Raw genomic sequence first — 70,806 nt, 5'->3', positions numbered from 1 at the left:
CCCCAGTCTCCGAAGACGTCACCGCGTTCGACGAGGCCCGCACTGCCCTGGCCCGCATGGTGCAGACGATGCACCCCGACCCTCGGGTCGTGAGCGGCCTGGCGCCCAGACCGTTGCCCGCACGCATCAGCAGGGACGCCCGCTGCCTGCTTCTCCGCATGCGGCTGAACTGCTGCAATGTGGCGGAGCGTCTGCACCGACACGGCCGCAAGGACTCCCCTACATGTGCGGACTGTTCCGAACTGGAGACGCTCGAGCACCTACTCTGCTTCTGCCCCCACCACGCAGGCCCGAGAGCAGAGCTCCACCGAGCGCTCCAGCGTCGAGGCCTTCCTAGCGCCGACATGGGGGACCTTCTGTTCCCGAAGGGACCTGCGGCAACCCAACGGGAAGTGTTCACTTATCTGCTTCACTTCCTGAAGACGACCGGCCTCACGCAGCGGCTGTAGCCCGGAGTGCAGTGATTGACTGGTGTGCCCGGACTGACAGCGTTCTAGGACTGACAGCTCTCTTTATACCTTTCTCTCTCTCTCTCTCTCTTTCTACTTTATCCTATCACTCCCCCTCTACTTCCCTTCCCCTGCACTGGGTTGTATGCAGGTGAGCTCCCTGCCGAGCTCAAAATATCCCCAGTGAATTTCCTTTCATTTTCCCGTCGCGAACCACAACCCCCCCCCCCCCCCCCCCTGCACCCACATGGTGCTATTTACTGCGATGCCTGTCGCGAGAGCGTGCCGAGGCGCGCGAAGCTTGAATGACGGAAGTGTTTCATGAATCAGCCATTTGAATGGCACGTTGTTTTTACTGCAAAGCAGTATATGTCTAACCCCCCCCCCCCCCTTCCCCAGTTTTCATTCCGGTGTCATCGATTTACTTGGCGTCGCTACGGGGCTCCTCCTCACCACCGCTGACACCTCTTTCACAACTACTTTACCCCCCGCCTCCACCGATGTTCCTCTGGCAAGTTGCGCAGTCTGCAGCTAACGGTGGTAGTGCGGTTATCAGATAATTGTGAAAAATAAATAGAAGCCCGAATGGGCTTTAAAAAATGTACTGACGATTACTACACTCCACAATATGAAATTTGTGCACAGCGCGAGCTGCAGTCTTCTCGGTCACGGCGCATTTCTGCTGCGCCGCAGGAAGTGTTCGCGTGATCAGCAAACGCACGGCGGCATGCGCTACTCTGCTGCACCTCGCAGTGCACCGTCGCCTCCGGCCAGCATGTTGCAAATCGTGTTTGAACCTCCCGCGCAAATATCACGTGGTTCGGCTTAGACCCACACAAGGAAGCAGCGAGCATTTGTTCCATATCGTGTTTGAACCTCCCGCGCAAACGTCACGTCGTTTGGATTAGCGGAGAATGGTACAGCGTCTGGGGAAAGTGTCAGGGGGAGGGCGCTTCTTGGTGGCGACCAATGAAACGTGTGAGGGAAAGGCAGTGAGAGAGGTGACGCCGTAGCCGCACGTGTCGTACTCCTCTTCACCCTTCGCTAGACGCTCCTGTCCGTTTTCGTTATTTCGTCGCTGCTGCTTTCGCTCACTCGTTTACGCGGTCATTAACAAACGCCGCTCCCGCGAAATCCCGGCGAGACCTGTGCCCTCTGTCGAGAGGCAAAACTTCGCCTTGTAAATATTTTCATTTTAATAAATACTTTCTCTCTCTCCCGCGAAGCCCAGGTAACGGCTGCCGAACGGCTGCACCCTAAAACGACCGAAACAGGCCGTCGCCGTTTCCACTCAAATTCACTTCGCCAAGTAGATGCGAATCCCTTCCGGCAGAAGAGTAACTTCCCCAGTTGGAACGCCGGCTTGAGCCCATATTTCTTTTTCAGCTTGGAAATCCTTCCGAGCGACATTTTCACCGGTGTCTTTCACGCCGAAGTATCTGCCATCATTGGTTGCCGGTTTATGCGTGCACGGTTTTCGGGTAGAAAAAGGGGGGCGTGCACGCACAGCTAGGCATAATGCCGCTACCGATGAAATGCCGGTTGGGCTGGAATTTAGATGTCGAAATTACATGGCTCAATGCGGTTGGTCGGGTGTCCTCCTCAATCGAGTGGTTCGGGTGTGGGTTGATGTGTTACACGGACATCTTACACTACAGTAAGATGCATACGAGGGGTAAGGAAAACGGACAGCCACATGTTTGTACGCGAGAATAGAGCTCAAGGGCTTCGAGGTTTTAAATCGTTATGGGACGGATGCATGCCGTTCGTTTGGAGGAAGAAGAGCAAGAATTGAAGCATTAGCCCGAACACAAGCGCTAATGAATGCAAAAAGAACGGAAAGCTGCTGGCACCATCGTTATCGCCTCAAGCTTAGCTCATGGAATAGCGGCGAATCCCTCCCGGATGAACAGCAACTTGCCCGCTTGGAGCGGCGGCGTGAGCCAATATCACTTCTTCAGAGGGCTTTCAGGGGATATTTTCGGCCGCTTCTGTCCTAAGCTCACGCACATGACCGGTTGCCGGTTTATGCGTGCGCAGTTTTGTAGTGGAGAATCGTGGGAGAGGGGATAAGGGCGTGCACACGCAGTTATAGGTTTCATGCTCGTACTGATGGATGGCATGTCCGTTGTGCTGGTGCGAGGTCTAAACGCGGACGTTAAACGCCCAGTGGTACCTGTCTGGAGTCCTTACTGATAGAGCGGATTGGGTTTGTGTGTTACGCTATGTTCAGACTAGCGACGCAAAAGCCATATCTTGATCTATGGGCGTCAAAAACGGCGTGTCACGCAGTTCGGTTGCCTGAGGCATGAAATGATTACGACAGTTGCGGCAACAGTCTCACCCCGGCCTTACACGAACAGTAAGATGCTTACGACGTGGCAGGGACACAGGCAACTCCTTGTTTATCTGCAAGAAGAAAGCTTGGTTCCTTCAGAGGTTCATTCAGCTAATAGACCTTATACAAAAGTACCGCCATCTACCGGAAGAAATGGAGGATGGCGGCCGCGGGATTGCTTGGTACTATGGTCCCTAGAAGTATGTATTGGTACGGAGCGTGTGAGGGGCGTTCTCGGCTTGGCGATCCTTTTATATTCAGATTTAAGCGCAGCAAAATGAGCGACAAGTGATCTGTGGACCTTTCTCTCTTGCCCACATTTGCGGGAGACTTCGTAAATACGCATTATGCATCGAAACAGCAGTCAGGGAGGCACCGGCAGGGTAGCTTTTGGTTGATTGATTGATTGATTGTAGGGTTTAACGTGCCGACGCAACGCAGGCGATGAGGCGCGCCGTAGTGGAGGGCTCCGGATTAATTTAGACCACCTGGGGATCTTTAACGTGCGCCTAAATCTCGTACACACGGGCGTTTTTGCTTTTCGCCTCCGTCAGAAAAGCGGCCGCCGCGGCCGGCAATCGAACCCGCGACCTCGTGCTCAGCAGCGCAACGCCTTAGCCACTGAGCCACCGCGGCGGGTCCGGAAGCTTTTGGAGGCTGTTGGAGGCTGTCGCGTTTCTTCTCCCTTTTTTTTCTGGCTTTGAGAACGCAATCACTGAAAGTACATCCGTGTTGGTTCGCATCCTGCGGGTTTCCCAGGAGGTCATTCCTGAAACGCTTCTAGCCGATTCGGGCTGTCCTGAGGTTGAAATGGGGGAAGAGGGGGGGGGACTCCGCGATATAGCTATAAGGATCCTCTGGGACGCAGAGGAAACCTGCCAAACAAACAAACAAAAAAACTTCGTAAAATAAATTCCATACGTGGCGTTTTTTAACAGCTGAGCTGTTGTAGCTGGCCGTAATGTGTAGCGCGTAACGCGTGTGACGTGTAACCCGTTAAACATTGCCAATATATTACCAATAAATTGCCAATGAATAATAAATTACCAATATATTGCCTAACGCTGGTGAGCGCGTGCCTCGCGGCGACCGCCGAGCGTCCCCAGCACACGCAAAGGCTTTTGCAAAAAAAAAAAAAAACTACGAAAACCTTAAAGAGCGAGAAAATGCCGAGCGCTCGTGAGCGCGTACCTCGCGGCGACCGCTGAACATCCCCTGCTCGCGCCCTGGACAACAAAACTGGGTGCATACTATTGCTTAAAAAATTCCGCTCGAAAATATTGATCTTGGGAAAATAGGCTACGGTCGAGCAGCAGGCGACGAGCGGTAAATGACCGATACACGGAATTACTACGTGCGTTGCTTGCGCTACTCGTGGCACTACGTGAAGGTTATAATTGCAACTCTCGCGGATCCCTTATTTCCTGTAACGTTTGGCAAACAAAAGAATGCCCAGTAATTCCATAAAGGCCCACCGAACGTTCAGAATAAAAAGAAAACACGGGCGCGCAAAGCACGAACGGCAGACTCAAAACTCATCCCACACGATAATTAAAGTACGAGCTGACCGGAGGCAGGAGTGCTCGGCGGCAAATACAGGGCTAGAAAATAGCTCACTTTGGGACCTTTTTAGTCCTGCACGTATTCGTTTCGTGACTATTCATGCGATCTAGCTATAATATTACTGCGCGAAGGGAAGTCGACAGCCGCAAGCGACTTCAGGCAGATCTCGAATAATACTTCCGTTGAGAAATAAAAAAAGAAAGGTGTGTACGCTGTTTCCGTGGTCGTCCTCGTATCATCTTTGTGCACAGAAAGTTACACGGCAGTATTTAAGCATCTTGGACAACGATAAATGCCGACGTGCGCGTCGCTAACCCCGGGCTATCATGTAGACTGCGGTATCCGGAGATCCGGGAATCCCCCAACATGGCGGAAGCGCACGCGGTTCCCGCAAGAGGGCGCCAGTTTTTGCATAAGGTCTATTGGCTAGTAAGTGTGCTCAATCGCAAATTACGATAAACCTGTTTTGTTTCGTGTACTCCGTGGACTGCGTCCAGCCTTGCAGGTCATCCTTCTTCACAGAGTGGAGGGGCACTAATTTTTTTCTAATCTCTTCCGGATTTTTAAGATGGCCAGATTAAACAGGAGTGGCGAAAAAACGGCTCCTTGAAAAACTGCTCCAACCGAGCAAATGGGGGTTACGAGGTCACCCACGTGTATGACAGCCGTCCTGTTCGAGATAAAGTCTTTAATGTAACTATAGGTGCGTACACCAGGATTCATCGATTGCAGGCCTTCGAGAATGGCCTCGTGGCCAACGTTGTCGAAGGCCTTGGTCAGATCTAGTGCCAGCCCTGCCGATGACTCTAACCTGTCAGGCGAACGTCGTATGACGTGACGTTGGAGTTTGAGCATCACATCTTGTGTATATAAACCGGCTCGGAAACCTATCACCGTAAGTGAGAATTGCTCTGTGTCTATGACGTGATGTGACAGTCGGGTGTGTATGATGTGCTCCATGAGCTTTCCGAGACAGTATGTAAGCGAAATAGGGCGTAGATATTCGAGTGCGAAAGGTTTGTTCGGCTTGGAAATCAGAACTACACTGGCATGTTTCCACGACCGAGGTAGGGTGCCTGATCACCAGCACTCGTTCATGCAACGCGTTAGGGATGCAATCGCTTTGTCATCCAGATTGCGGAGTGCTTTATTTGTTACGCCATCAGGTCCAGGAGCTGAGTTGGTGCGAAGTTTTGCGATGGCCTCCATGAGCTCCGCTTCCGAGATGTCTCGGTCCATTTTAGAATTTGGGAGGCCTGTGTAATTTGGCACGTTGGGGCTAGGACTCGGGGGCAAATATGTGTCACGGTATCGGATCCTGGGTAATTATGCATGACCTGTGTTAGATTGTTTCTCTGCTCAACCTTGCTGCGGTTACGATCGATGAGGTGTCTGAGGAGCTACCATCCCTGAAGCTGCATCGCAAATTTGGTCCCATTGGTCTCGTGCGAGCTCGCTGGCGTGTGCTGCTATTTCCCTTTCCAGTGAAGCCATGCGCAACTTAAGCTTGCGGCAGGGTGTCGAACCGAAAAAAATACCGGTTCGGTTACGGTTCGGGTTCGGGTGAAATAATTTCGTTCCGGTTCAGTTCCGGTTCGACAAAATCACGTACCGAACCGGTTCGCGAACCGGTTCGGGAGCTTGAACCGGTTCGCGAACCGGTTCGATTAGTTGAATTATCACTAAAATTAGAAAAAAAAAACATTTACTAGTTTAAAACGACCGTCAAATCAAAACACAAACTGACATTCAAAATGGTGCTGCTCCCCAAGGGCAGTGGCGCAATTGCAAAGGAAACTTTAAACAATTAGGAGATATTAGAAAAACACATGAGGTGGCGACGATTTACCACCTTCTTTATCGCTCAGACTTTCTGTTGTCCTAGCAACTATTCATAAAGCCAACGCCAAGAGATATGATGGTGGGATATATTTTCTGTCCTTTCCTTTTTTGTTGAAATCGCAATTGTCGCTATGCAATCGCCCATCACGCTAACCTTGAGGCCTTAAATTTAGTCCTGCGTACGGGCGTGTTCAAATACCAGCGCTTAATAACAATGGCGCACATTTTTTATGTTTGTAACAAAACAGAAAAATTCTACAACAGGCACATAAATACTACCAATGAATTAGATTATTTGGTAACCCTGAATAATTTGTTAGCTGTCACCTTATCGAATGTGTTAGCCACACTTTTGTTAAAAGTAAGCTTTAGTTACGCTCAGTCACTGCATTATTGCTCTGACCACTGCAATTCCTTTTGCGATACCGAAAGTGTGCATTACAATCAGTATGTCATCGTACCGCCTGAACCCCTACCATCGTTCCGTGTGCTACATTGCGGAATCTTATAACAGATAATGCGGTTACAAAATGAAAGGGAAATTTGACACGTGGAGCATGAGATGGGACTTTTTGGGTAGACGCTCTTTAATTCGTCCACAGCAGTACTCCCCTCCGGAACGAGTAGCAGTAGAAGCAATGTAGCGAGTTGGGCAAACGGCTTAGCAAACAGCTTAGCCACTGAGCAGCTCCTGCGGTCACACTTGTCAAGTATTAATAATTTGCAGGTGTCGGACCTTTTCAACAAATTATGAAATGCAAAAAGTTTGCACACATCGGGTGTGAGCTTTCGCTGTTGCGCAGTGGAGCACTCCTGCAGCCTGATTTCTCCAATGAAGTCGCAGCTAGGGAAGGGCAAAGTCGTTTTATATCATCTGCAAGCTGCCGAGAATGACATTTCGTTTGGTCAGCTTGCACTACGCTCGCGCCTCCAGCAGCAACAGACCAATGCTACATTGGTGCTCATTCATTTCCCCTGTTGTTACATAAAGCGTGATAGTGTTCAATTGTCTGGAGGGGAAAGTGCGCGAGCAAGTACGAAGTTGATGGTACGGGAAAGAAAAAAAGGCCTGAATTGCATTGACTGTGCAATATCAACAACAGAGGGTCGAACCGTTTCGGCATGAACCGGTAACCGTTATTTCTTTTTCCGGTTCAGTTCCGGTTCGGGTTCAGCGTGCTCAAAAAATAACGGTTCGGGTTCGGGTTCAGTTCCGGAAAAAATACCGGTTCGGTTCCGGTTTTCGGTTCGGTTCGGTTCCGGTTCGACACCCTGGCTTGCGGTTGTGTTTTTGTCTGCGCGGGCGCTTCTGGATGCTTTGGTAGGCCTCCCAGAAGTAGGCAAGCCTGACATCAATATATATTGATGGGATCTCCTGATCACGCTTTTTTGCGGTGATTTTTATGTGCGTTAGGAGTTGTTCCGTCCACGTGCCTATGTTTGATATTGGAGCGTCATCTGCATTGCGGCTTCGAAGAAATCGGAATTCGTCCCACTCGACTAGTGTTGCCTGACGGTGAGTGTATTTGATTTTCGTCGTGTGCTTAATTACTGGCTCGATAATAAAGTGATCCCTGCCGAGGGTGTGACCAGTAATGTTCCACTCTTCGCATCTCGTATGTAGTGTGAAGGTAAGACCTGGGGCAGTGTCAACTTGGACGCTGTTACCTATCCTGGTGGCTATTCCGAAGTCAGTAAGAATCCTAAAGTGGTGTAGCTGTATTTGCTCCCAGTGGTCCGTTCTTTTTTTGTTACTGCATGTGTTGCCCCGGGTGGTATGTGGGGCATTAAAATCTCCTACCACCACTAGCGCGTGCTGTCCTACTTCCCTGTGTGTGAGACCGAAAAGAAGGCTAAATCTATTGTCGCGGTACCACGGTGGGCTATATGCATTAAGAATGAAGATTTTAGTGGCTTCGCGCTTCTTTTTAAAGATTGTTATTAGATCATGATGAATGTCTATACTGTCAAACTGATGCCTGGTCGCCCGTAGGTTGCTGTTGACCAGGATGGCTGCGCGGGCATTTTGGGGGTCCTGAAAAGCTTTATAGCCGGGTAGTTAGCTTTCTTGCAGTGAAATTATATCGGGGGGAAATTGAAGTTACTGGACAAGTAGCTGTAGTTCTGGCCGCTTCCGTTTAACTCCGCGGCAATTCCACTACCAGATTTTAACTGTACCGTTTGCATCTGTTTCTCTCGACATGAGGAGCGGAGGATTGCTGTGATGGGGCTGTTAGCATGCTATGTGGTGGTATTACCATTGACTTCTGGGTACTGTTTTGCACTTCTAGAATGCCTTGAATGATGTGTTCAATAGCGCCAAGTTTAACTTCGACTTCGTAAGAGAGGGACGTTTCGACGGAGCGTTTCTTTTTTTTTTTTTTTTTTTTTGGGGGGGGGGGGGCTTTATTTTCGTCCCGCAAGGATTGATTATCTTTTAACAGCTTCGCGATGCTCTGCGTAGATCTAACTTCTGCTTTAAGACTTGCTAGTTCCAGCCGAAACTCTGCAGGGATTTGGATATTCTGAGGAGTAGGGGTGTTGTTCGAGGAACGGTGGGACGCCCCGATGCCCCAGATCAACTGTTTGTCGGCGGTTGCTGCTGACGCTGCAGGCGGCGGCGTCTTGTCCCTCGCCTTGGAATTTAATCGCCTGCGGTTGTTGACTGACGGCGATCTCGATTGGCTCCGGTGTGGGGACTTGGATGTGGTCCTATTGCCATATGGAAATCGAGATTTTGAGCGACCCTTTTCTCGCTCCGGCAGGCTGGACCATTCTTGTGGGTTTTTCAGGATCGACTTGAACTTCTGCATTGACCTCGATTGGTGTTCTTCTCGCTGTTGCTGTCTTCCGTCTTGCGACGATGGTGGGAGTCTCCGTCGGGGCTGGAATCTACGCGGGCAGTCTACTGCCCCGGTCAGGTGCTGTCCATTGCAGACCACACTTGGGGGTGCACGTGTCTCCGTCGGTAGGGTTGACTATGCCGCAGGTGTGGCAGCGAGTCTCGGCCGCTGGACACACGTCTGGTCGGTGGCCTACTTTCCAGCAGTGCGGGCGGGCCTCCGTTTTCCTGCGGAAGGGGTAGCAGCATTGGGTCTTCGTCGGTATCGGACCCAGCATGGTACTACAGTTCATTGAAAAAGAATTTGGATGGATTTGGAGGATCCCATCCTCCCGGCACTTTGAATGTGGAAGCCCGGGTTGTGATCTTTGAATCCCGTCGTGATGTCGTCCGGAGATTCGTCCTCAGGAATGTTGAACACGATGCCGGTCACTGTGTGCGACGGAGCGCCAACGTGGCTCGACAGTTCGAACGTTTGGTCCTTAATGCGGATAAACTTGATGGAGGAGAAGAGAACCACTCTATCCTTGGAGAGGGTACTAGCGATGACGTAGTTCGAGATGGGCTGTGTGCGTAACCGCTCACCGCTTATGCAAGGAACTCCTGCGGCTGCGTAGATCGCATTTGTGATGGTAACGCTGCTGGTGGCCTTCAGATATAATCCACCCCATGGGCGGAAGACGATTTTGTAGTCTCCTTCCGGCAGATTGGCTCTCGGCAGAATCCGCCGGTTTGCTCGGAGCATCTTCGGCTGGAGCGTCAACTGTTGCTTGCTGGGGGCTTGAATCTTGTTGTTTATGTTTTCCTGGTAGGCGCGGTGTATATGCTTCCAGTCATCCTCGTGGAAGTCCTCAGGAACGAGGTCCTGCCTTTCGACCACGACCTCCATGACTTGGCCAAGGCGGGCGATCATCAAAGGGGCACGCTACCGTCACCACGGCAACGCGGGTTCGGCGAAGCGCCGGTTAGGCCTAGCAGGCCGTACCGGCGTGGTCGATTGACACGCCGATCATGGAGAAACGGGGGCTCAGCGGTGAATGAAACACTGCCTGGTTGGTCCCGGTCTAAAGATTGAGACCGTTTGTTTTAATTCACATCAAAATCGTAATTTGTGAAGGTTGTGTCACCTGCACATGCAATAACTGATGCATTCACGCAGAAATATCCGCAAGGAACAAGCTTGTGGCAAGCCAACGTCATTCACCGAGACAGAAAGGGGCTTAATGGGAAGCGGTAAAGTAGTTATCCCTCACTACACTAAAAATCGAGATTTAAAAAAGACGATCGAGTTCTTGGGGCAATATGTTTCGTTACATCGTGACTCAGTTATATTGCATTACACATTGAGGTATGTGTGATTCCGCTGATTGCGTTACATGGAATTTGAATCGGCCGTATAAAATAATAAATACGCCACAACGTAACAATCGCACATATTTATTTTCACGCAAATGGTTCTACGTAACACTTCGAGAACGCCCGCCTATGCACTCGAAGCCGAATTCCAAAGGACTCCGAGAAGATCTTGGCACTACTCCCGGCAGCTCCGCAGCCAACCTGCGGCCACAGTCAGCGGCCTTTGGGCACGTGCCGGTACCGCCCAACAGCTTCAGCCGACCGCACGCCCCGTCGTCCAGGGGGCGACGTGGAACCTCGGGGTTCAGGATGAGCCGGCGGGCACATCTGCTCCTGAATGTGCTGCTGCTGAGCGGGAACCACTCGTACCAGACGGCGCAGCTGGTGACCCGGAACCCGCGCAGTGCGCAGCAGTCAGTGCGACCACCACGTGGCCACCCTCCCCAGCCAGGAGCCCGAGCTGAAGGCCCTGGAAGAAGCCGAACCGACCGGGGACGTAGGTGGCCGCGGCTGCATCCTGCACAGCATGCGTTCAAGATGGGGTTGAGGGAAGAGGCCTTGACGAAACGAAACGTAAATGATGCACGTACACTCGAGGTGGTCGGCGAAGTTCAATTAGGTGAGTGCGCTCCTCTGTGAGCTGCTTAATACAAACGAGTTGACACGAAGAGAAGCAGGGAAAAAAAGCTTGTTTAACACACACTATAAATCCCCTTCGACCAACCATTGCTCAATACTACCACAAGGAATACATCAAACATAAAGAGCGAAGGTAGTAATTATGCAAGAAGTCTACGCTCCGCAAGTTCAAGCTTGAGCTTACGTACTTGACAATCATCTCACTAAACGAATGCAAAATAGGTGAGAATCCCATTACATTTTCGAAGGATCACCTCCAAGCAGTGCTTAACCTTTCAACTCAACGAAAGAAAGGGAAGAAGCAAGACGCGATTGTCCGAGTCGTATCAACCAGAGCTACCGAATAATTACAAAGCGCACAGAAAAGTCGTAGTTTTTTTACGTGTACACAGATGCTAACAACGAAAGAGATATTCAGCCACACAACGAAAACGCAGCCTGGAAGGTTACGAGCACGGAAACGCACGTGCCAGGGCCGGTCCTGATGGATGGGGAACGCCTGCCATGTGGTCATGACACATCGCCTGAATAAACCAACAAAAAAGAAAAAAGCGACCGAATACAGCGTGAATATATCTAAATCCAACTATCTATCCACACGGCGGTACCTGAAGAGGTACACAGACGATGCGCTACTTAGTTTTATGCTGTGGATTTGATCCCCGGCATTCACACCTGTTTTTATAAAGGCAGACAACGAATTTTCATGCGCCCAGCTCCAGGTAATGCAAATTAACGCCCCTATGGAGCGTCTTATTGCCAGGATCATAAGTGAAAATCCCAACTGAATTTGAACAAAGAAAAACCAAATAAGGAAAGAAGGCCTATTGAACACACGGTAAACTTAAATCAGAAAAATGTTGGACACGTGTAGGTAGTCGCAAAAGCTTGGAAGCCACGAAAAGAACAGCTTACGAGTACGTGGCATACGTCGTGTCGGTGATGCGCTGGATGGCGGCATGGCTTGAACGCCCATGCAGGGCCCACAGTGCCGCGCTGCCCATTTGGCACAGCAGACGTCGACGTGAGCGGTAGGCTTGCAGGCGCTCCTGGACGGACGCCTGGTGTACGAAGGCCGGCCGCCAGATGGGAAGAGCGGCTACCAGTGCCAAATAATCTCCAGGAGGCAGAGGAACCAGAAGCCGTGGGGCAGTTCGAGCGAGCTGAGGACTTTTCTGGCCCTGATGCGACGACTGACGATGCTCCATGGTCGGCTGTTCCCCAAATCGACTGTCTTCCCGATGTCGTGCTCCTCCGCTCGTCGCTTCTTTGCACTCCGTGGCGGAACACAATTGGTCTCCTTGATTGCTAAACGATGTGAGCTAGGAGGCGCAGTTTTGAGCGCGGCGTGTCCCCATTGGCGTGTCTATACCTGCACGTCAGAGGTACGGGTGTAATGGCACGCGCCTACCGCTCGAACCCTCGCTTGGTCTCGCGAGCTCGCGTGACCTCGCCTCGCCGTTCGCCGTTTTCGCCTTCGTCGTCTTCAGCCACCCAAGAGCTGCTCGCAGCGCGACCTTGCATTTTCAGTTAAGTTGGTGCATGCGGGCACTGATGATGATGACGACGTTTAGTGGCTTAGGGTGTTACACGGTGACCTTAGCTGCAACCCTGATTCACCACTCCTTCAAAGAAAACCAGAAAATGTTTACCCTTTTTGGTACTTTAGTGCCATCTTTCATTGCATGCATTTCCCCCCTCAAGATTATAACCGTCTTTTCCTCACCTCTACTGCAAATCCGGGTTAAAGCCCTAAGACACGGCCGCTCGATGGAAACAAGGTCCGGCCTGCCGAAACGCGCGTCGGCAATGGGCGAGTGCATGATTGCGGAGTTTCCAGTTGCGGCCGCTACTTTCGGCGGGGGCACCCCACATCGGTGACGGCTAGAGTTCCTGTATGTAGCTCCCCTAGGGGAGCAGAGTTGCGCGTCCATCCGCCATCTTAATTCAGTTCCAGGTCATGCGGGAAAGCCACCCGTCTCGCATGCCGGAGCTGCCGACGGAGAGGATTGTCGGAGAGGATTGGCGAGGAGCGGCGTGGACGAAACAGTCGGCTGCTTATCAGCTGAGCGGCCGTCGCTGCCGCCGCTGCCACAACCGCCGATGCCCAGTTGTGCAGAACTGACTGAATACGGGGTATTGTGCGCAGCATTGAAAGAGGGCTTTCCTGTCGAATTGGTACCCGCGGCACGTGGCAATCAGACGCGCAACTCTTGCGCTCCGCGATATTCAGGAACTCAACTGACGGCTCACCCGGCTCCCGCTTCGGAGCGCCTTCGGAGCTGCCGGGATCATCGCGTATGAAAGCGGCTTCAGCTAACGTCCTGTCTCGCGTATATGGAAAAAAATTAACCCCATCTTCCCGAAGGGAACGCTGAGTAGATGCGGAGCATCTCGGGGTTCCGTTGTGTTTCCGTTCTGTTCGTAGTCGAATTTGGGGGACCCACTAACTGACGGGACTGTTGCTTCCATCACACTTCATCGGAAGAACGGAGTGATGTGGAGTCAACCGCAGCAAGCGCTGAACTGAACGCGCGCAGCGCGCTACCCGATTTACATTCAAGGTTGAAGGAGAGGAGACGAGAGGAGGAGAGATGCGCAAGCGCCGAGCATGCGCCGCGAAAGCAGAAGCGAGAACGCGGGAGAAGCGAAAGCGAAGTGCACGCAGCTGGTACGAGAGAAGTGGCGGAAGTATCGCGCAGCTGTGGGAGAGAGGGAAGGAGGAGAGTTGCGCATGCGCAGTGTGAGTGGGGACGCCGACGCGGGACATGCCCAGACTATAAGATGCTCCGCATCTAATAATACTATTACCAGTGACCGGAAAGGTGGCCTGCAATCCCTAAAAGCGTGGTCTCATGAAATGCTGTCAGTGAATGGTAATCGTGGCTTAAGGCGGCTTCGATGACGCCGCCGCTTCAGCAGCCGTTCAGCCGTCACACGGTGTTTGGGAAAACGGCTGGGCATCCTGTTCCAATGCGAATATGGTTTGAAAATTCTTTTAGGTGTATGCTCCGAAGTGAAACTATGACTGCTGGCATTTATTACGCTAAATTATTTGAAACGAATTATTTGAACTGAAATTATTTATTAAAAACAAACGTATTTTAAGCTTGAACAACGTAGTTTGAGTTGCCTATTGGCGGTGAGATCTTTGAGTGGCGCCCCCTGGCTCTGACGTCGGCTTAGGGATTCGCGCCGCTGTCGTCTGCTACACACCGCTTGTGAGGGGCAACAGTGCCTGGGCTAGAAATCGCCCGCTTCGTTGCTATAGTGCGTTAAAAAGCGTATTTCTAGCGACTCAGTTATTTTGCCAGCTTCTGACGCATCTGAATAATTTGAAGCTGTATCCCCCACAAGTTTGCAACACACGAAGGGATATAGGACAACTTTCTTCAGAGTATCGGTCAGAAGATCGTGTGTAACTCGTCCTTTCTTGCTTATTCGCGAGGATCAGTGATCAGAGCTTCTCGATACATATTCAAAATGCGTAGGCTTTCCTGCAGTATTTTTGAGATGCTCCTATGAAGACTCAACAGTAATTCTACGTACCAAGCAGCGGCCTCTACACGCTCATCGCACAGCAGGAAATAAAGCGGCTTTCTTCTGTTTCTTTCGTTGTTGTCTTGTATCGGATTAATGTTTCTTGCTTTTTTTTCTGCCCAATGCATTAATTTTTCTGCGCCGTCACCAACTTCTTATTAGGAGGTTTCGGGATGTTTGGGAGCCTCACAAACGTAGTGTGGATATTTCCTTCATTTTGTATGGCATACATACCCTTCTTCACAAATTGGCTTTCATTACGGCTGCGTGCAAGAAGGTGCATATCCGCAGCGTGCTTTGTTTATTCACACGCAAATACAATGAGAAGGTTTGTGCTACGCCACCGCGATCGCGCCCTAAACAACGTGGTCCACAGTACTCGAAGGAGGCTTTTGTGCTCCGAATTTCTATCGTAATTATATCGTTATCATAACGAACTGACTCTCAACTCGAACAATGATGACATGATTACGGTGTTGACGGCATGATATACTCGCTAACTAACGTAATAAATAGTATGCCTGCATATATTACAAGACACGAAACCGAAGAAGAATTCCAAGTAGCTCTTTATTGCTTTTCAACCCTTCCAGGCGCGAAGAACAAATCCTATTCTACTCGGGATGGCGTTCTATGATTTGAAGAAAATTACTTTTACTCTCTTGTCCTGGACTGAGGACCCGGCCCACTAACCAGATCGATTTTATTGTTAAACAACGTTTTCCCCTCCTCCCCTTACTCCTCCTCCTCCTCTTGAGTGCAATTTTCCTATAACGCATATCCGAATGTCGGGAATATATGGCTGTGCAAAATGTTCCGAAATATCCCTCCAGGTCTTAACAAACATATATGTGTTACTATAAATTTAACGAAGACGTGACTCGTTTTGCTCAATAAACCTCCGTACTGGTTAGATGCCTGGTATAGAATCATCACGCGCGTATATACACACTGGGTTATTTGGAACTCAACCTACAGTTTTTGCAGTCTATAGTGCATGTCGGCAAACTTTCATGCCTTGACAACGTAAAGTGATGTGACAAAACGCGTTCGAGCGTTCGGCAAGGTTGCAAAAACTGTTTTACCTTACATATGATTACCGGGAATCGTGATGCCTTCTGCCAAAGCCGACAGCCCTGAAGGCCTAGAATTTGTTTTGGTCTTCCATTTTCGCTGTTGTCGGTTATTAGCAGCTGACTGTTCCTTTTGTTCGAATGCTTACATGAGAAGCTGACGTCTATCTCTGACTCTTCGCGCTCCGCACAGGACCGGCTTCGCAAGGAATGGGGTGGCGCCGGCAATGATTCTCCCGTAGCGGTATCCAAAACTATACTTTAATTGACACCATGAGCTAGTCTGTGCGATTTTAAGCTTATTATTATGATAAAAAGTTACCCACACGCCAATTCTGGTGCGGACAAGCATCAGACGTTGACCGAGCGCAAAGAAACAGCAGGGAGAGCGATCCTGAGTGAAGCAGACGACAAATGCGAGAATCCCTAAGCTGACGTCACGGAGGCGCGCTTCGCAGCGCCGCCTGTGTTCGCGCTCACCGCCAATAGCGGCTCAAGCTGTCTCGCCGTGCAAGTTAATATGGCTCAGAAATCCGAATATATATGGCTCAATAATTCTATTTACAAAAAAACGTTGCCTTGTGGCACGACCTTCCCGACAGGTTGGAAAAGCAGAGTGGGGTGGAAAACCAGGCACTGTGTTTTGTTTATTTGTGACGACGAGAGGCTTGCGGTGTTCGACATTGAAATCGAAGATATGAAACACAGAAACCAGGGCTCGCAAGGAGTGTCCCACCAAAAGGACCCACGAAACAATCGTCATGACAATAAAGACGACGGTCACTTATAGTATACATACATTCTCGGTAAAGTCAGTCGAGTATAAAATTCCCACATTGTATCTGATTTGCTCACATATGCAGTTATACCCCCTCCCCCGACCCCCACCCCCCCCCCCCACACACACACACACAAATGAAATACCGAAGTTAAACAAGTTAACCCCCTGAGGTGGATTATAGTGGCTATGGCGCTGTACAGAAGTCGCTGTTCCTCATCGACATTTATTTAGAAATTTTTAAATTAATGAGACTTCTCGACGGAGATACGACGGGGTTAGCCTTCAGCGGTTTTCGGTATTCAATGGCCGAAAAGAGCGTGTTGACCACAGATCAGCAGTATTCAACGGCGCCAAATTGCTCCGTATTCGTAAAAACACTGCATTGAAGTTAAGCGTGCAATGCCTTGAAACCTGGGGGTGTGATTGACGACGTGTTCTCCAGAGGTATTGATCTGTCGCTGAACGGCTCTAAATACGTCTCTTATTTGTCGACGCACTGGCGACTGCTTGGCTTTTGGTCGACTCCGGTTAGCCAGTTTAATATTTGTACCAATTACTGTGACCGATTATGATGACTAGCAGTAAGGATATTCAGTTGAGAAACGTACTTTTCTATCGAAAATTGTCGGTGATGGGCACTAAATGCAAGGTGCGGTTGAAAGAAAATATACCATGACGGGGAGTAGTGTCAGTTTCTGTGTACTTCACAAAGGCAGGCTTAGCTATCCACATGCGCTAGCTAGCTGTCGGGATGTGCAAACTATTACGCACATCTGTGGAGAAATCTCTGGAATCCACGCATATACAGCAGCGAGGGAAAGTTTGCAGGCTTTTTAAAGCAAAGCTTTTTACCTCTACCCCCCAAGGGTTCTTTCGCGACCGTTGGTGTCACCAGAAAACTCCTGCGAACAAATAAAAGAAGCTGCTGGCACCGCCAGGAATCGAACCTGGAACTAATATAGTAACAGAACGTAAGCCCGTTGTCTTACCGATTGAGCTATGAGCCCACGTGGGAACGGGCAAGGCAGACGGTGCACGGACCAAGCACATCTGCGAGTTTACCCCCTGCGTTCTCGCCGAATTCCATGTGATAGCGTCACGCGACCTCTCGCGCCGCTGTGCGCTCCGCCCACGGCACGTGTAGCGGCCGTGTGCGTACCTTGAGCATGCGCTAACACTTAGAAAAATTAAAGGAAGCTCACACAAACGCACGCAATCTCACTTATAGTACGCGAATATGCTAAATCCTGTGGCCTCCAGTGTTAACCTCGAAAATCAGACCTTCTTGTCGTCCGCCCTTACGCCAAACGACATCAAGGGAGACAGTCAAATACTCCTTCATGGCCAGGCCATCACTCCAAACCCCATCACAAAGATCCTGTGCCCAAATCTCCTGTACAAAACCAAGAATGACGATCCTTGGGGCGCCTCAAACACTGCATCAATCAAATCATACACATGATCAGGCGAATTGCCATCAAGAGGCGAGGCCTTACTGAAGCCAATACCCTTCGTATAATTCAAGCTTTTGTCCTCTAGAGAATCACTTACGTCACCCCCTATCTTCTTCTCGGCAAGGATAACGTAAAGATGCTTGATATAATGATTATAAATGCGGTTAAGCGGGCCATTGGTCCTCGCTAGAGTGCGTTCACGGAGAGGATGCTTAGGATGGAGCTCCACAACACGCTGGAAGAGCTAGAAGCTCCTATTGAGCAGAACTGCACTGGGTCCCCCAATCTTTCACCAGATTGGCTGGGCAGCACGGAATGTCACTCCGCGTGATGTGCTCCCTGACTCTTGGCGACAACTAAGATGCTTCCCCCTTTACCTAGAAATATGAACCCCTCACACCACGAGGATCGCCGACAAGCACCGACTCAAGCGATCAGCACCACCCTGGGCGGGGATCATGCAGATATCTACACTTGCGTCTCCCAATATCGAGGGCAGCCGTGCGCCATCATGGCGGCTACCATTACAACCAACCTCCTTGCGTGTGCCTCACTAAAGACCCAAGACATTTTGGCAGCAGAAGAGGCAGCCATCGCCTTGGTCCGAAATGTAGTCAACGATTCGAAACAAGCCCAGCAGAATTACTAGCCGGCGTGGGTGTCCCGAGCTGCACTGCGTGTTCTAAAAAAACACTGCCCTACCGACTGCATTCACCTCATCTAGACGCCTGCTCACGCTTCCATGGAGGGCAACGAATGCGCCCACAAACAGGCCTGCACTTTTACCCCCCTCCCCCCAATGCTATGGAGCTCCGCGAGGACAGTTACCGGCCTGTCACGTTCAGGGACATAACCCAGCATTATCGACTTCAGAGACACACCCTTCCGCCGCCGCACCCTTAACTTTCCACGGAACAACTACCCTACGGCCCATACCATCAATCGCGTCTTCACTCAAAGCATCCTAATCGGTAGGATGCTGAATGCAAATTTTTCTCAGAAGTAGAAACACTCCTCCACATAATCGGGGTGTGCGACGTTACCCCTGAGCACCCTCCCCTTTTTCCGTCAACTACTCAACAACCGCAATTGGAGATGCTGCTGTCCAGCTCTCTCAGCTGGTGGACAGAGTACAGGCGGCGCGGAATGCATATGGGCTCAAGTGAAGAAGGAACCACTCCCCTCGCCCGCCCTCTGGGCCTTTCAGAAGTGTGAATAACAGTATTTCCTCCTTCGAGTCCTCCTCCATCTCTCGCCGATTTCTTCGTCTCTGTCGGCGGCGTCGGAGACAGAGAAGAGAGATCGTCTAACAGAGGGTTTGAGCTTCCTTTAATTTTATAAAAAAAAAAACAAGTTTCCACTTATGTGCTTCCCCAATACAACTCAACCACACACCGTTCATGAATTATGCATTGGTTTAACCTGAGCAAAGAATATCTCTTTGAAGTAATCAAAGGTGTGGTTAAGTGCATTTCACTTGTCTCTACTTTCACTATTTGTAGAGCTACGTAAGTGAATTTAAGCTATGTCGCATTGGTAATTGTTCCGGGGTCCGCTTACAGCTTTGCTTTCCAAGCACATTCACAGGGTGGATTGACGCGCATTTTTTAGATACGCCTGACCTTCGTTTATCCATATGCCCAGATATTTGTGTTCCGTTACCCACGGTATTGCTGCTTTTTGAACGAATACCGATTCGTTACGGGCATCGTCATTAAAAAAACCAGAATTCCCTACTTTGCTGTGCTAAGCTGTAACCCCAGTTCAGTGGCTTCTTCTGTTGCAGACGCTGTTTGCTATCTGCTAGTGGTACTATGTCATCTGCATATGTCAGTCCCAGGAATATGTTGTCCCACTTCCTGTCCTTCGCGGCTATATTGAAACCTATTTTACTGCCTTCAAGCTTTCTTTCTAGTCTTGCCATGTACAACATGAACATGAACAACCATGTTCATGATGATAATGATGATGATTAAAGGCCTCCCATTTGAATTGGGGTAATGGCGTGCGCCATCTATGATGATGATGATGATTATTAAAGGCCTCCCCTTTGAATCGGGGTGACGGCGTGCGCCGTCACCTCGTGATCTGATGATGATGATGATGATTAAAGGCCTCCCCTTTGAATCGGGGTGACGGCGTGCGCCATCTAGCCTATCTTAGTAGTTTGAATTTAAATTTAGTCCCTCAACTCGGATTTCTTTTTAATTCTGCCCTGCCGCTACCCCTGGCTGGGATGTTATTTTATCGACTTCCCTGCTTTCTTTCCACCAATACTCTAGCCGCTGCTTAGTAATACCTACTGCTGACCAGTTAATGCTTCCATCAATTGCGAAGCCCAGTGCCTCAGGAAGTAGGACTTTACCCCCAATTCTATCCGGCTGAATCTTTTGGCATCCTATTACTATGTGGTCGATTGTTTCTTTAACCCTGCCACATACAACACATGTCTCATCCTGGGACGAATATTTGCTCATGTAGGTTCGAGTTCTCAAGCAGCCAGCCCGCGCCTCAAAGAGCAACGCACTACCTTTATTGTTGTCATAAAAGTTCTCTTTCCGGATCTCTTTTTTGCTTGCTTTGTAGATTCCCAGCGATCCTTTCTTTTCCATCCTCTCTTTCCACATGAGCGTCTCTGTTTCCTTCACTTGCTTTTTAACTGCCCCCCCCCCTTGTTTATTTGCCGCGGTCAAGGTATATTTAGTCGCCAGCTTTCGCGTCCTCTTCCGCCATTGGGTGTCCACACTTTTAAGGTACATGTACCTGTGCACTCTGGCTGCCCAGTTCTCATCTAAATGTCTAAGCCGCTCCTCAAAACGTATCTTACTTTGCGCTTCCCTCGCCTCAAATGAAGCCCAACCCATATCGCCTTGTACCGCCTCATTTGTAGTCTTACTGTGAGCTCCCAGGGCTAATCTGCCGACTGCCTTTTGGTTAACCTCCAGTCCCGACATGATATCGGACTTTAAGCATAATACGGCATTAGAGAACGTGAGCGCCGGCACCATTACCCCTTTCCAGATGCCTCGCACTACCTCGTACTTATTGTATCCCCAAAGTGCTCTATGTTTCATTACTGCTGCATTTCGTCTCCCTTTCAGTTTGAGGTGTTCTTCATGGGCATTCAGGTAGCCTTTTCCTTCATTAAGCCAGATCCCCAAGTATTTGTACTTATTTACTAATGGTATGGCTTCCTGTTGAATTCTTATTGGTGCTGTATGAGCTTCCTCGTTGAACACCATGACTCCAGATTTCTGTGGGTTAAAATGTAGGCCTAGGTACGTTGCCTCATCCCCACAAATGTCGGCCAGTTTTTGAAGGTCTTCCGCATTATCTGCCAGCAACACTATATCGTCCGCGTACATCAATCCCGGAATCCGTTGCTCCACCAACTCTCCATTGCTTCGGTACGACAAGTCAAAGCCTAATCCACTCTCCTCCAATCGTATTTCCATTCCTCTAATGTACAGTGTGAACAGCAATGGCGAAAGGGGGCACCCCTGTTTTAAACCTCTTCGAATGTACACGGGCTCTGTGCCTGTACGTCCTTCCCATGTAATATGCGCCTTGTTATCCTCATATATTGCCCTTAGCAGCCCCACAAATTCTGACCCAATCCCCTCTTCTTCCAGTATATGCCACAGCAATCCCCTATCTACGTTGTCATAGGCTCCCTTTATGTCCAGAAACAGTAGCCATGTTGGTCTGCCCTGTGCTGCCGAAATTTCGATGGTCTGGGTTATTACGAAAATATTGTCTTCTAAGCGTCGACCCGGCCTAAATCCATTTTGCAGTTCCCCTAAAATACCGTTACTTTCCACCCACTTCAACAACTCGGCTTTTATGGCTTGTATAGCTAATCTATAGAGCACTGACGTGACTGTAATCGGCCTGTAAGAGCTCGCCTTGTCCTTCTCTCCCTTGCCTTTATAAATCAAACTCATTCTGCTTTCGCGCCATTGCGTGGGAATCCTCTCGGATTTTATAGCCCGCTCGATGGCTCTATACAAGTGCGTCTTTCCCGCTGGTCCCAAATGGTTGATAATCTCTATTGGGATACCATCCGGTCCTGTTGCCGTACTTTTAGGAACACTGTGTTCTGCCTTTTTCCAATCCAAAAATTCGATATTGAATTTTTTATCTGTCGCTCTTCTATTGGCCACATGTGTCCGGGTAGCCGATATCTCGCGTGTTTGGCCGAAAGTATTTGCTATGACTCCATGTAGGTATTTTAATGCGCTGTCCCCCAGGAGAACGTTACCGTCGCCGTCCTGTATCTGAGTCTGCACCTCTTTAGTCGTCGTTCCCAATGCTTTTAAATGATTCCAGAATTTTAGGGGGGTGCTCTTATCCTTCTTACGTATACCTGATACCCGTTTCTCACTCGCAGTTTTAATCTTTGCTTGTACTAGTTTTTGCACCTCAAATTTCTTTTCTCGGTACCGGCTCCACCGTAACTGCACCTCTTCCTCCTGATATCCCATTTGTTTTGCCTTACTGTGCAATCTAGAAGCCCGTTGTCGCTCTTCAATAGCCAGTTTAATTTCCTTGTCCCACCAGCTTCGTGGTTTCCTTTTACCCCTCCAGCGGTTTTGTTTCCTTACTTTGTATATTTCCTTCTGTATACAACTCACAACCTCGTCATATTCCCACACCTTCGTGGGCTGGGCCTCTAATTCTCTTTCGATGCTATTGACGATGTGTGCTATCTGCTTTTCGCTCAATTTCGGGAGCCCAACCTCCGGTGTTTCCTGCCTAGCCCCTCCACTGTCAAATTTCAGGATTATACGCCTGTGGTCGCTGCCCAGGCTGTTTTCTTCTTCTTCATCTATCGTCATTTGGTTCAACCGCTCGTGCGTGTGCTCTGAGACCAGGCCGTAGTCTATGCAAGCCTGTCTATTGCCGCTTTGCCACGTTATCTGCCCGTCGCATTTATGCTCCCGGTTAACTATTACCAGTTGCTGTTCTTCACACATATCTAGAACCATTGAGCCGCTATTGTCCGTATATCCATCTAGATCCTCAATGTGGGCATTTAAGTCGCCTACTAATATCACCTCACCGGATTCTTTAAATTTCGTTATGTCCTTCCTAAGGCAGTCCACCAACTCTTTATTTTGTTCTCTGGCGTCATTCCCTGTCCACAGATAGGCCACTCCCAACCGTGTCTTTTTTCCACCCACCATTCCACAAACCCATAAGTGCTCCTTACAGCCCGGATTCTCCCTTTGCCAATTCCCTCCTCGCCTAATCAACATGCCCACGCCCCCACTTTTCCTCTCTCCCGCTGCCCTGTTGCACCCCACCCATACGTAGTCATCCATCACTGGTGGCTCCTCCATATCTCTCACGTGGGTTTCAGTCAGGGCGTACACGTCAATTTCTTCTTTCTCGAGTTGGGTTTCTATCTCAATCCATTTTTCCTGCTTGCGGCCGCCTTGCATATTTATATAACTAATTTTAGTTCCACGGTTTATTTTCCTTTTCTTTGCTTTACGTTTCCGCCGCCGTGCATCAGTCCCCCCTCCTTCCTGCCTTTCGCTACCGCCTCCACTCAGTCCGCCTTCTTCTTGAATGTTCGGGGCCCCCCTAAAAAAGCCACTGCGCGGGCTGCCAGTCGGTGCCCTACAGGCTCAGCTAGACGGCCACTGAAGTGTATGCCGTCGAACACAAACGCCCCGTTGCGGCCCGCACGGACCAGGTCCCGGTTCAGGTTGACCACCTCAAACTTCATTGTATTACCCAGGGTCCAAAGCTCCCTGTTTGCCGCAACCACCGCCCTTTCCACGTGGACCCCTTGTTTCTGCACCTCCGGCACCGTGCAAACCGCAATCTGCACATCCTCCGAGACCGCCCTCAGCTCGGTGACCCCCTTCGCAATCTGCCTTGCGAACCCTCCCCGCGTCCCTGCAACACATCGTTCACGGTAGCATTTCGGCTGGCGTACCCGCAAATTTTCCCGCCATTTTTTCGCGGGGCTACCATGGTTGCCAGACCAGGACTGCCCTCTTTTCATTAGCTCGCATCATCCGTAAAGGCCGCGGATCTGTCAGCCCGCTCTGGTTACAAACCCCTGCTCGCTCGCGCCGTGGGCTCGGGCTCGAGCCTGTTTTTTTTTCGCTTCGTCTCCATGGTTGCCAGACCAGGACTGCCCTCCCCTTTATGGACTGCCTTTACGGGCCCCATACGTTTGTAATACCTCCCGTGGGGACGAAGGGACGAAGCGAAAAAAAAAGCCAGGCTCGAGCCCGAGCCCACGGCGCGTACAAGCAGGGGTTTGTAACCAGAGCGGGCTGGCAGATCCGCGGCCTTTACGGGCCCCACACGTTTGTAGTACCTCCCGTGGGGACGAAGCGAAAAAAAACCCGGGCTCGAGCCCGAGCGGTGAGCGCGCAGGGGTTTGTTACCAGAGCGGGCTGACAGATCCGCGGCCTTTACGGATGATGCGAGCTAATGAAAAGAGGGCAGTCCTGGTCTGGCAACCATGGTAGCCCCGCGAAAAAATGGCGGGAAAATTTGCGGGTACGCCAGCCGAAATGCTACCCTTCCCCGACTCTTTTTCCGGGAAGCTTACTAACCTTCACGCGTTCGTCGTCTCCCACCCTCCCCTCAATCACCTCTCCCACCCTGGCCATGTTGGAGTCGCCGACAACGATGACTTGGCGCCTCCTCTCGCCTTTAGCCGGCACTTTTGCAGGTGTTCGGGGTCTGCTGTGGTTGACCACGGCAGCAAATGACCTGGCTGGCGATCCACCCCTTCCCGGCGTCGCCTCGGGGCTTCCTTTGCTTCCCGAGTCCGCTCTGCGTCGACGGACACCACTCGTGCCCGCAGCATCAGTCGCCCCCTGTGGCTCTGTGTTCTCGCCGGCGTGCCGCTCTTCGTGCTGAGCCCGCGCACTCGCGTCGTCTCCTGCCGCTGGAGTCACGACCTCTTCCACCCGCTTTTCAAGCTGGGCCTGCTTTTCCCGAGCTTCGTCCAGTTCGGCCACCGTGCGCACCAACTGGGCGGTCTTCGCCTGCCCCGCCTTGTCAAGCTCGGCCACTCGCGCCTCGAGAGCCACCCGCGCTTCTCTTTCCTCCCTCAGGTAGCCCTCCAGCTCCTCCACCCTCGCATTCAGCTGCTTCTCAAGGCGTTCGAAGCCCAGTCTTGCCCGCTCGCAAGGCCTACATTCGAAGGGCGCCTTCTTAGCGTCGGCCACGCGCTCGAACGCCGTCTCCCCCAAGTAGCACCAGCGCAGGCACTCTTGGCACTGCACCTGGTCCTCGTCCTCAGTGCCCTTTCTCGTCCTAAAGACCATTGTTCGGCCAACCCCTAGGCCTACGTCGCCCGTCACACAAAGCCCGCTACTTCGCTATAATTGTTTTTCCCCACTTGATCACTGACGCGCCCGTCGCGCCACCACCGTTCGGTCACACTCGTTTCTCCCAACCCTCAAAACATTTCTGTCACTGCGCTAATACAAAAAAACATGAACTACTATGAACTGCTAGCTACCACGTGGCTTTACCACTTGTTACATTTAGGTTCCCGCTTACTCACGCTAACTGCTCTTTTACCTGTTTACCTCTATTAATTAAGCCGATTCCTACTTTACAACATTATCTCTCATAAGCAAAAAAAGGAACGAAAAAACCAAAAACTTATCGTTTTCGTATTCCGCGCCGTCACCTCCGTGCTAGGGTCCCTAGAATTTCTAGGGACCCTATCCGTGCCGCTGCTGCTGCGTCCCGTTTTGCCATGTTTTGTCCCGTTTTGCCTTAGGCTAAGGCCGCCACCTCACGGCGTGCAAAGGAGTTAACACAATTACACCACGGCCTCCGCGATCGGCTGCCGGCGGCGCGCCGTTGCTCCGGCCGTCCCATTCGGCCGGAGAGAGCGTAATTTCGAAGGGGCCGTTTCGGCGCTTTCCGCCGCACCGCGGCGCGCGGAGCCGATGGTTGAAAGCAACAGCCATTCGTGCTGCGCCGGTCCGTGAAATGACTTTTGACAGCTTTTGCGCTCTGTATGGCAAAAATAAACGGCCATAGATGCTTTTAGGAATGGAAAGTAATATTACAGCACCTGGTGATGTCTCTATATCGGCTACGGTGGCGACAAGACGGGTTTATTTCACATGCGCTGTCCCGCACTACGCTCCACGGAACCGACTGTGCCGTTCCGATAATACCGCGGTAGCGAAATTTCCCGGGTTTAAATGATGTTCAAATCATAAACAAGTATTGTTATTTCTTATGCTGGCGTACGGTCTTAATTCAGTTCTGTACAGCCAAGGCTATTAACTTGAGACGACGGGTGGCCGCTGTTTTTTCTGGCATTCGAATCAATCTTTATCGGTCGTAATACCCGGTTGAGACTGAAAAACGCCGGAAGTGAATTATGTTGAGGGATTCCTGAGCGACATCGTAACCTCCGTGGCACATCTGCGTTATGCTATTACGTTTTCGTTTTCAGCGGCAGCAAACAAAAAATAAGTTTAACTTAGATGTACTCCGTTTTTATTTCGTTCTTAAAGGAATCTCGGTGCCTACTGAAAAGCGCAATAACCACTGTGGGTGGTATGAATACCTAAAATACTCGAACTTTTCGTTACTGATTTCAAGTTCCATCTGAGAAGTAACTTAGCTTTTATATGTTTGGTTTGAATGTTAGCAAGTTCTCTTCACCCTAAACAGTTACCTATCACAGCGCACAAGCGAGTCCAGCGGCCGCATGGCTGTTTTACATAATCACTGCGGAAGCATAATCACTCAATTACGCAAAAATATGGAGTTGGGGCTTCGATTAATTGCACCCTGCTGGTCCGGCCGCTGGTCAGCTTTCACACAGAATAACGGCAGTAAACTGTGTTTTTTTAATATAGACAGTAGTTTTATTCACAAATGTAGGTTCTCAAAGCGTGTGCCTGACACAAGCAGAAAATATTTCAGTGCGGTAAAAAATTTCATATATATGCTTATAATTTCGAATCACGTCGCAGTGCCCTGGATGTCGGCGCGATGGGGCCTGGTAGGTGACCGTTGCAACAACATGGCACGCCAACTGCAAACTTGTTCTCATCACCCCAAATAACTATTTATAATAACTCTATGAATAACCTCCGAGAAAGTACTGCGTACCACTCCGTATGCTCGCTCCACGCTTGAAACATGGTCAACCTTTCGTTGATCGCTAGCACACCTTTGCTTCAGTTAAATAAGTTTCGCTAAGCTGCTGAGACAAGCCGACTTCATAAAATCATTGTCAAGTCTCTTATTTCATCAAAACAAAACGCCCGCAGAGGAGCCAAGAGGAATTACGACAGCGAAGACACCCAGCCGCGAGCGGCCGAACCATCGGCTAACACCGCCACCTCGCGGCACGTTGCGGAGTGAGCCGCATTACATTTTTTGCTGGGGGACGCGCCGAATGGGACGGCCGGAGCAACGGCGCGCCGCCGGCAGCCGATCGCGGAGGCCGTGATTACACCATTACATCTCTCCGCCTTGCTCCGCGCCGAATGGGACGGCCGGAGCAACGGCGCGCCGCCGGCAGCAGATCGCGGAGGCCACGCTAAAATTTGGTTTTGTGCATAAATCAGAGACTCAAGCGGGCCTGGAGGTAAATCCAACGTTTATATTAATATAAACGTTGGATTTACCTCCAGGCCCGCTTGAGTCTCTGATTTATGCACAAAACCAAATTTTAGTGGCTTACGGCGCCCCTAGCGGCATTTTGCACATTTTTTGGGGTTATTCAGCAGGCATATACAAGAGGCTGTGACAAAAAACTCCTACGACGCTGCGAAGCCAGTGGGAAGTCGACACAAGCCGTTACCGAAGCCACAAATCGTTTGGTGCCGCCGCATGCAAACCGTACAACTTCTCGCGAGCTCCTGCAAGCGTCCGCCACCCCGTAAATTTGCCATTAGGATAACTCGGTATCTGTTAGCGTCCGTGCTGTACGTTGTTCTCCTTTTTACTTGCCGCACTCGCTAACTGCCCCCGCTTTGTCGCAGTGCTGGTGCCTCCGACGACGCTGACAGCGCGCTTCCTGCAGAAACAATGCGGCCTGTGGAGATCTTTGTGCTGGAGCACGCCCTCAAATACCAAATGGGTAACGCCGTGAAAGGTAGCGTGTAGCTTATTTAGTAACGTGCGCTCGAGCGCGGCACTCGGATGTGGCTTGATGCCAGTGTTTTGTTTCCGCAACCAAAGATGCTGAATGCGGGGCGCGCTAGTCCTGCATGCTGCACTGTTGTGTCGCCGCCACTTGGTCAGGCTGGAAGATTTTATTGTGTGCAGGTTCAGGAGCTGATTAAATAACTTCTCCGTGATCCTGACGATGCCTTAGATCGCCGTAGACCGTTGTCAGTAGCGGTTTCCGCCACTGTAGCCGTATCCGGATTACAAACGCTGCTTCCCCGGACGCCGCTTGTAGCGTCCGCGAGCGGTGTGTTCGCGGACGCTACAGTGACAGATCCACTCCCACGAGTGTACTCATCTCGTACTTTAGCGAACATTTCAGCCCTTATTCGAGGACGCCCGACTACTTGTGTGAGGACGCGCGCGTTTTGTATGGCCCCCAAACCTCTCTCCCAACCGGGCCCTTAGCATCGCAACCGGGTGGAAGCCTTTGCCTAGGCTTCACTGTTTTGTTACTTTTGCACTTCCCACCTTGTCTCTATAACTGTTTTGAAAGACAAAATTGATAGCTTCGTTGAGGTTAATTTAAAGTCCGCTGTGAAGGATTCGGGGCTGGATGTTTTGGCGGCAGCAAAAACTGCACGGTTGATTGAATGCTTATTGAGACCCCTAATTTAAGGAACTGTCGAGGAAACCTGCTATGAAGCATTTTTATAAATTACGGGGTGAAAGTAGCAAGATTTAAAGAGTCAGAAAATAAATGGAAAAAGCGACCACAGCCTGCAGCATTGTTTTATATAGCTTAGGTAAATGATTATGCATCGTCAAAACAAATTACCAGAGCTGGTTAATGCCCGTGCTACACGAGCGTTTCGAAGGCCTTCGAGTCGATTGTCATTTGACTGAAACGGCACCTTTGAGCTGCTACGCGACGTTTTTCAAAGGCATTTGGTTAAAATGGCATTTGAGTCAAAGGAGCACGAAAACTGACCTTTGAGAGTCTCAAAGGCCTTTGAAACACGAACGGTCGTACCCTCGGGCTCAGTTTCTGCAAGCCATAATAACAAAAACAATTATTTACGAGTAAAACTTTGCGTTTGAAGGGCAAGATATTCATAATTTTTCAATTGCTCACTTGTTTTCGTTGTCTGTCACTCGCTGTACGATTACGAAGCAACTTGGTACTCTCAACACCGGCGGTGCGAAAAAAAACAAAAATAAATTGGCTGCCTTGTGCATGTTTTGTGCGCGCTTGTAGGTAGTTATCAATTTGATCTCTAATATTGCTTTTTTGCCCGTTTTGACTTTAAAATTACATTTTTTTCGCCAAGAACGAAACAGGACAGCAGTGGCGACACCAAAACATGGCGGGCGAATGCGAAACTTTCAACTGCCTTTGAGAATGGTCGTGTAGATCGACAGAACTCCTTCCAGTTCTCGTGACATTTGAAATTTTGAAGGTCATTCGACTGAAATGTCCTTCCAAACGCTCGTGTAGCACAGGTATAAAACACTCATTTACAAGGTATAGATGCTTATTTACGATTTTTGATAAAATAGCAACAAATGCACTCATGCTTTTGTTCAGTTAGGAAGGAAGTTGCAACATGTGACAACCGTGAAATGTGAAGGGATTCGCCATACTTCGTTGTTATTTTACCTTCAGTCTGTAAAATTGTTCATATTGAATATGAAAAAAAAAAAAAAAAAACGTTGCAGTGGTTGCCTGAAGTTGCGGTTGTGTTGTCTGTTGTGTAGTAATAACTAGCTGAGAAATGAAAGGAACTGTAATGCCACATTTATTTCCTCAAACCAAAGTGGAAATATCTCGGTAGGTATGCAGTTGGTGGGAAATGTACACGCAACGGCGGGAATGTTGTGTAAGGGGTTTTGAAATGCTGCTCAACGAGGAGAGCAAGGCTTGTACTTCTCATCGAGGGTGCTTCAGTCTCCCTGTCATTGATCAGTGCCTTCACTTGAGGACGCTGTCCAAAAAAAGTAGGCAGTGTTAGGAGTCTGTGAAATGGCAGTGTTTGAAGTAGCCGCAAAGTAGCCACTCGCAAAGGTGTTTTCTTGCGAGCGCGTGTACTTCATGCGAGCTCCAGCATGAAGAATTGGTACAAAGAGGCCACCCCACATGCTGGGTGCGCCTTTCTGTGCTACTGTGGTTGGGGCAATTCTGGGGGGAAGCAGTGATGCAGATGTGAACATCTTTTATATCACAAAATGCATTGTATGCCACCAGCCAGTGAAAAATTTCTGTTAGTACATAATGAGGAATGCAAACGACGGAGTGCACAAGCTCTGATAACATGCGCTGCTGTTCAGGGCGTTAGCTAAAGTCAAGCAGATGGGCCAGCCAAGCCCAGCCAGATGAGCCAAACAGCCAAGCAGATGAGCCATTCAGTAGAACAACCTCCACTTTTTAGTTCTTGCATTGCACGAGGTCACTGTGCTTGTGGCATGTGCTTAATGCATGCACCAACATGCATTCTGGCATGCATCGAGCACATGCAATCAAATTTGCAAGGGGGAGCTAAGTGAATCAATTATTTGCTTGTGTTTTGAAAAATTCTGCTCTTTGGGGAATCTCTGCCTGAATTTAGAATACCTGCTCTCTAACGTTCTTCTTTTCAGTGCTCACAAGGGGCTACTGTGCGCAGTTTTCACATGGGCAACTTTCGTGGGACGTGTTACCGGGGAATTTTTCGGTACTCCGGTGATCCGGGAGCACTGGTTTACATCAATTTTCTCCCACATTAGAGGACTTGTAATTAGTTGGCCTTACTGTATATCTGAATGCACTCCCAAATATTGAGGTGAGTGTGTAATAGCCCACTTGTTACTGCACTCAAAGCATATCTGGAGGCTGTGGGTTGGGATGTTGTTGGCAGCGACATGTGCTATTTTTACTTCTTACCTAACAGTTCAAAAGTGTTTGTTTTGAAAAAGTAACAACTGTATATTTGCCCTGCGCTTTGGCTTTGCCTTCTTGACTCTCAGCCTTCCTTTCATTTATTTGTGCGTTTTGCCGCCCACTGGTATTCAGCTTTGAAAGTCGAAATGTGTTCGATATTTCAGCCTTTTTTAATGTAACTGTATAGAGCATGGCAGGGCCTTTTCGGACTCTTTTATTCAAGATTTATTTATTATTCTCACTAGTTTTCCTGCCCCACCAAGTCGGAGAAATTGAGCAGTGGCCGTAGATGTTCCATCACATGTAATTGGGGAAAGGACAGCAGTGGCCAAACTGTACCAGAGAACTGTGCAGCTGTGACAGCGATAATCAAAGGGAGCAGACCATGCATGTACACATTTCCATGCCTCTGAACCCATTTCTGTCTCTGTGGCTATGGACATGTCCTGCTGCATCCTTGCTGCAGCAGTGGTGCTGATAGCACACACGTGCTGCAGCACGCGCCATGAGAGCTAGTGAGAGAACAGTGCTCTCAGCAGAATACAAAGTGGTCATTTTTCTTTTGATTTTTCTATCAACAGTACTTAATGGTCGTTCAACGATGCTGTAAAGAGCATGCTAATGTAAGGCTGCCAGTGTCTCAAGCTTGCAGATACAATAAACACTATTCAAAGGCTCTAGTCACTCTCCAGTGCTATAGCAAAGGTTTAGATTGCTTCCAATTTACCTTTTTTGAATCGTAGCAATTTTCATTGTTGTGAACTTGTAGAGCACGTGTTCTTGTCCCACCTATATGTTTCTGTTGCACCCAGTTAAAAGTCCTGGTCAGCAAATGCACGCCGCAGTCAATGGAGAATGAAGGCAGGCTGATATTGAAAGCAAACACACACGTTCATTTTCTCGTCATTAGGGACGATGGATTTTTAAGGAATTCCTTAAAAAACATTGGCAAGAAACTGGGGTCATATATTTTCTCATCTTGGGGCAGATGGATTAAAAAAAAAAAACATCTAAAAAGTACCTTGTGCAAAACTGTTGTTGGATACACAAGCTCGTGCTTTGGTATTCAGTGATGCACCTGCGCCAACTAGCTTGTCTGTCCACGTTACTGCAGCTCATTACCAGCTCGTGAAGCAGGCATAATCGTATATTAATTTTTCTGCTGGAAAAGTAAACGCTTGGTTACACTCCATTTGAACTAATTTACACACTGTTATCGGCACGTCCGAAGCAGTTAACATAACATAAGCAGATTGCTTACAGCAATATCGAATGATCGCCAGATATTGTTGGCATGGTAAAACAAATAAGAAAGCAGAATGACTCGCTCTAAATGCCACTGATAGCACAACTTCACTGGCTCGTGTGCACGGGAAGCGTGTAAAAGATACTGCAGGGGTGATGTCAACACCGTCGCTGCCCTCAGCGTACCGTTCCGTGAATAATGCTTCGAGGCATCTTAAAGAAGTGTCCCGTGTTTTGTTGTCTTCCGTTTTGTTTCAAGTTCGAGCTGCTTTTCCCCAAGAATGCACCAACTAGCACAGATCAGAGCCACTTTAAAGGAGTGGGTTGAGAGGTATAGAAGGGCAATTGCTGCTGTCTGCTCCTTTGGCAGCTACACTTTGTGTATGAAGACAAATACAATTTTGTTTTATCCAAAAGATTTGATGTTCTATACCGCCCAGCGCTTGTCTGACAGCAAACGACGCTTTATTCACTGAGAAATTAAACAATTTTAGCCGAAATGTTAATTGCACCACTGCACTGTGTATATTGCATGATGTCGACAATGACGTATCCGGGGCAGGTTTCTAAAAGAACAGTTAGTGTGTTGGCTAAGGCCACCCACACCAAAAACATTTTTTTTAATAGCCTCGTTACCATCTGCCTTCATAAATGGCGTCACGATACCGCTCAAGGGCCAGTGTCTGCACACGCTTTTTTTTTTTTTTTTTAGCGACTTGTACCTGGCTTATGGCTACGGTTGATGATAGTAATTGTGTTGTGAAATGTTGTGTATGACATGAGAGGAAAAGTGACATAAGTGGCAGTGTTGCTTATGCCAGTTGGCCAGTGTTGTGTCAGACAAGCCCAACGCACTTGACGACTGTGCAGCGTTGGGCGGCACATTGCGTGCTGTACGCAGTAGTGCTTCTAGGTTTGCATGTTCGTTCGTGAACTCCATTGCTTACCCGACATTCTTACTGCTATAAAAAGAATGTGCACTAAATTCAAGCGCCAATATCTCATTCTGCATGCTTATAGTCCCAGTTTAACCTGTTTAATTTGCCTTGAATTTCGTCGGCTTCAGCCAGTCGCAACAAGCTGCGGGAAAGTAGCTAGGGTGTCGCATGCCTATTCTCTGTCTTCCTTGTTATACAGCTTATTTGACTGAAGTGCATTAAAAGTGGTGTCAGTGTTATTCTAATGAGGCAGTCTTTCGAATGAACCAAACTTGCAAAATTGCAGTGGGGTAAATAATAGAAGTTCTAAATGAACACGTTAACATGTGCGCAGCTACACTGCATATGGAAGTACCACTGGCCGGTATTTTCCGGCCTCAGCCAATCGCAACAAACTGCCCATAATATGTCATAGGTTCAGTGTGGAAAAGTAGCTAGGGGGTCGTGTGACTATTCTCCATTTTCCTCTTGTACAGCTTATTTTAGTGAGGTTTGCATTAAAATGGTGAGTGTTATTCTAACAAGGCAATCTTTCGAATGAACAGAAATTGAATTTTGTCTTCATAGCTCCTTTAAGGTGGACTTTATGGGCGTAAAATTATGCAAACCATCACATAATTAACAGAAATGTGTGAACTTTTCCAGAGTTGGTTTTAGGGCACATGTTTATGTTGAACAATGAGAACCAGGTAATAAACAGTCAGCCCACTTTGTGGAAGACCTCAACTTGACTTGCAATTTGGAAACTCATGCTGTTGAACACATTAGTGTTTATTGCTGATGGTTTGTGAGTTTGTGGAAGTCACGTGTTTACTGTCAAGGCTGATGCAGCTACCCCCACGTTAGCTGTTTTCTACCGAAGAAAAAGAAGCTGTGAAGTCTTGTATTGTTTGCATCAATGCAAGATGTAGTATTTACACCTTCTAAATCAATGTGCAGATAGATACACAGGGGCAAATTTAAAAATCTTCAAACCTTTTTGTATTGCTCATAATTTTCGCGGCATCCTTCCCTCTGCTGCTGCTCCTCTTCACTACCCATCTCTCTGGTTCACCGCCCACTACTTAAACGGGCCCCGCCCGTTAGACTGACCCGTTTGAAATGCGCGCCTGAGGAACTAATTACGGCCACTGTGCGAGGGCAACCCCAGCGGCAGTGGGCTGCACATCTTGCTGCCTGTATATGTGGAGGAGTCTGAACAAGTTGTTTTTAAGTCGGAAAAATTGGCAGTTATGAGTGGTATTTGGCCAGCGGTATTTGACCAGAGTTGTTCAATCTTTTTGGTTTTGAACTTAACACCTCCCCATCCCCCCTGTTCTCAAAATATCCGCCTCTCATAAATTTCTGTAACTCTGATGCCAAATTTTCCCTTCATAGTATGTCTGCGGTCGGGCGGCAATAGTGCAAAGTTTAGGGAAACGGGAGTTTGTTACAACCCGGCTTCAGGGCTAAGGCGTTAAGCGGCTGAGCCCAAGTACGCGGGTTCGATTCCTTTCCACGGCGACTGTTTTTCAGGTGGGGGCGGAAAGTGAAACCGCCCGTGTGTCAGTATTTCGGTGCATGTGGAAATTAATCCGCTACCCTCCCCACAGTGCCACTCATGGCCCAGGTGTAGGTTTGGTGCGTTCAACCGCATATACTCACTCAGTCTTCCCCCCTGTCCTCTCCTGCGGTGCAGCCCTGCGCGGGCGCGGCAACAAGCAGACGCTGGTGTACAACCTGAGCTCGCCGTGCATCTGCCTGATGTACCTGGTGCACGTGTTCAAGGGCTACCTGAGCTCCTCGGCGGCCACCATGTCCAGCTGGGACCCGTGCGTGCTCAAGGTGCTCATCGACGTCTTCCAGGACATGTACTCGCGCGAGCGCTTCACCTCTGAGAAGACCCTCGTGCCCCTCATCCTGCGCACTCGGCTGCTGGTGAGCATGTCCAAGAAGCCACCGTCTTCTAGAAAGTGTGTGTGCAGTGAGTTGGGCCCTCCAGGTGGGGCGTTTCACGTGCAGTAGCATTTGCGTAGAACCGGCTTGTGCGGTTGCCTTGTGCTCATCCGTAACATGATGCCCTTGCCGTTGCATCAGTTTGTAACATGCAGAGAAAGTTGGGGAGAGTGTAGGAGCAATTTGGCTACCCTTGGTGTTCTTCGTTTCCCCGGAGCGAACTTTCTTGTCCATAATAGCAGCCCCCTCTCCAGAGTAGCTAGTCTGCTCGACTCAGGTGGAATTTTTTTCACGCATTTGAAATGAGCAGAGGTTGCTGTGCAACCGAGATTATAGAGGAGTGAGGCGCAGCAACCTGGCATCGAGATAGGCTCAGGCAATGCAGCCATTTAATTGCGAAGCTGTACAAATTGGAAAACACCTCTGTCGACCCAGTCTCAAAGTTAAATCTCTGACTTACTCTTGGAATCACAGGGAGGCCGGTACAATGCGTAATTATGTATTCACATGTGGGGCACAAATTTGGAGTGTACACTGGGCAGCCATGCATTATTTCTTAGCTCAGACGAGAATGTCTTGTAAGGTGAGGAAGTTTCAAGCTTTACTTTTTCCTTATTTGCATGTATGCGTGCACTTTGTCACTTCTTCTGCAAACACAATCACCTTTTCCCTCTCCACTTTCTGTCTTTTAGTTTTGTCTATGATATAGTTTACGCTGCCATATGGGCAGAACTTCAACTGCTTGGATTTTTTTAGGTTTTCATTTAAATGAGCAGCACTGTACGCTATGTTGCAACTGGTATTGTTAGTTTCGTTAAGGTGATCTAAGTTGACACTTTTGGGCTCTTGCACTGTATCAGATTAGCACTAGTACATTGATGTTAATGTAATGTAAAGCTTCATGCCAAAACAAACCTCGCGAAAGTTTGCATATCACAGAACAATTTATTAATGCCTTCAGTAAAATATGCTGTTGGGCTAGTTGGTTTGTCTGTCTCGTCGTTCTTCGTTTTTTCTGTCCTCGTTTGTAGCGCTCGTTTTTCCTTAATTAAAAGCTTTGAATGCCTACTGTAAAATACACAGTAATAGCCCACCCAAAAACAGCGGTGAATAATCTAGTGGAAATAGGCGGATGGGCTCTCATTGAGTGGGAAATAGGTGACCGGTAAAAAGCGCAAAGGCTCACGGGTGCATTGTCTGCTCCCGCGGAGCCCAGCCACTTCCGGTTCGAGAGCTCTCCTCGCCTCCCGTAGGCCTGCGGCTTTGATGCGCGCGTTTGCGTGTTGTTTATTTGTTTCCATCGAAAAAACAAACGCTCATGCATCGCACATTGTATGAATAACAACGATGAATCCTACTAGGGGCTCCTTTGAAAGGAAAGCACCCTGTGACAAATAAACAACGCGCACACACGCGCGTGAAAGCCACCGGCGTACGGGAGGCCAGGCGAGATCTCGAACCGGAAGGGGCTGGAGCAGACGACGTACCCATGAGCCTTTGCGCTTTTTACCGGTCACCTATTGGGCAATGCGGAAGGGTATGCAAAAAAGGGGGGGAGGGGGGAGCACTGAGCGATTTCAGGATGGGTTATCCTTTGGTGATGGGATATCTCTCAGTATTTGGCTGTTGTTCTTTTGATGAAACTGTGCATAGGAATGAAAATACTTGTCAGTCAAGACTTTTGTCTTTTGAAAGTGGGCCAGACGTCGCCAGCCTTTGGTATTCTACAGTTGGTCTCCAGGCTGGGTTCTTGTCCACATATAGTACTTCAATGGAAGCTAAGTGCACAACCGTTTGGGCACCAGGAAATTAGTGAACACAAAAGAACTCTAGCAGTTTAAACCAGGCTGGGGCAATTGCTAGCAGTGTGCCTGGTTGTATGAAGCCTTCAGTTTGTTTGCTTTAGCTGCATTGAGAAAAAATAATGCTGCCCACAGGGCTCCTAGCAACTGTAGGAGTGACAGATTTCCCTTTCATGCTACTAAATCTCTATGTACTCACTCAGTTAACTCATTACTCTCTCAGGGGTCCCCTTAATTGCAGCAAAAGGCAGAAGGGCATATGTGAGAACAGGGGTGGAATCCTTGTCCATTTCCAAAGCATCCCATTTGTGCAGCTGTAACAGGAGCAGCAAGGGGTTTCTGTTACCTCCCACTCATGCAGTAGCCTCTTGTGGCAGTCAAAGTGGTGCATTTGAAGCGTTCAAAGCTGAGGACTACGCCCAAGGAAGTACCTACTAAGGCTTGTTCACACTTGCGACAGGAGTGACCAAAAGCGACGCGGCAAGTGATTTGTCCCAACCTAATTTTGTCGCTGCCGTCGCTCTTTACGCAGAAGGAGGAGGCGAGAGCTCCTGGTGCCATATCCTGCAATAGCACCTGCATACTGTGTGGCGTCGAAACCGAAACTCTCATGAAGTCAGGTTTCAAGCGAGAGACAATAACAAGAAAAGCAAACATAGTTCATTGCAGTCGCTCGTGTTGCGTGCAAGTGTGAACGGGCCTTTAATCTGCGCTGATTAGGTGTGACTTCCGTAATGGAATCAATTTTGACAACAGTTCCTTCCTTGTTGGACATTTTGTGCACAAGCAATCGTCATCAGACGTGCCCTTCGGTAATGTTGAAGCAGAGACAGAATCGGCTTCAGCCATTGCCACAAGGGTGGGAGAGGGCAGAGGTACAAAGGGACGAGAAGATGGTCGTGACATCCCTCAAAGCCCTGGGTAGCCAATGTGGAGAAGGTGTGCCATGTCAGCAGCAGCTTTGCAAAGGGGGCACCATCTGACATTCCGACTCCTAGAACGGTGCTGGTACACAGTTGAACCCCTTTATAAGAGGCACAGATGTAAGAGGCAATCGGGTATAAGAGGCACCATTCACCTACATGGTTGGCTGCCCTATCTTTCCCCTTAATTTTACTTCTTTTATAACAGACATTGGAAGTAGAAGAAGGTTGTAAAGGACAAGTTAGCCTTGAATTTCGGTCAACAATATTGTTTGTAACAGACGTTGTAACTTTAAATGCGATGTTACCAGTCGCTAACTGCAGTCGCATCCATTGTGGCAGCTGAGGGGGGACAACAGACGCGTGCAGTTGCTATTTATCATAACTTCAGCAAACACGGAGTGGTTCAGTCAGCTATGAAATGACGGGAAGCCCGGGCAAGGAAAAGGCAGCATGCAAAAGTGGTTAAAGCTGTGTACCAAGTGTGCAAATGTGATTGCGCATGGGGGCGTCTGCGCAAGCCAAGAAGAATACGAGGAGCACTTGGTGGGCTGGCTCTCTTGATTGCATGGCTCACAATTAAGGGGCATCGCAGGTGTCCAGTCAGCAGTCCTGATGAATAGTTGGAGCGCGCAGTGAAAGGTGCGAGGTCTGGCTATTCATCAGGATTGCAGGCTCAACGTCTGTGGTGCTTCTTCTTTCGCATAAGGTGGAACAAGAGAAAGCATGTATAAGCTGTTGTAGAAAACAGTGTAAATACTGCCACGAAGCAGAAACAAAGAGTCAGAACCACTTTGTAAATTGCGGTGGCAAAACATGAATTACAACAAACCTTTTACAACATGCTGTACCATTCTTTTGAGGGTTATTTTAGTGGTAGGGTGCCTACATTGAGCTAGGGGTTGATCAGTAAGTGAAAACATGGTATTTTGCTTATACAAGACCCCTCATATAAGAGACAGAAACTGCTCCCTGGTGTCTCTCTTATGAAGGGGTTCAACGGTAGTGCATGCATGAGACCTTTGTCAGAGCGTTGAGTTGGCGCCAACAACTCAGCTTACTCTTCAGTCTGGGTGTCGAGCTGCCTGTTGTGGCAGCATTGCAAACAGCTTGGGAGACACTCTGTAGGGCTTACCTCAAAATTATTCGCGAGGATGATGAAGTGGCCAGTGCCGACTCTGGGGGGATATCATGCTAGTCTCTTGATGCAAAGCTCCTCATAGTTCACCGGTGGGGAGAAATGGCCTTCAACGTGCACTAAAATGGTGCACACACGTTGTACCCTGACGGTGTCTTTTTACTTCATGTGGGGAGCTTCAAGCGGTGTATAGGTCTTCTCGGGTGACAAGTTTGGCTACAGTTTTGCTCATTTAATCCTTTGTGCATGGGAAAAGCAGGCTTACAATATTCGTTCGGCCCTCCTTGCGACGTCTTCAAGACTGGTGGCCAGTTCGAGTTTTCTAGGGGTGTGCAAATATTTGAAACTTTCAAACATCTAAGCGAGGAATGTGCTACTTTGGCTTCAAAAGCTGAATTCTTGCCTTATGCCTGGTTGAAAGCGCGAAATTCCTCGCTAGAAACACATCTAAAGTCTATCCTTAGTATTAGTTTGACATGTGATGTACATTATAGCCCACTTATAGCGAACCTAATTTTAATGAAATCGCAGCTATGAACAAATCTGTTTCCCATTGCCATTTGTATACATATATTTTATGTTCAGGTATAGTGAAAAGCGGATATAAAGAACTGATTTCCGTTTCCCAATGTGTTTGTTGTAAGCGGGCCCCCAAGATGCGCTGGCGCCATCCATTAGGGCCAGCAAGCTTTCCCGCAAGACACCGGTGACCAGTGGCTAAGGGGCAAGAGCAAACAACAGCTTAGGAAGATACGTATCTCTTTGGAACTGGTCCTTAGTGCTTTTCTTTTTGCATCCTGATTACGTGAACAGGCCCAAGGGGCCCTAGTCAGCACTCCGTAGAAAAGGGAGCCCAACTATGGCACTGGTTCTTCGTTTGCTCATCATACAGTGGCATGCAGACAAAGCTTTGTTGGCAACTGCTGCACTGGCAAAGCTAAGCTATAATCAAGCACTTGTGCCATCTTGAAGCAACGTATCAAAAGTGTTGGGCCTCTCAGAACAAGTTTCCTGGGAGAATGTCTTACCTTGATGAACTATTGGATCAATGAAAAGGGCAGGCCCATTTCCACATGCCTTACTCTCATTTGACACAGAGCTTTGGGCATGGCCCCACATGCCGAGATTCCTTGTGTGTGTCTTTAAGAGAGTTGCAGTAATCATATTTTGTCAGGACAAGCTATGCCCTACGTCGTCACATGCAATCAATAAGTATTACTCTTGTATAAAATGTAATATTCACAATAGTGAACCCAGTCTGCCATTAGGTCGGCCGACATCAGCCTTTCTCTTGCGCTTGTACATGCACGCCGGCAGAAAAGTTCGCCTGCGGCAGAGTTTTCCTCTTAACCCTTTCAGTCACGAATTATTATATTCACTGCAGAAAAATTGCATACTTGGAGGTTTAGCAGTGTCAAGTGTCTAGAGGTAAGAAAAAAGGTTCAGTCTCTCTAGAATACTTATTACGCAAGTGGCGTCGTGTCCTCATACGGAGACACCGTTACTCAATCCTGCTTTTCCCTATAAAAATAATAAATATCCTGAGGCAGTTTACAAACAAGGAGGTGAAATAATAATTTCTGCACATGAAAGAGGTGTTTTTAGCCTTTATAAATGATTTACGCCACAGTAAAAGAGAACTTAGGACGGCAACACACCGGAGCTTCCACAAAACTTGGTGACGTCCATTTTGAAACGATGTTTATGAATGCGGTTCCGCCATTCCACATCACATGGTGCTACCTTTCACTTCCGTAGGTTTCGAACATCAGCCGCACCGCTCTGCAACATGAACTCATGAACTCTTTTCGTTTTCACGAAGAAAACGACGATGAAAGTCGCGTCTCCATATGGAGACACGGTGACTGAAAGGGTTAAATATCACGTGCGGTGGCAACTTCCTGTCATCTGCTGTGATGGCCAGCATAACTGCAAAGTGCTGCTTTTCAGCGCCTGTCGTTTTGACGAGCACACTACTTGCTCTTCTTTGTTCGACCGTCCTACTCATGGGCATATTGAAGTTGATGGGTGTCTGGTCAGCGTTCCCGGTTTATGACAGGGCGAACTCTCGGTCCTGCCGCAGGCATATCACACTCTTGTGAAATTCCACTAACTTTTCTTCGTAGCAGGGAGGCAGTCGCTGACAAAGCAATGTGCGCCTCCTCAAGTACAGTTTGTTGCGCCATATGAAGCATGTTGTCCACCCATTACTCCCTTTGAAAGCTGTGCAGGCGATGGCGGGCTCCCTCGTGCACGCTCATACGTGCGTCCTGATCATTTCATGTGAAATGATGCAGTCCGCCTTTCGCATGTCCCGGACATATTCCAAGACCCGTTCTTCCACACCTGCAAACTTTCTGGTCTTTGGTCCTTTGAAGGCATGCCACTCCCAATTCGTAAAGCACAGCTTGTCGTGCTGCTTCAGCCAGTAACTGATGTGGACTTTTTCAATCCCGAAATGCCTACTGGCAGCCCGATTTCCATGCTGTACAGTGTACTTTGCAACCTTTGACTTACAAGCGGCATTGTAATTGGCATTTCGGCCCATTGCCAAGTGTAAAACGCAAGACAAGCAGACAAGCAGAAAAACAAGCAACTGACAATGCTGTCACTGAGTAGGAATGGCAGCCAGAAAAAAGTTTGGCTAGATCTTTTGAGCATCGTTTTGATAGGCTGCCCCACGACGCCGTGCTGGAGTGTTCATTTTTACTCTGAGAGATGGCTGTAGGTTGCATGCATGATCATCATTAGCAGGAGCAAGGGAAGTGGAAAAGCTGCAGTATGGCCGTTTGTAGGTCTGCAGGGTATCAAAGTTGTGGGTGCATTTATTACGGGGGGGGGTACCCAATTTTGATGACTAAAGTTGGGGTGCATTCCTTATGTGAGTAAATACAGTAGTGAAGCAGTTGTCTAAATAATCAAGCATTGAAGAAGGGTCAGCTTCTTGGTGATTGATTGCAGGGCCAAAGTGCTGATGTCAAAGTTGAAAAAGTGCGTTGCAAAGTTGCTTGTAGCGGCCCGCACGGGGATCCTTGAGTGCCATGGTGTTATGGTGAGTGGGCGCCACCAGGGTTACCAGCTCCACAAAGGGATGCCTACAGCTGTAGGCAGTTGATATTTGCAACACAGCAGACTTTAGCGCAGGTGGGTTGGACCCACCCACGCCCTAGGTTGTGCGTGGATTAGCCGTGTCCGGGGAAAAGGGCATCCTCTTGGCTGAGCCACAGCCGGGGTTATTTTGGACCTTCACGGCCCCTCCGGTAGCGGCAACACGCCACTTCGGCCCCTGTTTCTCGTAGACTGTGCTCCGGTCTGACCCGCCCAGGGGGAATCAGCCAGCCGCCTTTTCCTGCCTCCCTCTCGGCTCTTTCACCTTCCTGTCTTCTTTGCTACCCCTGTCCTGTCATCTCTTCCTTTCCTCATTTCCACACATTTCCCAGGTGGCGAGGGTTAATCCTGGGTAAGGAATCAACCTTGAGTACTCAAACACGATTATAGCAGCTGTGTATGGCTAACGTGCATCTAGTGCATTTTCAGGTTGGGCGTGCTGGTGGGCAGCCAGCACAGCTGCTGAACTGATTTCATTTGTTATGGCCACAAGACCTACATCCCATGATTGTCCTCCAAAACGGGGGTGCAACGAAGCAGTCCAGCAGTTTTTCATACCAAAAAAAGCCAGAAAATTTTCTCAAGTTCCAGGTCAGGCATTGTGAAAACAAAGGCATGTCAATGAGACGTCTGTCACCATTTCTGGTAGCCAAAGTTCTTACGAACGAGATAGGAAGTGACTGTAAAGTGAGGAAGTTGGGAAGCGGTGACCTTCTCGTAGACGTCAAAGGCGCAGATCAGTGTGTAAGTTGACCAAAATAACCACTGCTGGTGACAACCCTGTGAGCATCACTTACCACCAATCCATGAACACTATACCAGAGGTATCATCTCTGATGAAGACTGCGTGAACTTGTTGAGCAAGAACTCCTGGAAGGGTTCGAATGTCAGAATGTTGGAAATGTTCAATGAATAAAAATACGTAGAGATGTGAAGGAAATTCCAACCAAGCATGTAATCCTCACATTCTCGACCAGTGTACTGCCCGAGTCTGTCAAGGCAGGCTACGTTAATTTAAGATCCCTGTCCGTTTGTACATTTCAAACCCCCGACGGTGCTAATTGCCAAAGATTTGGCCATGTTTTATCAACGTGCCAAGGCCAAGCAGGGTGTGTGTGCAAAGTGTAGGCTTCCCGACGTCACGTCCGACACCTGTGAAGCTCCACTTCACTGTGTAAACTGCAAAGGAGCGCACTCCGCGTACTCGTGGTGGTGCTCCTAATGGAAGAAAGGCAAAAAAATAATTGCACTGAAGTATAAGGAAAACGTGACTTTTCGGGAAGCACGACAATGACTGTGCCTAACACACACGAGCTTTGCCGATGAAACGTGACAAGGAAGTAAGGGGTGGGGGGTCTACACTCCCAGCGAGGCCCCAAGGGACACCACATGCTCCCTCAGTGCCAGTGGCTAAGGCCGCCTCACATGCCACAAGGCCCCTTGCTGGCACTGCAGTGCTGGCTTCGGCTGAGAGGCATGCTGCCTCAACCAGCCTGCCTAGCCCTGCTGCCAAGGCTTCGCAAGATGCCGTGGACACACCACCAAGCTCTCTGGTGCGCAGTACGCTGAGAGGGCGCAGCACGTCTCTTGACTGCACAAAACAAAAGCCACCTAGGGTCACGGCTCCTGGGAAGGTGTCTTGAACATGGCAGGTTGACTACACAGCACTTCCTCAATCCTTGTTATACGGTTGAACCCCTTTATAAGAGACAAGTACTGGGGAGCAGTTTCTGTCTCTTATATGAGAGGTCTCTTATAAGCGAGGAACCATGTTTTCACTTACTGATCAACCCATAATTCAATGTGGGCACCATACGACTAAAATGAGGTCTAAAGAAAGCAACAGCATGTTGCAAAAGGTTTATTATAACTCGTGTTTTGCCCTCAGAATTTGTGAAGTGGTTCTGAATCTTTGTATACTTCATGACTGTATTTACACTGTTTTTTACAACATTTTCTTCAAGCTTTCTTTTCTTGCATTGTCTGGAGAAGATGAAGAATCGTAGATGTTGAGTTCACAAGCCTAATGAATAGCCAGAGCGCACAGCTTCTGCTGTGGCTATTCATCAGGTTTGCAGGACTCGACATTTGTGATGATTCGGAGCTACGCGATTTGAAGAAGCCCACTACGCACTCCCGGTAGCTTGCGCAGACTTCCGCATGCGTGGTCGCGCTCGTACGCATAGCGCTAAGCTTTAACCACTTTTGTACGTTGCATTTCCATTGGCAGGACTTCTCGTCGTCGTTTCATAGCTTTCATGTTTGCTGAGGTTATAATGAATAGCGACTGCAGGTGTCTGTCATCCCCTTTGATTCCATAATGGACGCAACTGCAGTTAGTAACTGGTGGCACCACATCTAAAAGTTAAAATGTTTGTTACAAGCAAGCTTTTTGACCAAGATTCAAGGATAGCTTGCCCTTTATAACCAACTATCTTCTACATTTGATGTCTGTTATAAAAGAGGTCAAATTAATGGGAAAGATAGAGTGGCCATCCATCTGGGTGAATAGTGTCTTATACCCAATTGTCTCTTACATCCATGCCTCTTATAACGTGTTTCTACTGTATCATAAGCTGATGGTAGCTGATAGTGTAGTCCAGTGGAACTGCGGAGACCCCTTGAAAAACTTGGATGATATCTATGAATTGCTGCCACAACACAAATAAGTATTATGTGTCTCGAGGAAACACACTTGAAGGTGAAGCAAACTTTTTAAAGAAGCCTTGCAGACAAAATACAAGTTTGTTTTATTTCAAAGATTTCATATTTTATAGTGCCCCCAGCGCTTGCCCGGCAGCAATCGATGCCGTATTCACTGAGAAATTAATCAATTTAGGTAAAAATTTTCATTCTCCCGCCAAATCGTGTGTTTTCGTGACGACTCCCATGAAGTCATGATGGCGGGTATTCAAACGAACTTCCAGCGCGTCTTTAGGCTCTGCAGCATCAGTCCTCCCAGATGGCACTACCATACTAAACCTCGGAACAGTTTGCCATTTTTTTTTGTTTTTGACCATATTTGCACCTGGCTTGCTGTGTTATGGTAGAAAGTAATCGTTTCGTGAAACATGGGGTATGCTCGACAAATACGGTCACATAAGGCAACGTCGCTTTCGCCACTCAGCCAGTGTCGTGTAAGACAACTCCAAAGCGGCGGACTGCTCTGCAGCTGAAACAAGCGTAGTGCGCCCAGTACCAACAGCAGTGTGCATTGGTACTTCTATGTTTCCGTGCATTTTCGTAACTTTCATTGCTTACCCTACCATTCTTACTGCTGTAAAATGAATATGCATTACACTTACGCGCAAATAGCTCGTTCGGCAAGCTTATAAGCCCTGCCCAATTTGCATTTGCATTTTCCGGCCTCAGCCAATCGCAGAGCTGGCACATATGACATCGTAGGTTCCGTTGTGGGAAATGAGCTAGTGGGTCGCATGGCCATTCCCTTTTTTCATAATTATGTAGCTTATTTGAGCGAAATGGGCATTGAAAGTGGTGCCAGTACGATTCTAATGAGGCAGTCTCTCGAATGAACCAAACCTGTTTTGTCTGCGTGGCCCCTTTAAGAATACTAGAGTGTGACTCAGTGCAGACTTCTAGTGAACTCCTCAGCTTAACTTGCAGAACACAAAAGTGGTGCAGTATTGGTACGGCTGCTGAGGTGGATGCACAGGTGAAATAAGACGTCTGAGTGGTGCCATATGTGTAGCAGATGGTTGCATTGAGCCAAAGTTGTTTTTGAATATGACAGAGCACAGATGCACCAAAGAAGCCCGCTTGCTTGCTTCCTGGAGGTAACGATTATTATTGTCTGTGCAGCAATGACTTCCAAGAGAGCGGCATGCAGTGTGACAGTGTTGGGAACAAGTGAATGGGCAGAATTTGGGCACCAGATAACTTTGGGTTGCAAAGATGCCAGGAGCGAGAACTTGCGACTGCGCAACGCTTTGTTGTGCATGTTGTCTGCAATCATTTGGCTCAGTTGAACAGGTTTTTGTTTTGTCAATTCCTTCCGCAGACTCGTTTAGGGCTGAAATTTGTTCCTATTGCTTTCATATCTCTACAGTGTCTAGTGGGATTTTGAGACTGGCACCCACTGCAATGGCTCTGTGGCTAAGGCTTTGGGCTGCTGAGCCCAAGGATGTAAGTTCGATTCCCAGCCGCGGTGGCCGCTTTTCCGATGGAAGCGGAAAGCAAAAATGCCCATGTGTTCGAGATTTTGGCAGACGTTAATGATCCCCAGGTGGTCAAAATTAATCCGGAGCCCTCCACTATAGTGCACCCAGGGGTGAGACAGCTGCGCATATTGCGCAGTTTTGATACAGAAGTGTTTTCCTGCGCCGGGCTGCTCCAAAAGCTTTAAATTCGCAAAAATTGCGCCAAACTGCTCCAAAACAGTCTTAGAGCCAAGGATTTTAACGCTCCCGTCAATTTCAGTGGGGAAAAATGCTTACTGATGGCATAATTTCCCAGCACCCCAAAGGTGATGCTGTTTGTAAAGGATTAATCGATTGATCATTTACTAAAAAACCCACACAAATTTTCCCCGAGATAGTCTTTTTGAAAGTCACAATTTCGGGTTGCACATGTTATATTCTGTGAGATTTTAAAGTTTTTCCATATAAAACCATTGCAAAGTCGTGTAGAAAAAATACTTACGTGTACTAAGGTGGCAAACTACTTGTGCAAGTTGATGAAAAAACGGCAATTTTCGGAGCGCCGTGTCTCCGGAACAACATCACGGGGCGCTGCCATCTTGGTGGGGAAAAGATTGGGAAACATAGCCGCCGAGCGAAGCAGTTGCTCGTGGTTCAGTTAGAGTGCTGTTTGCCGATTTCTAACGTGGTTATGGTTATGAGGGTGGCTGGGTTTAGATTTAGTCGTTTGGTCTGTTGCGAGAAGTTGCCTGACTCGAAAGACGGGAGTTCATCAGAAACGTGGTGCCCGCGAATTCGCCGTGTTTCGGCCTTGAGTTCGAGGCACGGTGCGTGCTTGAAAGGAAATTTCGAACTCATTGCGGTGTTATGAAACGCTTAGTTATTGCTGCCTTTGACAGCGACCTTGCGAGTGGCGGGAATGAGATGATCGACACTGCAGAAGGGGCGGTGCAGGCTACATCGCCGCAAAATGTTCAAGCAGTGTCCGTTAGCAGTACGGGCTATTATTGCAACGCTAGTAATAATAGTTCATTTATCTGAAGTGAAATTTAATGCCAAGAGGGAGGTGGCTAAATGTACCAACATTATTCATATTACGATCGTAGTGAACGTGCACCTTGGGGATTGAAATTGGAGGCCTGGTGGGGTGCGACGACTCACCTCGCTTTGCACAACTTTTGCCGTGGTTCTACACTTGTGCGTAAAGCCAGAGTCCTTCAAGCATGAAGGACTCTGGTTAAGCCCAGTCTGGGATTTAAATAATGATTTCTGCATTCACAAGATAGTAAAAATGCTTTGCAATTGCTTAGTTTTTCCATTCGATATTTACGACGGCGCTCCACGCTATCTATGCATAGATGGTGGTGAAAAACGTTCTTTATTGAGCTCAAGGGGTAGGGAAAGGGGTGTGGTCAGCATCCTTCGTCCAGGAGACCGCGGGCCTGCGCTGCATCCGTGGCTCGTTGCACCAGCGCGAGTTGACGCTCCGGCGCCGAGCTGGTCAGCGCAGACTCCCACTGCTCAGGGGATGGGGACGGGATGGGGTGAGGGTGGTGGGGACAGGAGTATACTAGGTGGTAAGTTGAGAGTGGGATGTCACACTGTGGGCAATTGTAGGGGAACAGAGATGGGGAGATGTGGGACAGGATGGTGTGGTTGTAGTATGTCTCGGTTTGCAGTCGCCGGTAGATATACGCTTGATGGTTGGAAAGAGTGTGATGAGGAGGTGGGTATATCCTTCTTGTGTTTGTGTAATGAGAGAGAATGGAGCTGTATGTGAGGTCGAGTGGGGTCAGTGCCTGTGGGACAGGTGGGGCTTGTCCGGTTCTTCCTGGCCTTGCTGTTGGGAGTGCCCGGTTGAGGAGGTCGCGGGCTACGGCGTGGGCCGCCTCATTCCCTGCAAGGCCGGTGTGGCCTGGTGTCCAGATGATAGAGATGTCGATGTCTTCGGGGAGGTGTTGTAGGATCTGGATGGCTTGAGGGGGTGCGAGGCCGGCTTGGTATAGGCGGCAGGCTTGTTGGGAATCCGATATGATGGTCAAGTAGGGTTTTTGCTGGTGGGTAGTGGTGGCGTGAGTGATGGCTAGCGCTTCGGCCGTTGCTACAGGTAGGTTCCGATAGGAGGCTGCAGTTGCTAATTTACCAGTTGAGTCGAGGACTACAAGGGTTGTGTGCTTGTGGTCTGTAGATCGAGCAATGTCTGTGTACCGTGTGTGAGGGTCTGAGCTGTGTCGTTTTTCAAGGAGCCTCACCCTGGCCTCTCGGCGTCCTCGGTTGTAGGTAGGATGCATGTGTTTTGGAACAGGATGGACCTTGAGGCGTTGACGGATGGTGAGAGGAATACGTTGCGGTGCTTGCTGTGAAGAAGGGGTAGTGCGTCCGATGTCCTGGAGAACTTTTCTTCCTGCTGGTGTCAATATGAGTCTCTGGAGGTGTGATGCGCGCTGTGCTTCCAACAGTTCACTTAAGGTATTATGCAGGCCGAGTTTGAGGAGACAATCGTTAGATGTGTAGGTTGGGAGGCCGGGGGCAGCTTTGTAGGCTTTTCTGATGAGGGTGTCCAGTTTGTTGATTTCCTGCGGTTTCAGGTTGACAAATGGGGTGCCATAGGTGATGCGGCTGACTATCAGCGCTTGGATTAGCTTGCAGGTATCGTGTTCTTTAAGTCCGTATGTAGAGCCTCGTATTCTTCGGATGAAGTGTGTTAGCTGTGTGACTGTTTTTTGGAGTTGTGGTAGAAGGGCCGCTCCGGAGCCATCGTAGTGGAATGGTACGCCGAGCACGCGGAGCGTGGTAACTTGTGGGATGGGGGATCCTTGAATGACGACTTGGGGATCTGGGGTAGTGGGAGGGGGTCGGCCTCTTGTGCGGGAACGTAGAATCAACAGGGCCAATTTGTTAGGTTCTGCTGTGAGGCCCCTGGGTTGGAGATAAGCAATGGTGGTGTCAATGGCTTGCTGGAGTGCGTCTTCTTGTTCTCCGCTCGAGCCATGTGTCGTCCAAATGGTTAAATCGTCCGCGTATAGGGCATGACGAATGCCGGGGATATTGTCTAGTTTGCTTGGTAATTGGAGGAGTGCGATGTTAAATAGCAGGAGTGAAATTACGGACCCTTGCGGGGTGCCTTTGGCCGGTGTTTCGAAAGTTGGGGATTGTATGGGTCCGAGTCGCAACGTGGCTGTGCGGTTTCCCAGGAACGCCTTGACGAAGTAAAAGATTCGGTGGCCGCATTCGGTATGGTTGAGGTTTTCGAGAATGGCTTGGTGTGTTGCGTTATCAAAGGCGCCCTTAACATCTAATGTGAATAGGGCCTTTGGAGCGTCACTGCTGAGGTGGTCTAGTATTTGCTCTTTGATTTGTATAAGGATGTCCTGCGTAGAGAGGTGCTGGCGAAAGCCGAACATTGTTAGGGGGTACAGGTGTTTTTCTTCTAGGTGGGTATGCATAGAGCCTCAGAATTTAAAAATGGTTTGTGAAAGGGTTAGTGGAATAGAAAAAAAATTTATTGAAATGCTGTTTCAGTGTTATGTACGTTCAAGACCTAGTGTGCGTTTCTTTCCGGAGTCGCCAAAAATTTGATTTTTTAGGCTCCTGAGGTGACGTAATCAATGATGTTCTTCTGCTCCAAATCAAGGTTCTTCTGCTCCAAAATAGAGATTTCGCTGCTCCAAAAACTGCTCCCAAATCTGATTAAGCTGTCTCACCCCTGTGCACCGCATAACCTGTGTAGTTTCGGCTTGTTAACTCTTTCACGACGGCTCCATAGGCAATCGGAAGTCAGCGTCCGATGATTTCAAATCTCCCGCAAAATCTGAAACCCGCGCTCCACAGACTACTATCGCCATCTGGTGTGTTCATTGGCAACTTCTCTTTCAATTTCGGTTTCGTTTGTTTATGTGTCTCGTGTGGTGGCGGTGTAGCAAGAGAAATTTGAACCAAAGGTAGAGGGGAGCAGGTGAAAAAATAGCGTCAGGTTCGCGCCGCACTCCGCACAATCGGACTGCTGTAGCAAGCACTTCGGCAGCTCCTGCTGTCGATTTTTCTGATTCCAGCAGCAGTGAGGGGTCAAGCAATGATGTGGGATCTTCAGATTTCAGTTCGGACGACGAAGCTCCAGTTCAGGTGCCTCGCACTTCAACAAGCGAAGCGCTGGCAGGTTATTTCGTTGTGACTCCGCGCTGTATTTATAAACAAAACGTGCTTCTTATCTGACGACTGCGGTTTTGATTTTGTGTTTAGGGTCTCGACAACGTACAGCCAGGATATTTTGCCAAATGCACCGCGCCATATCGCGCTATTACCTTCAAGATAACCTGGCACTCATGTCAGATTAGCGCTTCAGGGTTCAGGTGCGACGCTTCTCGAGAGCGCTGGATTTTTTTTCTTGTTTTTTACCACCGAACTGATAAGGATTTTGTGCTAGAACACAAAAGAGTATACTTGGATGCGCATTTTACAGACTCACTCACCCTTAAGTGCCTTCGCGGCGTGGTACAGCCGTCAGTTCCGCTAGGTTGACGGGCCCTCAAAAATCGAAAACAAGGTGTACACTGTTGATTTATATATTGAATCATAGCCAAGGAACGTAGTAACAATTTGTATATCTTAAAATTCCTGAAATAATTTTTAGTCTCGGTAAAATTGCTGATTTGTGTTTTTCGTATACTTTTCTTGGGGGCTTTTTTTCTGATTACTTGATGAATAAACTGTAAATAATTGTACCTTTAACAAAACTTCTGCTTTGTGTTTGGAAGAGCAATCTATAAGCTACAATTTCATGCATAGCAAGGCTAAGTGTGTCCAGTAGCTCAAGAGAAAAAAAACGTTTTGTGGAAGCACCCAAAATCGGCCATTTTTCCGCCGTAACGAAAGAGTTCAACCCCATATGCTTTTCAGGCAGGCATGGCTTGAAAAAGAACGAGATTTTGTTTCTTGCCTTCTCGAATACGGTGGAAACCAGCTAGTATGCATGTATTTTACATGCCAGTTGAGTGGTAAAAGCTCAGCTGGGTCAATCTATTTCTATTAGCTTTCTTGTACCACGTGCCTCTTTCTATCTCTCTCTTTTTTTTTTTTTCCCATCGCCATTTGAAAAACGTAGCTGTTCTGACACCTTTCTCAAGCACTTTCCACACTTCCTAAGGGATTGTGGAAAACTGGAAGGGGATGTTGCATAACCATTGAGTACAAAACAGTGAGCAGTGCGTGCTCCTTCCAACCATACTATATATTCTCTTTCAGGTATGGGTTGTAAGTGGAACTGATCTTCTTGAACTTGAATTTTTCTGTCGGCCGTCTGTACCTTCCCTCCGTATACTCCCCTCCTGTGGCGTAACCCTGGTATAACAGCGACAGCAGCTAAAGTGCTCGGAGGGTTACCTTTGCCCGTGGCACCGCACAGTAAATGGGAGGGTACACAAGCACTGCTGGTTTGCGGGGAAGTAATTCCAATGTGTGTGATTTCCAAGCAGAGGCAAAGTGAATTCAGATGTCTACAGCAGCTGCTTCGGTTGCAGCAGGTGCAGGTTGTGCGGGGAAAATTATGGTAATACCAGTAACTGCGGTCACTCTGGAGCATGGCATGGTATGGGAAAATGCAAGACCAAGTTAGTTTTAATAACTTCGGTCTGGACGGTGTTTCATTTGGTTCTCTAAAGCCTGACAAGCAGTGCATCTTTGAAGAGAAGCTGCACTTTCTGTAATGAAGTGGTGGTGGGGGGGGGGGGGGGGGGGTGGCCCAAGCAACCGACACGCACCAACAGGAGGCCAGTTTAACTGACAGCATTGAAGCCTCATTCCAAGTCACAAACTTTGTGGCGGGCGTTTTTTGTGCGCACTTGTTTTCTTAGTCCTGTGAGCAGTGCACAAACGGTGTAGAAGCAACTTGCATGGTACGAAGAGGGAAAACAGCCCCCGTTGGGGCTGGGCAATGTCTAATGGAGGCAAGGCGTAACTTATCTCAGCCCAACTTCAAAACCCTCTGCACTTTTGTTTTGCAGGGTCTCTGTTGTGCATCCCTCAGAAAAGCTGGGCTGTACTCGATGCAGGCAGCACTTAGTACTTGTCAAAGCAGGCAGTTGATATGTGCGAGAACTTATTGGAGCCATTTTTCAGTATTCACCAAGTCAAGAGGATATCTATATTGTTTCTGCTCAGTTTTCTTTTCTTTCCCTTTTTTTTTACTGCTTTAGTTCTCGGTTGTCTTGAACATGGGCGTATTTAATACCTGCGGGTATGTTGCACACCCCTCTCGGGAATAGTAGCAGCGTGAAATACATATTCAGCTCGTAAGCTGAGATGTTGCAAAGTTGGCCTTCTCCCAAAATTTTTCTTTTTTGTTCTCCTGTGCAGCCGATTTTTCTCTGGTTACTGAAAGATTCGCATTTTTTGTCACTGCAGCACATACTTGTGGTGAACATGCACTGAGCAGGAACCCAACCCAACACACCCAGCACTTAGATTAGGGGGTCGCAAAGTACCTCAGCCGAAAATTACTGCTTTTTGCCCATTAGATAACTTGGAAACTCGCTGAAAAGATTTTGCTCTCTTTCGCGGTCTTGACATTCTTCGACGCCTCGAATTACGCCATTAAGGCCATGTAGCGGCTGTTGGCCAGTTTTTCTTCAGTTGCAGCAGTGAACGCTTTTCGATAGCAACTTTATAAATAAAGCCACAAAAACAAAGCAGAAATGGAAGGCATATCTGGTGCGATGAGCAAATCACTGTGCTGGCAATAACTGTAGCTTTCGCAGTGGTTCCAGATTCGAAGGAAAGAGTGAAAGCGCTCATCGAAAGTGTTGCAAGGTCCCTTTAAAGTCTTCCCTGAAACACCCTGTGCAGGCAGTGCCGCTCCAGAAAAAAATACTTGCAGTCTAAATCCACAAAACTCATGTGGCCCAAGAGATTGAAGCAACCAATTACAAAATATACACCCAGCCTTGTCTCACAGAGGTCTTGGAACGGCATAACTAAATTTGTACCGAACAGTTAAGGGGCTAAAAGTAGGGAATCAAATCAAAACCCTAGCAGATGTCTGTTTCCTAAGTGCTTGCAGTGAATTCGCTATGCCAAGGAAGCACACCACTTTGTGTACTACATTCCGACCAGTATTCCAGTGTTTTGTGAACACCATGATGATACGCCCCCCCGTGAAAAAGGTGACACAGCAAAGGCCCTTGTTCTGGTAGTCGTCTCATGGTCCCAAAGACTTTAAAGGGACCTTGCAACACTTTCGATGAGTGCTTTCACTCTTTCCTTCGAATCTGGAACCACTGCGAAAGCTACAGTTATTGCCAGCACAGTGATTTGCTCATCGCACCAGATATGCCTTCCATTTCTGCTTTGTTTTTGTGGCTTTATTTATAAAGTTGCTATCGAAAAGCGTTCACTGCTGCAACTGAAGAAAAACTGGCCAACAGCCGCTACATGGCCTTAATGGCGTAATTCGAGGCGTCGAAGAATGTCAAGACCGGGAAAGAGAGCAAAATCTTTTCAGCGAGTTTCCAAGTTATCTAATGGGCAAAAAGCAGTAATTTTCGGCTGAGGTACTTTGCGACCCCCTAATCTAAGTGCTGGGTGTGTTGGGTGACTACGTTCTGCAAGCGTTTAAGATTCCAAAAAAAATTGAAAAGAGTGTTGCAGGGTCCCTTTAAAGGAGTACTGACACGAAATTTCAAAGCTGATATAACTATGTAAAAAACTTCCTTTGTATATGGAGATAACTCCGATGAAGTTTCAGCCGTAACTGTCCAGTATAACATATTTTAAGCCAATTTTAGTTTTTGCATGCCGTAGAAAGCTCGCAACGGATACTCTTTCAACATCGGCATCAGCATGACGCCACCTGTTCCTCGCCCCTACCTGCCAATGACAAGGCTCCCACGACGTAGCTGAAGCGCTAGCTGCTGCTGGCGTACATGGCTTTGCCTTGTGCATTACGTCACAGTTTTGGGACTGCCGTCACGCTGCCCGTGCGCGTACGTCCAGACCAGCCGTGGTGCGACGCGAGCAGTGACGTCAAGTGCGCCCTCCTGTCATGACTGCCTCCTCGGTGTTTGTTTCATCGAAACTGAAACTGACACGAACAAATGAGGTTGTAAGCAATTATTTTGCTTCCATCGACTATCTAATGTGCCATTCTGTGATTAGTGGGCTGGTAGGCACCTATAGCAGTGAGAAAAAAACAAAACAAAGCAAGAATTTTGGGTCAGTACTCCTTCGAGTAATCTTTAAAAATAGGGTTTTGGAGGTGAAATAGTGTTTTTGAGCAAAGTTATCAGGCCGTGGTGGCTGCTATAAAATTGGTTCCAAGTTCTATTTAGGGTACTAATTAGCTTGATTTTAATTACTGCAGTTAGGTGTCTGATTGTAATGTGGAAATTGCAGAGGATCATCAGTTGACCCGGTACCTCTCATTAGATTTGTGAAAACATGGTTGCTCACAGAACTTGGGGCTTAGAACGTCGGTCCTCCAGGTGCGTGCACCTGGAGCCTGGCGGCTGCAAAGAGCCACGCGGCCATGCTCATGTGCAGTACTGTGGAGCCTGCGGCCGAGGTCGTCCAGTTGGAGGAGGGAGGGCAGAAATGGGACGCTGCTTTTCCTCTACCTCCCCCTCTCTTACTTGCAATGGGCCAAAAAAATTATGCACCAGCCAGTTGTGTGCTTCATACGTTTCAATATGCATGGAACTGTGAGCATGTCAAAATGGGTTTATATCTAATCTTGTGCCAATTCACTCAACTTTTCCCACGCGTAATCTGGCAAGGCCACGGCACTTGTCGGAAACTTGTCCTGCACTCTTTTTGAGCGGTTCACTGGTGGCTGCCCTGTCCGCAGGAGATCATCGTGTACTCCGAGCGGGCCTTGCCGCCGGGCTTTGTCCTGGAGAAGCTGGACCGGTACTTCCCCAAGCCCACGGACGCTGTCTGGAATAAGTTCGCCGAAACCTACCACCTCAAGGTGCGTGCGTGGCCACTCAGACCAGTTCTCACCCGGGATGCAGCATGCTTGTTCGGGCAGGGGCTGACAAGCGGCCTGAGTTTCTGGCACGGCGTCCATATTTCAATCGCAACACACAAAGCAGCCCTCTTTGTCTACTGGCCTGAATACATATGACATGGGTGAGACTGTGTAGGGCGACAATGCAAGCTGGTCTGGGCTTTAGCGCAACTGAGCTGTAGCGTGAATTTCCCAGAGCGCTACAAACCAATAAGACTGACACGGCCTGTGAGACAATTATTCAACAAAAAACCTGTTTCACTTTGCTGCAGTTTCTCGTATGTTCAAAGAATGCACCCAAATGATTAGAAATAAGGCAATAGAAGAGATATTTCTCATATCACTTATGGATACCAGTCTTTACAGGATCCAAACTAAAACAAAAACCTGTTGTTTGTGGCACTCTTCCACCCCAGCTGAACAAAAGGCAACCATGTTTCGTCACAGCAGCTCTGCTCTGCTGTTCTGAAAGAGCAAACATGTGCAGAGGGCTCACACGTCAGCGTGTCCCCTGCAGACTTCTGCTCTGACTGGAGGACATCAGAGGACAAACCCTCATTGGTGTCCTGCCAGAACCCTCTCTTCCGGCCGAGCCAAGTCCGCACGGAGATTCTGTCTGGGCTGGTTGAATTGGGGATTGTTCTCCATGTGGCCACCATGACAGATGCTCGAGTCCCTACGGCTTAGTGAGCGAGCGGAACCACTGTCTCCGCCGTGAGCGAAGTTTGCACCACTGTCTCGTATACTATCTTCATTTAGCTAAAATTAAGCCTTTAACTTTGTTGCCAGAGCATGGAGTCTGGTCCACCGTGCATGAGTACTCACACCCTTCCGTTGGGACTACTAGTACGGCTTGGCAGTGCTTACTGTAGCAGAGCTGCTCGAGCTCGCCTGTTATCCTCTATGCTAGTCTGCAGTGCCTGCACGTGTGGAGGAGTAGGAGTTGGTGGCAGTGTGGTGGTGCTCTCCAGACCCGCTCAACTGAGAGGGAGCAGGCACAACTTCACAGGTCGCGACAAGGGGAAGGGCATGCGCATCCCAAAACGACAACTCCTGCCAAAGAGTTTCATTTCATTGCTTCCCATCAAGTCGTGATCGCAGGAAAGTGTGGTTTGGTGCGCCCGCCCTTCTGAATGAACCGTGTTGCCTAGTGTCCTTAGCGTGCTTTACCGTTTACCGTGTTAATTGAAGCAAGAGTAGCCGTTTGCCACTGAAAACGAAAGGATTGCACTCTGCAGTTTCTTCATTCCGGCTTACCGGCTGCCAAGTAGCGACATCTGGCGAATTCGTCTCAAAGCAAATGACACAAAAGTTTGTTGCCCAGAACTGTTCGCTTACGCTTGAAATAGCTTGAATCTTGGACGTTTTAGATTAAACTCTCACAATACAATAGTTTTCTTTCAAAAGAGCTGTATACTTCTGCTGTAGAGCTTAAAAAAATAGAAAACATGACCAAGTATTGCATTAACCAGAATTCACGCCTCCGCTAAATATTTCGATATAGAATGAGTAAGATATATCGTAATGATTCCGCAGTTACCTATATTACCTTGCCCAACACGATTCTAAAAGCATAAAAGAGCCATGCTAGTTCATAAAGGCATCTGAACCATTGGAAGCGTGAGAGGCTGGAGTAGGGGCGGAAATTTCGCTCGCTCTTCTGAAAAAAAAAAAAAAATGACGTTTATTGTACTCCTGATCATCATTTAGCAAGAATGTAAGAAACATCAACTAAGATTGCTTGTATGAAGCGCCGAGCGCAGTGCATTTGCTGTGCCGTAAAGTTCCGAAAAAACACCCACCCAAAGTACGGTGATATCCAGTGAAAAATACGAGATGGCCGAACTTTTGGGTCAGGTGCGAAAAACTACGAAAAGGTGGCCAAACAAAACTCCGGAGATATCAAGAAAAAATTCGAGACGGGCGAACTTTCGGGTCAAGCGCAGAAAGGACGAATAAGTGACCGCATCTACACATGAAGAGATGATTCGGGTTTATTGTTCACTCATCGGTGCTAAAGCCATCGATTTTATGGCGTGGGCACGTCTTTCAGTATGAATATTTCACCCGTAAAAGGAGGTGGGCGATGTTTCAGGGGAGGGCGTTCTCTGGGAACTTTACGGTAATCTAATCAAGATGCGAGCGTACATTTCGCCGATGCAGGGGGCTCGCTACTACAGTCGCTAGAAATTCTAGCCTCTGTATCGCTATGTAGCAACGGTAAAAGTAAGTTACCGTGCACGGAAACTCTCGGGCATGCAAGGTCGACTTCCGCAATCACCAGTACCTCCTGCTCAAAGTCCATAAGGACTGAAAAGGTAGCGTTAAAAAAAAGGGGGGGTGCGTTGTCGTCTCGTGTGCAACCCACTCGCTGAAGTAACCATGGTAACGACGATGCTGTAAACCAACGCGGGTAGAACCGCCGCCGTCAAAAATCGCGGACATTCCGGCGGCCAACCATGAAATGAGTGCTTCGCCTCGGACAAGGTCGGACTATTACGTCATCGCAAGCCGCCGAGCCAACAAATAGTTCTGTCTCGTCGGGGTAATAACTTTTGTTAGCGGGAGCGAATGTGCTTACTATTTTTTTAGTTGCTTCTACAAGAACTATAGAGTAGATTTCTGACACAAACAAAAACACTTTGAAATCCATCTCAGGGCCCCTTCAAGATGTGAACAGGTTTTTTTCCTTTAGTAAAGTTCGGTTGGAAGTGGCACCTTGTCTGTTTTGTTTGTTTGTTCTCGTGTCTGCGTTGTTTGCTCCCTTCAACGCTTTTTGCTTGTGTCGAACCAAGTGGCCTCCATCAAGCTTTTGCTAGTAAGTGGTGTTGTAGCTCCGAGGGTGGACTCTGCCCTGCTGCTGCACAGGGCAAGTCGGTGGCCTGGCTGCTGGACACGTGCAAAAAGTCCCGCCAGTACGTCATGAACCTGGTGGTGAAGAAGCGGCGTGTGGAGAACGACCTGGGCGACGTCCAGGGCTTTGTGGTGACCGTCAAGCGGCTGGCCGACCAGATCGCCGTCGACATCTCCAACACCATCCCCCAGACTGGCCTCGAGAAGGTGGGTGCGGCCTCGGCCAATCCACTCATTTCTGGGACCATGTGCTGGCAGCTGCTGTGCTCGTTTTGTTTCTTTTTTCCAAGTCAGCCATGGCATTTGTCCCATCTGTTGTGTGCGGAACTTTACTGCGAGCACTGGTGCCGATTCTAGGTGCAGTGCTTAGATGGGCACGCTTAGGGCAGCCCATAGCATAATTCCCTCATCAGACGTTTAAATATACCGCATTTACTCGTGCAATGAACCCACTTTTTTTTTATGCAGCATGAATTTGGGGAAGGGTTCATTATGCAGAAAAAAGTTGAAACAGATTTTTAAAATTTGAAATTTCGTACTGTAAAGATGCTAAGAGAAGCAGTTGAAATGCGTGATCGCTGATGATGATGTTGGTGATGGCTCGCTGATCGAAGGCACATAGCTGACGATGGTCTGCTCCACGATATTTACACTTTATTACAATATTTACAGCTCAATTACAACCGACATTGCAGATCCGAGCTCGAGGAGAGCTCAAGACGAGCCCGCATCGAGCGGGGCCCTCTCTTCCCCCTCTACACCGGACACCTTGGTTTTATTTTTAAAAAACGCCTCCAAGGAAGGCGGAACCAAAGAGACAGAGAAGGACACACACTGAAAATATCTGGCCATTCATAGGCCACACAGCCGCCACAGGCGGAGCTCATAATTAGGCAAATGGACCACTCCTTGTCCCAAACTCCTTTCCCATTTCCACGCAAACTAGATGTCAATGCTCAGAAACGATTTGCACCGGGAGCCACGAGGCGAAAAACAAGCTAACCAAGTCTGACGCATTGTTACAAAGATTCAGGAGTGGCCTCAAAGGGCCCGGCAAGGCCTACACTCCCTGAACCCCACATGCCAACAAACGCCTGCGGTGTGTTGCCACTTGTTTACCAAAGGTCGCCGCCGCTGCACCATGCCTGTTTTCGCAGCCAACGGTTTTGAGAATTTATGTACAGTTATCGCTCTGTTTCCCGTCATCCCCGAACTATCCATTTCAAAACAGACCACAGCATGTTACTGTTTTGAAAGAAAGCCGTCGCCGCCGCAGCCACCGCTTTGACATTTCGCGTCTTGATGATGAGTTCACCCAGCTATTTATGACCTGGCCACTGCAGCTTCCGGTCCCGCGCCCGAGCCTGGACACTCAACGCGCCTGGTGCGGGACCACGCGGCACTCACCCCTCGCGTGCTTCCGCGAATTAGGGCCAACCGATTCCCTGTTGCAGCCAAAGTGCTAAGCGGTGTCCGCCGCCCCCGAGAAAAAGACAAAAAAATGCCCCCGAAGAAAGTGCTTCCATCTGTAGCGCGTCGCGCCCCTCGGCCCCTTTAGACCGTAGACACTCAGTATGGGCCTCTACATACTATCGTGATAAATTGAAATACGAAAAACGGAGCATGTGGCCTTCAGCACATGTCGCGCATTCTGGCGACGGGCAGCGTATGTGCAGTGCGCACAAGTTACGAGAGTTGGTGTCCAACACTGATATGGAAACACTGTCGTCCGGCGTGTGAGCGTTTTGGTTTGTCTTCCTACCGCATTTGGCGCTCGCTCACGAAAGCGTCATCTAACTTTGTTGCTGCGATGAGTAAAAACGGCGCACGCAGCTACAGTGTAGACCGCTTATAACGTATGTCGCGGGAGCCGCAAAAATCCGCACTATAAGCGGTACCGCACTATAACCAAAACGTGCGCGAATTCAACCAAATCGCCACATACATCTCAAGTCATCCTAAATTTTTTATCACCCAAACGCACACAGCCTAAAAACGAAGGAAGGGTTTTTATTTCGTATTATTTTTAACATTAGCCGCTGCTGCCGGGTCTCACACATTGCAAAAGCGCGGTCTTACGTACGGCGAGTGCGGCTTTAACTTGCGTTTTGTTTGTGTTTTAAGAGACCATGGCTGCGTTTTTTACGTCTATGAAGATGTCGCAAAACATGATAAAAAGGCCAGCCGTTTTTTACCACACCTTGTGTTCACGATGCCGAAGGCGGCTGCTTATCAGCGCAACGTACTGGTGGTGGAAATCTTCGCGTGGCTCGCTTGTTCGGGAAGAGCGGTGGCTTATCTGCACAACGTTCTAAAGCGTGAACCGCATGGAGCGATTTCTCGCGAAAACGTGCAGCGCACGCCGCTGGCGCGGTGACGCCGGTGCGGATACAACTGACGTAATGTGTGCGGTGCGGTAAGAGGCGGCAACATGGCGTCGGCACTGGCCGTGAAGCGGTGCAGGCAGCTCCAGCGACCACTTCTAACCGCTCGCTGAAATGCCGCACGAGGCGCAAGTGAAGATGCTCATGCAAGAAAAGAGCTGATAATGTGACCGCAAAGTGGAATATAAACTGCCATCCACGCTGCTTGTGAAAGCGCCCATCAAAAAATACCGCGGTGGTAAGCCTAAACTAAAGTCCCTTCATCTGATCGAGGGACTTTAGTCTAAACACCTCTGGCGCGGCTAGCCGGCTCGGAGTGCTTCGAATCTACCGCCATTAGGTGCGCGTCTTTCAATTGGTGCAAGTCGTCAGGCTCCTCCCACTGCCACGCGAAGAAGCCACCGCGAGCGCGGAATCGTAGACGCGAGCATGATAAAAACGCACGCGCAACGCAAAATTCGTGTGCGAAAACGAGCCATGCGGTTCACGATTAATAGAAACAACTTGCCAAGCGCGGACGGGGAGCTGGTCGCTATCTTCCGAGGTGCATCAAGCAAGGACAGCTGTGGTTATCACGTACGCGCGAACTAAAGGGTGCCTATTTTTTGCTTCTGTGTCGAAGTTAGAGGAGAGCAAGGGGTGCGTGCTGCGTCAGATGGCCGATTTCATCATTTCTTTTTTTTCTTTTGCTACCCTAAAACGATGCCCCAGCTGCGCCGGTCGATGAGCAGACCCGCCGAAAAACCGCACTATAAATGATATTGTGCTTCGGCCAACCGCATCTTAAGCGGTATGCTTATACATTGAGTTCTATGGGAGGCAAACCGGTGGTCACAAAAAAACGCGTTATATCCTGTCCCGCACTATAAGCGGTTACGTTAGAAATGGTCTACACTGTATATCCCTTTATTTTTATTTCGTGCTGAGCGCCAAACTGACTATGAAAATATGATGGTCTTTCCATATCAAGGTTGGTCACGAACTCTCATAACTTCTTCCCACTGTGCACATGCGGCCCGTCGCCAGGATGCGCGGCATATACTGAAAGCCACGCACTCCGTTGTTTGTATTTTAATTTATCACGATAGTACATGAAAGAAAACAAAACATTGAAGGCCAGTCTTGGCAATTAAGCGATCGAAGCCCCAAACTTAACAGAAGCACTGTCAAAACTTTACCTTTCTAGTAAAAACGCGTAATTATGTAACCAAATTTCTATTTTATTCACAAGCTAATGGCCCCCTACTCGCCATCGTCCCCCTACTTGCCATTGGAGCTGTCCTCCTCTTTTGAGTCACTTGCGGCTTCACGTTTATTGTCGGCCCGCAGTGCATCGTCTTCTGTGCCGTCAAGGCACTCCAAAACTTCTTTTCCCACACTGGGAAACGTCCCTTCTTTGGGCCCACGAAGCACATGGCAATCCCTGCTCATCGCCCAAACCTTCTGTCTTCGCCAGCAGTGTACACGCACTGTGTCAACACTGAGGTGCGGCCCAGCTGCGTGGGTTCCATGTGCTGTAACGCATGCTCCAAAACCTTCAGTTTAAAACCTGCTGTGCAGCTCATGTGCTGGCCGATGGTAGGCTGCGCACCAGGAGCACAAAATAAGGTTGGAACACAACTGAACAACAAAACCGTGGAGTGTAATGGCGAAGTCGTGGAACAGCACAGAGCAGGAAAGGAGTGCGGAGTGCATTTCGTGGTTTGTTCGCACACCGCAGCGCTTCCGTGGCACTACACGCAAGAAGTTTTGTTTTGTGCAAGGTTTGTACAACCCCTAAACTCATATTCACCCCAAAAGCTGTACAGCGGGCTCAGAAGCTTCAAAAAATTTGTCCTGGTCCCGGCAGAAGTGTTCTGTTGTAGCTTCACAGTGGCTTTTCAGGTGGATGTCACATTTTGTGTGTGTGTGGGTGGGGCGGTGCATTAGTGATTTTTGCTCTCGAAGCGAGCGTGATGTGAATACATTATTTGAATCGTGGGGAACTTTTAGCTATTTCCAGTCGCAAAACAAACTTCTAATTTCTCAAGCATGCTTCAGTAACTAGCCTGTAGAAAAATAAAAGGTTCACGTAAATGAGCTATGGCATAAAACAAGCACAAAGAAGCTATCCTGTTGCTCCCGTAGGTTTATCAGTGGCATTAGATTTTATATGGGGTCAGCGTTCACCCACTGGTGCCTCCGTGTGATCGGGGTGAAGTTACTGTAAAACTGTGTATTCTGACAAGCTTTATGATTAGCACAATTCCCTTAAAAACAAGGAATGTCAATGGCAGTTTTATGGACTTCCATGACACTCTAGCATAAAAACTTTGTATCGTGCAACACGAGGCATGAACAATTGATCTTGTTTATAAGCCCTCTCAGGCATATTCTCTAGTCCCTTTGAGCGCAGAGCTTTGTACACAGCAGAAGTAACTGCAGTTGTGTTTAACCATGGTTACTAAACTTTAACCGTGGTTATCGCAAACTGCAGTTTTTGCTGTTACACGCGAAGTTCCAAGTGTAGTGACAGCAGTCACGTGGTTGTGAGCGTAACAAAATTAAATTAACAAGATTTTAACGTCGTGATAAAAAAAACAAAAGAGAAGCAGTGTAAACAAAAGGAAATATCGTTAAAACAGTTTCTTAAGACCCAAATGCAACGCACTCACGCACGGCGAGTTTTAGGAAGGGGGCTTCCCCAACAACTCACAACAGGCTTGCATTTCTCTGGCTGGCTCGGTGTTAGAAACTTTAGGCTTTGCATTGCGGTGGATATTTGACCGCTGTTTTCTCTCAAACTGTGAATTACAATCCAGAGCACACTTTTTCACCACACTAACAGTCACTTTTGCATGTGTGAAACTTCTTTTCTGCGATCAGATTGCTGCCATGGCCTGGGCCAGTTCGAGCCACTTCCAGGGCCATGTGGGCAGGCGCGCCGGCGTGTTTGAAAGCATGGCCGACGTGCGCGCGGATCGTTTCAGAGTGCTGAAAGTGTTTCACGATTGCCTGCTTTATCCTTTTTTTGCGAACGCCACGCGGAATTTACGAATTTAGGACAGCTATTATCGAGTGGATTGGGAAACGAGCCGCTGCTTTCGCTTCAGTCGTGGTCAGGGCAGTCTTGGTGACTGCATGAGCGACACGAAAAACGTAAGCTCCTCTTGGGGACAGCTTTGGGGCGCCCGCTATTTCGGCTCTGTGAGGGCCTTCGTCTCCTCCGCACGCCAGGTGATTTTTCTTTTGCCTCCACTTGCATCGGAACTGACTCGTGTGATTTTGAACGCTGCGGCTGTGGTGACTGGGGCTAGTGTGACTGAACTGAGGTGGCCAAGCTCGGTTTGCGTTAACCATGGTTAGTGGGTTAACCGCAGTTTCGTCTGTCATGTAACGCAGCAAACAGTGGTTTTGTCTAACCGCATTTTGCTGAACCATGGTTAAGTGTGCCCATGTAACTAGGGTGTAAGCTGACTAATTGGTTGGTCGCAGCTTAGTGATAATGTCAAATTTTGATGTCACTGCTTGGGAAGCGACTGAAGCATTTTGCACTTGGATGTTTGGTGAATTTTTAACCCCAAACCTCGCACATGCTGTCCATGTGCTGTTGTATTTCAAGGCAGGCTGATTATCCGAGTGCAGGGGTGAGACAGCTGCGCATATTGCGCACTTTTGATACAAATCTGCTTTCCTGCGCCAGGCTGCTCCAAAAGCTCAAAAATTGCAAAAATTGCGCCAAACTGCTCCAAAACAGTCTGACAGCCAAGGATATTAACGCTCCCGCCAGTTTCAGTGGGGAAAAATGCTTACTGACGGCATAATTTTCCAGCACCGCCAAGGTGATCCTATTGGTAAAGGTTTAATCGATTGATCATTCAATAAAACCCGCATAAAATTGTCCCCAAGATAGTTTTTTCGAAGGTCACCATGTCGGGTTGCACATGTTATATTCTGGGAGATTTTTAAAGTTTTCCCATGGAAAACAATTGCAAAGTCCTGTAGAAAAAATACGTATGTGTACTCAGGCGACAAACTACTGGTGAAAATTGATGAAAAGACGGCAATTTTCGGAGCGCCGTATCTCCGGAATGACATTACTGGGTGCCGCCGTCTTGCTGTGTTGAATATTGGAAAACATGGCCGTCGGGCGAAGGAGTTGCTCGTGGTTCAGGCAGAGTAGAGTGCTCTTCTCTGATTTCTACTGTGGTTTTGGTTATGGGGGTGGTTGGGTTTTTATTTAGTCGTTTGATCTGTTGAGGGAAGTTGCGTGACTCGAAGAACGGGAGTTCATCAAAAACAACGTGGGGCCCGTGAATTCGCCGTGTTTCGGCCTCGAGTGAGAGGCGCGGTGCGTGCTTGAAGTGAAATTTCGGACTCATTGCGGTGTTATAATAAAACGCTGAATTATTGCTGCCTTTGACAGCGAACTTGCGAGTGGCGGAAATGGGACAATCGACACTGCAGAAGTGGCGGCCAAGGCTACATCGCCGCAAAACGTTCAAGCAGTGGCCGATAGCGGGACGGGCTATTGTTGCACGCTAGTAATAATGGTTTATCTATCTGAAGTTAAATTTAATGCCAAGAGGGAGGTGGATAAACATACGGACGTTATTCAAATTGCGATCGTAGTGAATGCGCACCTTGGGGATTGAAATGGCAGGGCTGGTGGGGTGCGAAAATTTTCAGCTCGCTTTGCGCAACTTTTGCCATGCCTCTACAATTGTGTGTAAAGCCAAGTCGGATTACAAAAATAATAATTTCAGCATTCACATGATAATGAAAATGCCTTAGGATTGCTTAGTTTTTCGATTCAATGTTTTCAACGGCACTCCATGCTATCTATGCATAGCGCCTAAGAATTTATAAATGGCTTGTAAAAAGGTATGCAGTTTGTGCCTTGTAATACTCTAGTTGAAAAAAAATTCATTCAATGGCTGTTTCAGTGTTGTGTACGTTCAAAACCCATTGAAAATTGCACTCCCCCCTTCCCCCCGAGTTGCCAAAAATTTGATTTTTAGGCTTCTAAGGTGACATAATAAATGTCAACATCTGCTCCAAATCAAGTTCCATCTGCTCCAAAATCGAGATTTCGCTGCTCCGAAAACTGCTCCCAAATCTGATTCAGCTGTCTCACCCATGCGAGTGGAATAGGTCAAGAGTAGCACCTGTGTTAACACTTTCAGTTCCTTGTGCTAGTGTTGAGCGAGGTACGGCCTAGCAAAATGTCCTTCTAGATGGCAAGCTTGGCCCAAATCCTTCCCATTATTGCTTGTGCAATACGCAGTATTTGCTCCTTGGATTTTGTCATCTCTGTGAGCAGCGGGTGAGCCCGTTTTGACCTGTACAGCGGCTCAGGGGCTAAGGCGTTGTTCTGTTGAGCCCAAGGACTCGGGTTCAAAAGGGAAACCGGCCACGTCTCTAGATTTCCGCACACGTTAACTCTTTCGTTACAGCGGAAAAACGGCCGATTTTAAGTGCTTCTACAAAACGTTTTTTTTTTTTTTTCTTGAGCTACTGGACACACGTAGCCTTGCTATGCATGAAATTGTAGCTTATAGATTGCTCTTCCAAACACAAAGCAGCAGTTTTGTTAAAGGTACAATTACTTACAGTTCATTCGTCAAGTAATCAGAAAAAAAGCCCCCAAGAAAAGTATACGAAAAACACAAATCGGCACTTTTACTGAGACTAAAAATTATTTTAGGTATTTTAAGATATACAAATTGTTCCTATGTTCCTTGGCTATGATACAATATACAACTCAACAGTGTACACCAAGTTTTGGATTTTTGAGGCCCCGTCAACCTAGCGCAACTGACGGCTGTGCCACGCCGCGAGGGCACTCAAGGGTGAGTGAGTCTCTGTAAAATGTGCATCCAAGTACCGTACTTACCCGATTCTAACGCGCACTTTTTTTTCCGGAAAAAAAGGTCGAGAAATCGCATGCGCGTTAGAATCGGATACGAAACCGAAACAGCGGAAATTTCGTCCCACCCATCGCCATCGCCATGTCAAGGTGGCGCTAAAGCTTTTAGCAACAATTTTTCGGACGCAGGAAGCATAGGCGCCTAGGCTTTTCTATCGGCGTTCACACAAATCGTCAAATCGTTCCACTTGAGCGCTTGATAACAGCAATGGCAGCAGGGGCTCTCACGCGTACAAAACGAGCGGTCGGCTGAAGCGTGCGCCTCTGGAGAAGCTCGCGGGATGGGCGTGTGAGGCGTGGGCCACGATCCCATCGACCATGGTTGAACGTTAGTTCAGAAGTGTGGCATCGCGAACGTGCTTGACGGCACCGAGGACGAGATGTTGTGGTCAGCGGAGAGCGACGAGGAGTGAGATGAGTGAGATTACTTCGGGAAATAAATCACCCGTTTCTCTCGCATTCGTTTTTTTGCTCACACAGTTCTGTGCGCGTTACAATCGGAGGTGCAAGTTTTTTGGTTTTTTTTGTCAGGAAAATCGGGTGCGCGTTAGAATCGGGTAATTACGGTATACTCTTTTGTGTCCTCGCACAAAATTCTTTTTAGTTCGGTGGTAAAAAACAAGAAAAAAAATCGAGCGCTTTCGACAAGCGTCGCACCTGAACCCTGCACCGCTAATCTGACACGAGCGCCAGGTTATCTTGAAGGTGATAGTGCGATACGGCGCGGTGCATTTGGCAAAATATCCCGGCCGTACGTTGTCGAGACCCTAAACACAAAATCAAAACTGCAGTCGTCAGATAAAAAGCACGTTTTGTTTATATATACAGCGCGGAGTCACAACGGAATTACCTGCCAGCGCTTGTTGAAGTGTGAGGCACCTGAACCGGAGCTTCGTCGTCCTAACTGAAATCTGAAGATCCCACATCATTGCTTGACCCCTCACTGCTGCTGGAATAAGAATAATCGACAGCAGGAGCTGCCGAAGTGCTTGCTACAGCAGTCCGACTGTGTGGAGCGCGGCGCGAACCCGACGCCATTTTTTCTCCTCCTCCCCTCCCCCTTCGGTTCAAATTTCTCTTGCTACGCCGCCACCACACGAGACACATAAACAAACGAAACCGAAATTGAAAAAGAAGTTGCCAATGAACACACCAGATGGCGATAGTTGTCTGTGGAGAGCGGTTTTCAGATTTTGCGGGAGATTTGAAATCATCGGACGCCGGCTTCCGATTGCCTATGGCGCTGTCGTGAAAGAGTTAAAGATCCCCAGGTGGTCGAAATGAATCCAGAGCCCTCCACTGCGGCATGCCTCGTGCGAGAGGCGTAGCTTGGGTGCCTAAAAACTCACGCAACTGCGGCCTCCTCTTCTGCTCCAAGAGCTGCCCCACTGTGTCGTTGGGGGATATCGGTGAGCATCCAGCGGTTGTCCTTGCGTTGTGCAGATCCTGGCGGGGGAGAAGCTGCAGCTGGACAAGGACACGGAGCAGATAATCCAGACGGTGATCCACGCCGACCGCCCCATCACGGAGAAGCACCTGCTGCAGCTGCTCGAGCTGCAGGAGACCATGGAGCACCCACCCGTTGAGCTCAACGCCCTCATGGAGAACCTCTGAGCGCCTGGTGTGAATGCCTCACTCCCCACGCTCGAAACTGCTGCCATTCGTTTTGTTCCCGCATTTGCAGGGCTGATTGGGTGTCACTGCACCCCCTCGAACCTTTCCCTGAGAGCAATGTCAGGGTGAGAAGTTGTTTTCAGTGTAGGCTGCACCTGATTCGATCTGTTGGAAGTTTCAAACTACTTTTTTGTCCAAACTAAAGTGTCATGGGGATTTCCCTTTTTTGTTGTCTCAGTGCAGGGGCTGCACCCTGTAACGGGAAAACAGACTAGGATATAGGAGGTTTAAAACTGAATTTACCCCCTAAGTTTGTGTGCAGGTATTTTTGAAAAAGTAGCAAACAAACAGGTTCTGTGCACAGTTTCTTACATATGGAAGGAACAAATTCTATTGAACAGAATTTCATTCAGCGAGCGAACTGTTTCTGTTCGATAGAACGTGGTAGCAGTTTTTCAGCAAGTAATTTTGAAGGAGATAATTTGGTGGTAGCGTTTGGTTTAACAAACGCCGTTTGGTTATTCTAGAACAGACTGCAGTGGGGCATGCAGGTGTAATGCAGCTACAACGAGGGAAGCAGAAGCAGTGCTTTAAAAAAGTATCTATCGCACTGTTGCGAGGTGGCCGTTTTAACCATATTGGTGCTCAGTGTAGAGCTGGTGCCTTTGCCAGGAGCTGGTACTGAACCCTAGTGCCTGCTCACTGTGTAGACAGGCGCCTTCAAATATGTGCACCGGTGCATTCTGTCCTGTGCGGCAGGTTTACGTGTGAAATTCCTTTCAGTGTGAGTTGTGTTGCTGTGTGCGTGTGAAGAGGGTTGCGTTCACTGGTCGCTTCACACTGTGTTTGATCTCTGCTCGCGATTGCGAGCCTGTTCACTGCGTGCACGAAGCGTGTACGTCTGCCTTTTGCTGAGGCAGGATTTTTCACCCATGAACCATTGTTGTTAACCAAATAGTGCAGCTGCGAACAGATGCTATGCATAGCTGCAGGTACAGCTTCTAGCAGTGGTCCATGTACTACTTGTGTTAACGTTTGTCTACTGCAACCTTTCGATACTTTATTTACCTGTTGGGTTCTTAACTAGCCTAGTCCTTTCACATTTTTTTTTTAACTGAGAAGTTTCAGACATAGGAAAGCCTTGCAATATCATGTGTAAACCGTGTTGTGCCTTATACACCAAGAAGTGCCTTAATCTGAGAGCATAAATATTTTAGTAAGTCGGTTATAGGCGTAGCCGTGTTTACTCGTACGGAGTATTGTGGGAAGTCTCGAAGTGCCTTGTGAGAGTTTTCTCAACACATTAACCAAAGGAAATTTGCGTCTAGCTAATGCAAGCCTATTTGAGCTAAAATGTAGAACTACAAAGCACATCCATTTCAGACAGCTCTATTTTTTTTCCCTAACATATAACTGATGCTTAGAATGTCTGCAAGCTTACAAATGCCGCTTGCACCAAGAACCTAAAGGAAAGCAGAAGTGCTTGTGGTGAATTGTTTTTATGCCTCATTGCTCAAACAAGCCACCTTTGGATTGGCCTGTAACCCACATCAGAAATGCAAAGTAGGAAAGTTGCTGGTGTTAATTTTTGCATTTTTTGTCACTTCGAATTGCACAAAGGACCTACGGGAGTTTACTTTTTCCATCTTTTGTCTTGTATCTATGCAACAAAAAGTGTTCTTGAAACTCAAATGTACACCCACATTTCCACTGCCTCGTTGTGCAGTTAAAACCAGCGTCACTGGTGGCATCATCTGTACAACGCGTCATTTTGAACTCTTCTGTTGCTTCCTTTTTTCCTACCAGATTGCCTTTGGTTCTTTAGGACTCATCTTATTTCGCATATTATTGTAAACATCTCCATGGACGCCCAATGATATGGCACCATTTTTTTTTTGTTACCTTGACACAAAGGTCACTTCTTGAAAACTTCTCTATTTTTGTGATCATTTTTCATTATCTTCTCATGATCATTTGATGTGCGAGTAGCCGTTCTACGTGTACAAGCCTCTACTGCCATGTAATAAAGAAATGTATGTTTCAGACTGGGTCAGTTTAGCCGGTTTACTTCCTGCTTAAGAGTTGGTGCTTTTTTTACGTTACATTTCTGTGGCAAATCAGCCCAGTACCTTTCTATATGTAAGTAGTATCGGAAGTTTAAAAGGATTGACAACTGGGCTTGTTAGTGTCGATTCATAATGGTAGAGCAGCAGGACTTGTCGGGACTAGGAGACTACAACACCGATGTTCGTGTTGTTGATTTCTCCCCATTGTCCTGTCAAGTTTGTGCTGTTTCACCGATGTGAATCAGCCATCACGGTGCAGAATGCAGCTTCCACTTTGGAGGCAGCGACACCATTCGATACTTAGCTACTTATGCTGAAGCGCAACCAAAGCCATGTCAAGAGGGTGTACAGCGGGAATGGCTTGGTTGTTGTGCAGGGGTACAGATGCTGGTTTTCATTCAGCGGCTGAGGAAGGGGAGGCCACTTTGGAGGCGACACATGAAACAAGAGTGACGGAGAGGCAGTGAGAGATGACGCAGTTGCCGCCCTCCTCTTCACCTTTCGAAAGACGCTCCTCTCAGTTTTCTCCCTGCTGACACACGGATGGGCTAGAGCGGTGGTGTCCGCTGCTCGAGCGTGGCCGTAGCCGACGCTGCTGCGTGCCCCCGCGAATCCCAGGCAACGACTGGCGGAATCTCTGGTTTCACTCTTTGTAGAGCCACGTGTGTCATTTCAAGTGAAGTTGCATGGGCAATTGTTGTGGGTGTAGTTTACAGCTTTGCTTTCCAACCACCTTCACAGTGTGGATTGGAGCCAATTTTTTAGCCGGGCCTCGTTTTAAGTTCACTTGGGACGGCGCCAACGGATGTGCTGTATCA

The 70,806-nt window shown here is 48.4% G+C and overlaps 2 protein-coding genes across 5 annotated transcripts; one reads left to right on the top strand and one right to left on the bottom strand.

Moving 5' to 3' along the window:
* Positions 1-10,468: 10,468 nt before the first annotated feature.
* On the bottom strand, positions 10,469-30,971 carry LOC144137933 (uncharacterized). Of its 2 annotated transcripts, XR_013315766.1 has the most exons (3): positions 29,135-30,971; positions 28,991-29,047; positions 10,469-10,907 (listed from the first exon to the last, which is right to left on the bottom strand). XR_013315766.1 is itself a non-coding variant. In XM_077669968.1 (2 exons), the coding sequence occupies exons 1-2, from the start codon at positions 12,235-12,237 to the stop codon at positions 10,805-10,807; spliced, it is 396 nt and encodes a 131-aa protein (XP_077526094.1). In that variant the 5' UTR covers positions 12,238-13,238; the 3' UTR covers positions 10,469-10,804. The 2 variants fall into 2 exon arrangements, 1 of the variants encoding a protein (XP_077526094.1); XM_077669968.1 differs by lacking the exons at positions 28,991-29,047; positions 29,135-30,971 and adding an exon at positions 11,945-13,238.
* Positions 27,655-69,965, top strand: LOC144137916 (uncharacterized). Of its 3 annotated transcripts, none has more exons than XM_077669939.1 (6): positions 27,655-27,815; positions 27,873-27,985; positions 34,778-35,016; positions 55,002-55,124; positions 58,032-58,223; positions 67,752-69,965. In XM_077669939.1, exons 1-6 carry the CDS (start codon positions 27,721-27,723, stop codon positions 67,920-67,922), a joined length of 933 nt encoding a protein of 310 aa, XP_077526065.1. In that variant the 5' UTR covers positions 27,655-27,720; the 3' UTR covers positions 67,923-69,965. The 3 variants fall into 3 exon arrangements, with proteins under 3 accessions (XP_077526065.1, XP_077526072.1, XP_077526081.1); XM_077669946.1 differs by having other exon boundaries at positions 27,670-27,794; XM_077669955.1 differs by having other exon boundaries at positions 27,676-27,769.
* Positions 69,966-70,806: the final 841 nt, after the last annotated feature.

Source organism: Haemaphysalis longicornis, unplaced genomic scaffold (genome assembly GCF_048455015.1).
Source record: "Haemaphysalis longicornis isolate Haplotype H1 unplaced genomic scaffold, Haemaphysalis longicornis Haplotype H1 scaffold_1, whole genome shotgun sequence".
In the NCBI taxonomy this organism is placed as follows: Eukaryota; Metazoa; Arthropoda; class Arachnida; order Ixodida; family Ixodidae; genus Haemaphysalis; species Haemaphysalis longicornis.
The sequence above is the reverse complement of the archived record's forward strand: the minus strand, read 5'-3'. Positions and strand labels throughout refer to the sequence as shown.

Bases quoted from the DNA above. Each gene is read 5' to 3' on its own strand.
- LOC144137916 (XM_077669939.1), top strand. From the start codon at position 27,721: ATGCAAACCGTACAACTTCTCGCGAGCTCCTGCAAGCGTCCGCCACCC. The intron at 35,017-55,001 runs GTGAGCATGTCC...CCCTGTCCGCAG, and splicing joins TCCTGCGCACTCGGCTGCTG to GAGATCATCGTGTACTCCGA. The intron at 58,224-67,751 runs GTGGGTGCGGCC...TGCGTTGTGCAG, and splicing joins CCCAGACTGGCCTCGAGAAG to ATCCTGGCGGGGGAGAAGCT.
- LOC144137933 (XM_077669968.1), bottom strand. From the start codon at position 12,237: ATGGAGCATCGTCAGTCGTCGCATCAGGGCCAGAAAAGTCCTCAGCTC. The intron at 10,908-11,944 runs GTAAGCTGTTCT...CATGCTGTGCAG, and splicing joins ACGACGTATGCCACGTACTC to GATGCAGCCGCGGCCACCTA.